The 61936-nt window shown below is 36.8% G+C and overlaps 1 long non-coding RNA gene across 2 annotated transcripts; it reads right to left on the bottom strand.

Moving 5' to 3' along the window:
• Positions 1-1512: 1512 nt before the first annotated feature.
• On the bottom strand, positions 1513-32865 carry Gm39388. Of its 2 annotated transcripts, none has more exons than XR_870968.1 (5): positions 32692-32865; positions 19280-19372; positions 3930-4045; positions 3550-3679; positions 1513-1729 (listed from the first exon to the last, which is right to left on the bottom strand). It is a non-coding gene; the product is annotated as a predicted gene, 39388 (long non-coding RNA). The 2 variants fall into 2 exon arrangements; XR_870970.1 differs by lacking the exon at positions 32692-32865 and adding an exon at positions 32195-32260.
• Between the last annotated feature and the right edge of the window lie 29071 nt (positions 32866-61936).

The following is a 61936-nucleotide window of genomic DNA, read 5'->3' as shown; positions in this document are numbered from 1 at the left end:
TATGAAAAGTCATATGGAAATATATTATCATATAACCAAGTTTAAAAATATATAATTTACTTTACAATGGAGTTTGAAAGGAAATACCCTGTGATTATAAAATAGATACTCCTAGAAGCTATAGGTCATTAAACACAACCTTACAATCAAGGGTGGTATGGATCTTAAGGAGTCATTTATTATTCAAGGAGACACTAGAAGGCTCTAAACCAGTAGAGATCCCTGCCATTCCTCTTTGTTGACAACCAAAACTAGATACTAGGACTTAATCCCTGAAGCTATGAACCCTACAACTCTGTGATCAACATTCCAGATAAGATGCTTACTTGTACCCACTTGTTCAGTAGTAGCACTAGTGCTATATGGGAGCAACAAATTGCTCTCTAATTGGATATGAAACTAGCTCCACCATAAAGAATCATCACCTGGTACTGTGCCTTGGATATAACTCAAGCTAAGCATCCCTCTTCAAAAATCTTTGTAATAATAAAAAAGATCATGTGTCTTTTTTTTTCTTTTTTTATTGGGTATTTATTTCATTTACATTTCCAATGCTATCCCAAAAGTCCCCCACACACTCCCCCACCCACCCATTCCCACTTCTTGGTCCTGGCATTCCCCTGTATTGAGACATATAAAGTTTGCCCGACCAATGGGCCTCTCTTTCCACTGATGGTCAACTAGTCCATCTTCTGATTCATATGCAGCTAGAGAAACGAGCTCTTGGGGGGTGGGGGGACGGGTAATTGGTTAGTTCATATTGTTGTTCTACCTATAGGATTGCAGATCCCTTCAGTTCCTTGGGTACTTTCTCTAGCTCCTCCATTGGGGGCCCTGTGATCCATCCAATAGCTGACTGTGAGCATCCACTTCTGTGTTTGCCAGGCCCCGGCATAGTGTCCCAAGAGACAGCCATATCTGGGTCCTTTCAGCAAAATCTTGCTAGTGTGTGCAATGGTGTCAGCATTTGGAAACTGATTATGGGATGGATCCCTGGATATGGCAGTCTCTAGATGGTCCATCCTTTTGTCTCAGCTCCAAACTGTGTCTCTGTAACTCCTTCCATGGGTGTTTTGTTCCCAATTCTAAGAAGATCATATATCTTAGTTGAGATGATTTTTCCCTTTGGCTAACTTTTGTAGTACTTGAGGTGCTACACCAGCATCTGATAGAGAAGACATGAATTGTTTTACCGAATGCTAGACACTGCTTGCTATATTATCACTCTGCCAGATAAGATAAGCCCATTGGTGCAAATAGTCTTAGAGATTATTATTGTGGCAACCAATTGCTTTCTATTGGATGTAAGGCTTGCTCAATAGGAAGGAATTCATGGCTGTTAGACTAAATTGGCCAAAAAAATATTGATAGAAAGTACATTGGCCCTATGGGGGAACCTCTCTTAAAGAGTTAGGTCAAATTGCCTTCTAAATATTTATGTTTATATACATAGATTTGCTCTGCTCTCAACATGTCCAATAACCTTATCACAGTGAATAGGAGTGGTTAGTGAAGAAACTATCTATTTAAATGGCTGAAAATAAGTGACTGAGGGAGATCAGGCAATGATGAGGCATGTATATCAAACAGCTCCTTTCCCCAAGTCTCAAGGAATACTACCAAAGAGGGGCCTAATATAAAAGCCAGAAAATTGGAAGAAAGCTCTGAAATGCTCTCTTCTAGACATAGCATGGCTGTTGTATACAGGAACTCATTCCAACGTGGTTACCTGCAGGAGACCCACAAAACATCAAGTCAATTAAAACTTCAACCATTAATAGAGTAGGCGCTACCTATGTCTTCTCCTAGGGGAAGCATATGGCATTTGGAGAAGGGGCAGTCACTTTCCTTTGGTGGGTGGTGGATGCTGTTAGGTTGTCCATGTTCTAAATGATGATCCTACACCTATTTGGACTGAGTGGGTTACAATAATAAATCCAAAAACAAAGAATGCGTATGTTGAGAATTTCCAAGAGGGGAGTTTGAGAGGAAGAGTCAGGAATGTATATGACCAAGATACATTAAATACATGTATGAAATCTTCAAAGAATAACTAAAAAGTAGTTTTTAAAAATAGAGCATAATATTAGAAAGTGTAGGTTAGTAAACATTCAGTAACAAAGGCAAATTGGCCATGTCTTAGATGTGCATTTTAATTTCATTGTGATGTGGTTGTGTTAACTTTTAAATGTGGATAATAATATTACCCATGCCACAGAGCCATTGAAAGAAGTAAACCAAATCACTACATGTTGAAACATTTGCTGACCCATAGTGGATGCTATGTGTTGTATATTATTACTGACATTTTACCTCTTCATTAACTTATCTAAAGATAAGAAAATGGTGTCTTAGAGTCAGCATGGATTTATAAGTCACAACCTTTCTGCTCTGTGAGCTTCGCCTCAGCACACTATAATTTAGTAATAGTGCAATTCAGATTAATATTGCCTTTATCATTTTAAATATTAACTCAGCTCATTCTGATGAAAGGGGAGTGCTTTTCCAGGACCAGAAGAAAATAATCTTCCTACCTTCCAGCAAGAAAATATTAGACAATTAAGATAGTCTACAATGAAATAAAGTAATTTTCTTTAAACAATAATGTGGTGTCCAGTTGTAATGGATCACTGACAGACCATGAAATACTGCTGTGTGAGCCAAGAAGGGAAAAGAGTGTCTATGTGCACAGGAAAATTGGTATGGACTGAAAAGCTAGAGACTTAAAGGGAAAAAATAAACAGGGACAAGGGAAAATCTAAGAAAACAATCTTGACATTCTTTCTTCAGTGCAATAAGAATATAAAAAATAGGAGAATTAAAAGAATGATATTGTCAGAAAAGATTATTCCATGTCTTATTCTTTCCTTGAATTGTAAGGGACTTTTGGTAGAGTCCTACAGAGTTTAGGGTGTGATGTTAGGGACAGAATACAAGTGAAGTGCATAAGATGCATGTGTGAAAATGTCACAGTGAAACTCATCATGTCATACACTAACCAGAATAAGGGAGGTGCTAATTAGGAGGAAAATATGACAATGAAAAACAGCTAGACTTTTTTTTTTTGAAGAGAGAGGATGTTGCTCTACATAACTGTGCTGTGTGGGTGGGCTGCAAACACTTTACTGTATCATCATTGCATTGTTAGGTAAGGCTGACTCCTACTGTAATTCAGTTTATGACCCACTGAGAAGAAGGTGTTTTATTTTTTTTAACTCTGGATGAATTAATAAAGTTAAATCATGTATGGATTATAGTAATCATGAAAGAATTCAGGGCTGGCGATAAAGCTTAGCAGCTAACTTTACTTGCTGCCAAGACCGAAGACTGGAGTCTGATCACCAGGTCCCACATAGTAGAACAGAAGTGATTCATTCTCTGAGCGGTTTTTAGATCCCTAGATGTACTATGTGATATGTGTGAGTATATTGTGCATCTATGCATATGTGCACAAATACACACACACACACACACACACACACACACACCACAAACACACTAATGTATCCCATTGCATACAGAAGATGATTTTATGATGTCAATACTTACTTTTCAATTGTTGAGTTGTTTGAAGCAGGGTCGTGCAATGTTTCTACTATAGTGTTTACTCCAGGCAAGGTTTATTGAAAGCCTCAAGAAAAGTCTCCTTTCTCTATCTACCACTTTCCTTGGAGGAATACTGGAATTACAGAAACCATGCATGCAGTAGTTCTGAAATTTATTCATTGAGTTTTTTATGAAATGTATACTGATGTTTACCACTACCCTCCAAAGTATTGCAACCAATTCCATAACTAACATCATCTCATATTTTTATTTTAAATACATAACTTAATTTAATCATTAATTAATTATTAATTAATATGGGGTCATTCAGTGAAGTATGATCAACTTATGAGGGATCACACTCCTAATGAAGACTAACTCACCTTTCTCTAACAGCCATCAACTGTCTAAGGCGGGTTATGTGTCACTCTTAAGCAATGCACAGATCTTGTACAGCCAGTCACAGCTACTGTGAGTTCACAAGTGCAAAGGTCTTTTTCTGTGCAGAAAATAGAGAAAACATAGGTCACAGGTCACAAATAATGTAAGCGCTACAGGTTGGTTTGCCTTGTTTTAATTAATTTTTAATATTTTAATACAATATATTTTGATCATATTTTTACTCACTTAATTTCTCTTAGATATTCTATCCACATCCTTGCACACCCAATTTCAAATTCACTCATCTCTATATCTGTGTGTATGTATGTTTCTATGTGTGTATTTCTGTGTCTCTGACTTCTCATGTGCACAGAAAGCAATTAAATAAAAACCTTAAAACAAAAAAAGTCATATAACCCAAAAATTCAAAAAAGATAGGGGCTACAAAAACAATATTCAGTTCATTTTGTGTTGCCCAATGACTCTTGGGTATGGCACATGACCTAGAGTGTGATTGATATGCCAATGACACCCAACTGAAGAAACTGATATTCACTCTTCTGGCAGGTATCAATTGCAAATAGCTTTTTGGTTAAGGGTAGGTTTTTGTGTTTACTTTCCTTTGTGTGCTAGCATTCTCTCTGGTCTGACTGTGTGCAAATCTTCCACATGCTATCACAGTCTCTGTGAGTTCATGTATGCATCAGTCCTGGTGTGTTTGAAAGATACTATTTTCTTTAGAATCATCTATTACCTTTGGCTCACATGATCTTTCTGACTCCTCGTCTTAAAATTTGTGTTATTGTTACATCAGTATATTTGGATGGCAGGATGCTGTTGCAGGTCATAGGCTTTCTAGCTGGGTGATATTAGTAATTAATTTTCTTCTTTGGTAGGGTACAGAGTACCTTCCAATAGCATGGAGAGTAAGGATGAAGCTTTAAGTTGGGCCCAAGTTCTGTCTTTTCATATTTGATGATCTATGTATGTAAGTTGTGTGTTTTCAGCATAGGTACATTATCACCTGGTTATGGAGAGTTGGAAATAAGCCTATGATATGTGGGGGTGAGAAAATTTATATGACCTATTTGAAGAAAGACTGAATAAGATATAATCTATTAATGGCACTAGAGATTATACTTGGTGGCAAATGATGTCTAGTAGTTTTATGGTCTCCCTAATATATGCTAAATTCTTTTAATTTTTTTCTTGAATATTTTATTTATTTACATTTCAAATTTTATCCCCATTCCTGGTTTCCCCTCCACAAATCCCCTATCCCACCCTCCTCCCCCTGGTTCTATGATGATGCTCTCCTACCCACCTACCCACTTCTGCCTCACCTCTCTAGCATTCCCCTATACTGGGGCATTGAGTCTCCACAGAACCAAGGCCCTCCCATCCAATTAATGCCATATAAGGCCATCTTCTGCTACATATACAGCTGGAGCCATCAGTCCCTTGATGTGGACCCTTCACAAAGTCACAAGCCTCAACAGTCACACGAAGATTAAAATAATCCATGCACCCTATCAGATCACCACAGACTTAGGCTGATCTTCAATAACAACAAAGACAACAGAAAGCCCACATATACATGTGGAATCTAAAAACTCTCTACTCAATGATAACTTGGTCTGGAAAGAAATAAAGAAAGAAATTAAAGATTTTTTTAAGAATTTAATGAAAATGAAAGCACAACATACAAAAACTTATGGACACAATGAAAGCAGTGGTAAGAGGAAAACTCATAGCTCTGAATGTCTCCAAAAAGAAAAAGGAGAGAGCATACACTAGCAGCTTAACAGCACATTTGAAACTCTAGAACTAAAAGAAGCAAATAAACCCAAGAAAAGTAGACAGCAGGAAATAATCAAACTCCGGGCTGAAGTCAACCAAGTAGAAACAAAGAGAACTATACAAAGACTCAACAAAACTAAAAGCTGGTTCCTTGAGAAAATCAACAAGATAGAAAAACCCTTATCCAGACTAACCAAAGGGCACAGAGACAGTATCCAAATTGACAATATTGGAAATGAAAAGGGAAACATAACAACAGAAACGGAGGAAATTCAAAATATCATCAGATCCTACTACAAAAAACCTATACTCAACAAAACTGGAAAATCTGGATGAAATGGATAATTTTCTAGACAGATATCAGGTACCAAAGTTAAATCAGGATCAGATAAACCATCTAAACAGTCCCATAACCCCTAAAGAAATAGAAGCAGATTATATGACCCAGTACAGGGGAATGCCAGGGCCAGAAAGCAGGAGTGGGTGGGTTGGGGAGCAGGGCAGGGGTAGGGTATAGGAGACGTTTGGAGAGGAAACTAGGAAAGGGGATAATATTTGAAATGTAAATGAAGAAAACATCGAATAAAAATTTTTGAAAAAGAAAAAGAAAAGTAAGAAAGAAAGAAAGAAAGAAAGAAAGAAAGAAAGAAAGAAAGAAAGAAAGAAAGAGAGGGAGGGGGAGGGAGGGAGGAAGGAAGGAAGGAAGGAAGGAAGGAAGGAAGGAAGGAAGGAAGGAAGGAAGGAAGGAAGGAAGGAAAGAGAAGCAGTCATTAAAAAACAAAAAAAAAAACAAAAAAAAAAACAAAAAAAAAACACCCAGGACCAGATGGTTTTAATGCAGAATTCTATCAGACCTTCAAAGAAGACCTACTATTCCACAAACTAGAAACTAGAAGGAACACTACTTAATTTGTTCTATGAAGCCACAGTTACTCTGAGTATTCTCCCTTGGAGATGGTACATTTTCTGTCTAATCAGGAATGTGTCACAATACCCTTTCATAGAGGACTTCATAAAAGATTTTTTTTTCTGCTTCTATCATGTTTAATATTCCAAATAGATTTTTAAAACTGAAAAAATAGCTAGTTAAATTCTTTGGGTATTCATATTAAAAAACACACATATCTAAAACTTAGAAGCTTACATTCATACATGATAGAAAACATGAAATTTTGTTATTTTATGGTTTTTTTCTCACTTGGGATGATTTTTTTGTTCTATCCTTTATCTGCAAATTTATAATTTCATTTCTCTTAACAGCTAAATAATATTTCATGTCTAAAATTGCATAGATATTCATCAGTTAATTCACATTTAGGCTGATTACAATTCCTGACTACCATTAATGTACAAGCAATAAAAACAGAAGAGCCGGCATCTCTTTAGTAAGATGCCGACTATTTCAGGTTTATGTCCAATAATTTTTTGCAGCTGGATCTTTCACTAGGTTGATTCTCGGATTCTTGTGTAGCCTCTACACAAACTTCTAGAGTAGTGGTATCAGGTTGCAATCCCAATATCAATGAATAAATGATTCCCTTTGAGTTCATCTTTTCTAGTGTATATTTGCAATACTGATCTTGGTCATTCTAACTGGGGTAGGATAAAGTCTCAATGTAGTTTTGATTTGCATTTCCCTGATGGCTAAGGATGATGAAGATTTGTTCAAGTGTCTCTCGGTCATCTCTGTTGTATCTTCTCAGAATTGTCTGTTTAGCTCTCTACCCTATTTTTAAAATTATTTGTTTTCATCATGTTCAGGGGTATTATTATTATACTCTAGATATTAACCCTCTATCAGATGCATAACTGGTAGGTTTTTCTCTTTCCTTAATCTGTAGGCTGCCAGTTTGCTGGCATGGTGTATTTTGCTGTACAGAAGCTTTTAACATAGTGGTTCTCAACCTGTTGGCCATGATTCCTGTTAGGGTCTTGAATGACGTTTTCATAGGGGTCACCTAACACCACCATAAATACAGATATTTACATTACAAATTCATAAAGTAGCAAATTTCTAATTTTGAAATAGAAATGAAAATAATTTTATAGTTGTGGGTCACTACAATAGAAGGAATGGTATTAAAGGGTCGCAACATTATGAATGTTGAAAACCACCCCTTTGAGATTATTAATTATTATCAATTACTGAATTCTGGTTTTGAGGCCTATGTTACTAGAGTCCTGTCTAGAAAGTTCATTCCTGGGTCAGTGAGTTCAAGATTATTGTCTACCTTCTCTTTGTAAAATTCAGACTACTTGTTCTTACATTGAAGTTTAGATTCAGATGAAATTATTTTGTGCAGAGTGAATGGATATAAATCTATTTTCATTCTTTTACATATACGTATCCAGTTTGACCATGACCTTTGGTTGAAGATGCTATCTTTTCTCACATGTGCATTTTTTGCCTTCCTTGTCAAAATTCAAGTACCTATAAGAATATGGAATTATGGGAAAAAAAGAATATGGAATTATGCCTGGGTCTTCAATTCTGATTGATCAATGTCTATGTTTCCATACTAATACCATGCTTTTTATTATTATATTTCTGTAATAGAATTTAAAATTTGTGAATATAGTCTATCCAACATAATCCTTTATTATTTGGGTTGCTTCTCTATCCTGGGATTTGCTGTTTGTTTCTACACGAAGTGGAATTTTCCCATTACTGTGAAGATCTACATTAAAATTTTAATGGGGGAATGTATTAAATCAGTAAGTAGTTTTTGACAAGACAAGATTTTGCTGAAAGGACCCTGATATAGCTGTCTCGTGTGAGGCTATGCCAGTGCCTGGCAAATACAGAAGTGGATGCTCACAGTCATCTATAGGATCAAACAGAGGGCCCCCAATGGAGGAGCTAGAGAAAGTACCCAAGGAGCTAAAGGGGTCTGTAACCCTATAGGAGGAACAATATGAACTAACCAGTACCCCACCCCCACCCCGAGCTCATATCTCTAGCTGCATATGTAGCAGAAGATGGCCTAGTTGGCTATCATTGGGAAGAGAGGCCCCTTGGTCTTACAAACGTTATATGCCCCAGTACAGGGGAATGCCAGGGCCAAGAAGTAGGAGTGGGTAGGTAGGGGAGTGGGGCAGGGGTAGGGTATAGGGAACTTTCGGGATAGCATTTAAAATGTTAATAAAGAAAATATCTAATAAAGTTAATTTTTTTCACAATATTAATTCTATGTATCAAGGAGCATGGGATAGCATTCCCTCTCTAATGTCTTCCTCATTTACTTTCTTCAACATCTTAATGTTTATTTCATAAAAGTATTTTACTTGCTCAGTTAGAGTTATCCATTGTCCCCAAAAAGGTTTGAAGCTATTATAAATGGTGTTGATTCTCTGATTTTTCTCAGGATGTCTATTGTTTTTATAAAGAAAGGTTTCTGCTGCTAAATTAGTATTCTGTTACTTTGCTGAAGATTTTTGTCAGCTGTAGAAATTTCCTGGAGTCTTTAGGATATTTTATATATAAAATCACATCCTCTATGAATAAAAATGAATGGTTTCTCTTTTTTTATGATTGTATGCCCTTGATCTTCAGTTGTGTTATTACTCTAGATAAGACTTTAAGTAGTATATTGAATAGACATGGAGAGATTGAAGATCTTTGTCTTGTTTTTGGTTTTAGTGGAAATGCATTGTGTTTCTCTCTATTTGGGATAATATTGACTATGAGTTTGCTGTATATTTTCTTTATACTATTGAGTCAAATTCTGGTATGCATAGTGTCTACAGAGACTTCTATCGTGAAGGAGTATTGGAGTTGATCTAAGGCTATTATACCTAGTGAGTGATCATGAAGTTTTTATCTTTTGGTTGGTTTATGTAGTGGATTGTATTTATTGCTGATGTTTATTGAAGTATTTATCTCTGAGATGAAACTTGATCATTATTTATAATCTTTTTTATGTGTTCTAGAAGGCAGGTTTTAAGTATTTTATTGAGAATATTTTTATTAGTGTTCATGAAGGATATTGGTTCTCTATGTTTGTTTGATCTCTGTTTGGTTTTGGTATTAGGATAATAATGTTTTTTATTGGTTATTTTATTGATTTACATTTAAAATGTTGTCCTCCTTCCTAGTCTCCTCTTTGCAAACACCTCATCCACACCCCCTTTTCTTTGGCTTTAAGAGGATACTCCTCCACACCCCCCCCCCAAAAAAATTAGGAAATGTTTTTTTTTTAAGGAGTTCTGGTGATAGTTATTCATTGAAGATTTCGTAGAATTCTATGCTGATTTCATCAGGCTTAGGTTTTTTTGTTGGTGGGGAATAAGACATTTTCAATTAATGTTTCTATTTTACTAAGAGTTGTGGATCTGTTTCAGTGATTTATTTCATCTTGATTTAACTTTGATTATATATATATATATATATATATATACATATATATATATATTATACATATATATATACATATATATATATATATATTATACATATATATGAATTTCTGTACTTAAAAATTGTAACTAGTCTCATCAGATTGCCTAGACCCCCTCCAGTAGATAGACAGGGCCCCAAGTGGAGGGACAGGGTTACCAACACACCTTCAAATTTTCTGACCCAGAATTGTTCCTGTCTAAAAGAACTGCAGAGACATAAATGGAGCAGAGACTGAAAGAAAGGCTATCCAGTGACAGACTCAACTTGGGATCCATCTCATGAGTGGGTACTAAACCCTGACACAATTATTGATATCATGTTGTCCTTATAGACAAGAGCTTATCAAGGCTGTCCTCTTAGAGGCTCTATTAGCAGTGGACTGAGACTCTCATGGGTAGGTACCAAACCCTGACATTATTACTGATATCATGTGCTTGCAGTCAGGAGCCTAGCATGGCTATCCTCTGACAGGCTTGACCAGCAGTGGACTGAGGCAGATATAGATAATTACAGCCAACTATTAGACTGAGGTTGCAGACCCCTGTGGAAGAGTTAGAGGAAGAATTGAAAGAGCTGAAGAGGATGGCAACCCTATAGGGTGACCAAAGGTCTCAACTAACCTGATCCCTGGGAGCTCCCAGAGACTAAGCCACCAACCAAAGAACATATATAGGCTGGTTCGTGGCTCTGGGCATATTTATAGCCTTGTCTCACCTCAGTTGGAGAGGATGCCCCTAATCCTCTAGTTACTTGATGCCCCAGGGAATGAGAATGGGAATGCTTAAGGGTGGGCAGCATCCTCTCAGAGGTGAAGGGGGGGGGAATGGAATGAACAACTGTGTGGGGGGTGAGGACTGGGAGAGGGACAACATCTGGAATATAAATAAAATAATTAACTTTTTAAAATCTTACCTAGTAAAGCTTCATACATGAGATTTTTAAATTGGAAAGAAACATTTCTGATGAGTCATGTCACAAACTCTAAATCTAATGTAATCTGGCAAACCCATAAAGTCTTCAGTTAGGCTGACAACTAAAGGAATTGACAGTGGTATATGAGAACCCACACGTGAGTCAAATCAGTCCTTTGTCACCAACTTCAATTCGAAATTGACAGTCACATCAAGCATATATAGGCTCTGATTCTGAACCCAATGTCACAAGTGCATGTTTGTGTGTGCATATGTGGTACTATTCTGCCAATGAAGGACATATAACTGACTATTTTACTCAATCTCCATGCATAAATCTCAAACACTCATAGTCAAATTATACTTCCTTCAATGTTATTTGGAAGAAAAATCACATTTCTCTCCCAGGACGTTAGGAAAAGATGATCTCAGTAGTTAAATTTATATCTGTTTGGCTATGTGAGGTCCATTAGCTCACGAGATAAGCTCTCTCAAAGGACTTATATTCATATTTTAAAACATAAATTAGAAATTTACTATTGAAAGTTCTAAATTTATTTCTTTAAGATTTGGAGAATCAAGTATGGTTTTCTTTCTTTTCAAGTGTTTTTGTAAACATATGCCACAATGTCTCTTAAGTAGGCAGAGTCAAGATCTCATAAACTCTCATGTTCTTTCCTCTCAACAGTTTGATATTGACAAAAATACACTGAATCACCTGATGTTCATAACATTTTACAAATCATAATAGAAGACTAATATTTAGTCTTTGAAAATGTTTTGGGATACCTACCTTCGAAATTTTTGACCCAGAATTGTTCCTTTCTAAGAAATGCAGGTACAAAAATGGAGCATAGACTGAAGGAAAGGTCATCTAGTGACCCCCAACTTGGGATCCATCCCACAGACATGTACCAAATCCTTTCCCTATTACTGATGCCATGTTCAGTACTTGTAGACAGGAGCCTAGCATGGCTTTCCTCTGAGACGCTCTACCAGCAGGTAACTGAAACAGACGGAGATGCTCACAGCCAACCACTGGACTGAAGTCAAGGATGCCTATGGGAGACTTAGGGGAAGGATTGGGGGTGCTGAATGGGATGGCAACCCCATAGGAAGAACAACAGTATAAACTAACCTGGACCCTTGAGATCTCCCAGAGACTAAGCCACCAACCAAAGAGCATACATGGGATGGTCTGTGGCTCTATGAACATATGTAGTAGAGGACTGCCTTTTCTGGCCTCAGTGAGAGAGGATACACTCATCCTGTAGAGACTTGATGCCCCAAGGAGGGAGTATGCTAGGAAGGGTAAGGTAGGGTGTGTAGGAAGCAACCTCTCAGAAGCAAAGGGGAGGAGGGATGTGGGGAAGAACTCTGGGAGGGGGAGCCTGGGAAGGAGGGCAACATTTAGAAAATAAACAAATAATCTAATAATAAAAATGTTTTAGTACATGTTCAATATTATAAAGAGTAAAATGTAAAATTATAATAAGGATCAATCTTGAATACTCTAATACACCTTAACATTTATCCACAAGAATTCCCAGTTTAAAATTGTTTATTTGGTCATGTGTAATAGTGTTGTAGTTTCTTATGATTCACAATATGGATGCCATTAAAAAGCAGAAATCCTTACTTGTTGAATGTGTAAATTAATGAATAAAAATAAACAACCAAATAATAAGTAAACAAGTATATTGATCCCAAAGAATAGCAAATTCTGATTGAGAATCAGTATTCAATCATATCCCTATGTAATATTGTGTTCTATTTATATAACAAGTATTTGGAAACTGTCCTCATCTAAGAGAAAGAATAAATAATGTACAAACCATCATATGTACTTAAATATGTTCTCTGCCAATGACTGGTCCTCTAAAAGATAATTAGCCTGAAGAGGAATCATTTTAATAGGAAGGCAGCTATCTATATACAAACAAACATATATAACAGTTATTATATAATATGTATTATTGTATAACTTTCGTTTAGCTTTGTTTACTTGTTTGTGTGCAATTGTCTACAATTGTGCTATACATATATATTCAAATACACACATAAACACATATGTACTCATATTTCTGCATGTTTGTGATTGAGGGGGCCTCTCAGAACTTAAAGCCCAAGTAGAGACTTTAAATCCCCAGTGGAGGAGTCCTATAAAAATACCAAGCAGACAACCATAACATATTTGTAGAGGACCTAGCTCAGACCCACCTAGGCTCCATTATTGCTGCCCTAGCATTTGTGAGCCCCTCTGAGCCCTGCTTAGTTGATTCTGTGGACTATGTTCTCCTGGTGTCCTTGACTCCGTTGGCTTCTACAGTTCTTCCTCCCCTTTTCCATGGGGTTCTCTTCTTTTAAATCTACTAATAGTGAAATCTTCTGGGATTTTAAGTTATAGATAAAGTAGTAAAAATAAAGTCCTACCAGATGTTAGGAAATAGCCAACAGGATGTTTCAGTCATCTATTAACTTTTATTTTTAAAATGTCCACAGAACTGATATAAAGGTATTTTCTTTCTAGAATACACAGGAAATGGAAAAGGTACAGATTCTTTACAATGGTATTCTTGGTTAATGAAACTGTAAGGATGTTAAAAATAAAATGTATAGTATTTTTTAAATTACAGAGGAAAAAAAAACTATAATGGGAAAAAAAATCCAAAGAAATTTACCTAAAAGGAAGGTCAGGAGTGCTATATAATATAAGATCCTACTTAAATAAGGCACACGGAGGAAGATTCTCAGGCTATCAAGCTGAGTGTCAAGCAATCTGTGATGAGTTAGGCCACTACTAGATATTAGAGGATTCCAGAAATATTCATAAAAATATGTAACTGATATTTGGGACACTCATAAGCAATTATATTGACTATATTCATTTATATTACGTTTCAATTAAATATATCCTCTATTTCTTCCCTTTCTTTTCCATACTATGCCCATCACCACTGTTCTATTCCAACTTCATATGATATTTTATTTTCCAAAATATTATCAATTTTATTATATAATCAATAGTACCTAATAGTATGAAAGCATTTTTGCTTATTTTAAGGTTATTGTTTAATTAAAATACCTCAACCTTCTCTTACCTCCCTCCTGGTCCCCCATTTTCCCCTCCTTGTTCTTCAAATCCATTTAACCCATTGGGTCTTTTTAGTTCTATTCGTATGGGCCTGTGCCCCTGGCTGTCTACTGGAGCTGGAGTAGTCATTCAGTAAAGAAAACTGACTGAAAGTCATCAACTACCTGCAGCTACTCTGCAGGAGTTGGGAGCAGGCTGGTGGTGACAGATTTCATAAGTATTATTTCTGTTCTTGTAAAACAGTTTTGGAGAAGCAAATTTTTGAGGATCTTTTCATCTGTTTTTCTAAAATGAATGTCTCTCATTTGGTGGCTGTTTTTAACATTACCACAGGACTTGTTCAAAGATTGAGTGTTAGTTCCATGAATTGTCTGCCGTGTTGTGAACATATCTGTTATCCCACAGAGGCCTTTCATTTACAGCCACACATTCCATTTCCTCAACATAAATATCTTCAACACCAAGTGAAATCACAACTCAGAAATTAACTTCTGAAAATCTGAATTACAAGAATATTACATATGAACTTGGACAGTGTCAGCTCTTATGATCAGAATATAATCATCTGAATACTGCTATTAGTATCTGTTGAGAGGAAAACTTCTGTTGTAATAAAAAAAATGAAGTGCCTAAAATTGGCAAGCTGAAATTGGTCATTACTTTATGTCTCACTGTGTGTGTGTGTGTATATATATATATATATTCCCTTGGCAAGCTCTAGATTCATATGGTTAAGAAGTTAAATTCTAGAAATTCATTTAAGTAAACTCAGTGTGAGAGACTAAAAAGAAAGGTTTCCCTTTCCATTTGCGGTGGCCAATTCATTGTCAGCTTGAGCCAAGCAAAGTGAATATGAAAAAATTCAAGATTTTTGTGAAGAAATAAATTCTTACAGTCATCATGAGGTCAACGATCCTCAATGGTTGCCACATCCAGAGACAGAATGTCATAGCAGCAGCAGCAGATTATGTTAGTTGTCGATACTGAGTAAAATAATGAGTTGACAATTCTAAGAGGATATTTTTTACTGATAATTCCAGGAATTCTGAGTCCTGTGTATATGAGTTCATGACAGCAAAAGTATTGAAAAGAATTGAGAATAAGGAAAGGGGAATTTAAAAATTGAAAGTGAGATTCATAGTGTAGGAACTGAGAGAAAATAATAAATGACAGCATACAGAGAAGATTTAGTGGGTGTACATGGTCATTCTACTTTAACGAATAAATATTGAAAAATAAAATGTTACTTTGAAAGTCATAATTCTAACAGAATTTCTTAAAGTTATGTCCTAGGTCAAAGATTATAGTAGGTCCAGATTATGTACAGCGGTGGTGTTTTGCTTAGTATGCAAAAGATTCTAAGTTCACAGCTCAGTACCCAACAAGTAAAACTTACTTTCAATGTCTCATGTTGAAATCAATTTTAAAGCATATTTGATAGCTGTTTATTAATTTTGGGGGGTTAGCAGATGCCACATTATGTGTGGAGAAATGAGTGGAAACTTCTGAGAGTCGATGTTTTATTTATTTCCTGTAGGTCTCAGAGATTGAATTGATCATCAAGCCTGATGGCAAACCAAGGCATCCTCCATGCCACATTTTATATTTAAATGCAAAGAGGCTATCTTATTTTAGCATGTGGTTTGTAAAAGCGCACTAGGCATTGTCTCCATTCAAGCTGACCATTAAGGGGAAAAATGGGGGAGTGGAGGATACAAGGGACATTTGTTGTGTGAGTTCAGGAAGTAGCCCAAGTCATTTCTACACATATCCCATTAGGTAGTATAGGTTGTAGAATCCTAATCCATGATGATATGAAAAATTATGGTTCTCATTAATTACTCTACGTCACATGGAAAAGCATGTATGTTTGGGTGACAGTTACCCATGTCTTCTGTACTCTACCTGCTTCAATATCAACTATGTCTTATTCAAGCCCTAGGGGGACCATTCAAAGTCTAATCCAATCATCATATTTAACAGGAACTCCAACAGATATAGGCAATATGAAGTTTTTTTTTGTCAAGACAAAAAATTGATTTTTTCAATGTGATATCTTATAAAATAAGGATTCAGCCCTCAGAACACATTTACAAAAATAACAAGAAAAGCAATGTAACAAATATGAATGGCACAGCAATTGTAGTAATTTTATGGACCATCCTTATGGGGGAAACTTTCCTGTAGCTTTCTTGACTTTTAATCTGAATTTTTGATATATTAACTATATGGTGTGTCATAGAGAGTTCATATTCTGATCGTATATGTTTGGTATTCTATGGGTTTATTAAGCCAGGGATTCCAGAAAAGGGAAACTGACATGACAAACATTGAAGGGGAAGAGTGCACCTTGGTACTGTGCTTTAAGTGGTTTAGAGAGGGCCACTCTATCTGGCTAAATAGTGAGGTCACCTAGATGGAAGTGAGCATCTTAAAACCCAAGATCTTAAAATTTACCTTATTGAAAAGTTACAAATCAAGGGTAGATTTGTGCCACCAATAGAATCATTTATATATATATTTAATTCTTTCCACACATAAACAATGTACTTCTTCCTTTTTATTACTCTTTATTTCTTCTTAAGGGATAGGGATGTTTTTCCTTAATTGGAACTTTTGTATATAAGGATTAGATTCTTTATAGTTAGTGAGAGGGAGTGGATGCTTGCATGTTTCTGTAAGGCTAGGAATTTCATTGGAAAGAACTAGAGCTTAAATTCAAAGATGCATGACTGAATAGTGAGGGATATTTGATCATTTTTAAAATGTCTTCGGTATTTATTTAGATGTTTCCATTTAAAAGAATATAGCTCAGAGCTATTTCTTTTCTTTAGGAAAAGGTTTAAAATATTAAGAAGTAAAGGAATCGCTTTCAGACTCAGGAGTTAGGGCATCTATTAAGTAAATTATGTGAAGTTCCTCATTCCTAGTTTGGTGTTTCCTTTCCTGAAGCAACGAAATAATATAAATATAGATTGGTTCATCCTTGCCTAAAACAAAGAAATAAATAGAGAGAAGTATTTTTACATATTTGGCCAATCTCTATGAGGATAAATGAGATATTAAAAATGAACACAGAGATCGTTTGAAATGATAATGATATATCCTGAGGATGTGTCCACTTTCTAGATGACTAATGTTGCTTTCTACCTAATATATATTAGTACTGGTATTTAAAGGATGTCAAGTTAACCAAAATGAATCTTTCAAACAATATGAACCATAGATGGATGAAGAAAAGTTCCAGAGGTGAATGAAAAATTAAGAATGTCATACAGCAGTAAGAACAGAGCCCACAAAAGCGACTCAGAATAATTCAAGATATATAAATAAAAGAAAAATAATATAGTGGAATGTGTAAGAAGTAACAAATTGGTAGGCAATAAAGGTAAAGAAAGGACAATATGAAGAAATTACAGAATGTGGTATATTTAGAAGGAAAATTAGTGATAGTTCATAATTTATTTGGATTATAGTAGTGCACATTAGTGCCTCATTAAGGTAATAAATGTTATATTTGTCCAGTTAGTTGCAAATTTTAAAAAGGAATTTGTTTAATATGGTAAAATTATGAAATAATTGTTAGATTTGTTTAGCTTCTAAAACTTTATATTACACTGAGATTGATTATAAGTAATTTACCTGGCTATGGCGGCTTTTTCTTGTTATCTTCACACATAGAAAGCTGTGGTAGGAGGATTCTCTCAATTTCTAGGCCAGCGGGGATGACAAAATGAGATCTTGTCTCTAAATAAGACCTCCTATAAAGAGTATCTTGTAGATCAAGAGAAAACCCTAGTCTCTCCTGTTCTATGTTTTATTTGGGTTGGTACTATAAGCCAGAACCATGCCAGCTAGTTTTATTTTAAAAGATTAGATGATTGAACATAATTGGTACTTGTCCCTCGGACTCAGAAAACTAGTTACAGAATAAGGGAACATATGTCATCTCTATGACAAATAGGTGACAGAAACAACATAAATCTGGGGAAGTTTATCTTAGCTCACACCTTCAAAGGTTTCACTCAGTGTTTTGTTGGTCGACTGAACTACATTTAGGCCCGTGAAGAGCACAAACAGAAGTTTCAAAAAAGAAAGAGAAGGCAAAAAAATAAAATAAAAAAAGGAGAAAACATGGAGGTAGACAGCAAAGAGGTGATAGACTTGAAAGGGCCAGAGCAAGATAAAGATAAATCTTGCTTTTGCTGATCTCTAGCTAAGCCCCACCTCTTAAAGTTTCTAGCACTTTCTGATGAGACCCTAAATATGGGATCAAGATTTTAACCCATGAATCTGATAATGTGTCAAATCTAGACAACAACAGGGAACCAGTTGGGTTTTTTGTTTGTTTGTTTGTTTGTTTGTTTGTTTTTACTGTCATTTACCAGTAGTTTATTTGAACCTACATTTAAAATTGGAGGCCATCTTCATCAAGAAAGTTAAACTCAGCAATGGACCAGGAGTAGGATTCAGTAGTTTGAAGGTAGAGAGGTGTCAAATAAGGAGAATTTCAAAACTGAATTTTGCTATTACCATTTTATCTTTAGCACAATTGGTTTAGTTCAATGTTCAAAAATCTCTTTGGAATAGATACTGGGGAATAAGAGGAGATTTTGAGAGCAATATAGAGGGCATAGCAGAATATCAAAATGAATTCAATGAGCTCTGTTGAGAGCTAAGAACAGCTAACCTAAAATAACTCAGCAGGCAACAACATCTATAGACAGTACTATTTTGCTGTTGCTAGAAAGGAAACCTTCCAACCCTTGTCTTTCATTTTTCCTCCAGCCCCATGCCCTACACTTCTCCGAGATGGGCAAGGGTGGTGATGCTTCACAGAAGTCTAGCCTATAATTGTGTAAGGAGTATCCTATCACTTTCATGATGAAGTCTTCCCATAGTTCCCAACTAAAATCAACCTCTGGTCCCTCTCTTTATCATTTCTCACTATACCCAACACTGTTTGAATTTTTTTTCTTTTATCATTTCCCTCAAAGATTTATTTCAGAGACATTTTCTCGAACTGGTTGAGTAGGTCAATAGCAAAGCACTTGCCTACTGTCTTAGTTAGAGTTTCCATTGCTGTGACGAGACACCATGACCAAGGCAACTCTTATAAAGGATAACATTTAATCAGGGGTGGCTTACCAGTTCAGAGGTCCAGTCCATTATCATCAAGGCAAGAATATGGCACAGCCAAACATATGTGGTGAAGGAGGAGCCAAGAGTTCTATATCTTCACTGAAAGGAAGTCAGAAGCACACTGTTTCAGGCAGCTAGGAGGAGGGTCTCAAAGCCAACCCCCACAGTGACACACTTCCTCCAACAAGGCCACACCTCCTAATAGTGCTACTCCCTGTGACAAGCATATTCAAACCACCACACCTAATAAGTGAAAGGGCCTGGATTGAGTCTGATAAAACAAAAAATGAAGTAGAGGGTATTAATGTAAACAATAAAACAAAATTAAAATAGTACATAATACTTAATTGTGTTATCTTGCAGGAAAATAGTTATTCTGAGTAATTAACAGTTATAGCAACAAGTATTCAAATAACTTGATTTAATTGCAAAATTATTTAAGTCAAGAAAATTGTAAAAAATGCCAAAGATATTTAAATTTAATTTATTAAAAGTAAATTTTAATTTAAATAAAACTTAATGTGGAAATGTAAAAGTTTGTCTTATGATCAATCAGTTTTTGTAAGACCAGCAGGTCAATGTTGTTAGCAGAGGGGCATGATTTAGACTAATACAAGGAAAGTATCGTCAACTTGCAAAGAATTCCCTGAGAAAATAGAGAAAGCCAAGTCCCTGGAAGTGCTCAGGCTAAGGCTGGAAAAATATCTCACTGGAGGAGGGATTCCCGTAAGATAACCTCCCAGACCTTTTCCAGATGCACTCCATTAATTTACTAGGGATGCATGCCCATGTGAACTAAAGGTCAGAAACACAAAAATAGCCAAACACTATTTCATGAACTCTTGTAAATTTTGCAAAGGCTAGTGTTAGAGTGGGATCTGGAATCATGTCTCTGGGAACATTTTCAGGAATGCAAGATTCAATGGAAGCTTAATGAATTCTGTAACTAAGTCACTGGAGCTGAAAAATAAAACTATCTGAAAAGTTAAATTCCAACTTTAGTTCTTCCCCAGCCTGACTGCATTTATACTTCAAATTTTTCAAATTGCAAATAAGTCTAGATTTTTCACATCTTCTCATACAAACCAGAGGAAATATAATTGCCATATATGAACGCCATATTTGTTTGGTACTATCCTATATTGTAGAATAGTCATTCCTTAGTTCCTTTGTACATATCAGGACTTTTATCTTCATAAAAGATTTATACAGGCCTGCAGTGTATCATCGTGTTTGTTTTAGTGAGTTTTATTTATTAATTCAAACAATACTTTTTTCTCCTTTTTAAGAGTTTTTTTTTCTAAATAATCCAATTAAAAATGGGATACAGAGCTAAAATTCTCAACAGAGGAATCTCTAATGGCTGAGAAACACTTAAGTAAATGTTCAACGTCCCTAGTTATTAGGGAAATGCAAATCAAACAACTCTGAGGTTCCATCTTATACCCATCAGAATAGCTAAGATCAAAATACTCAAGTGACAGCACATGCTGGTGGAACAAAGGGAACGCTCCTCCATTGCTGGTAGGAATGTAAACTTGTACTACAGCTTTGGAAAGTGGTTTGGCAGTTTCTCAGAAAAGTTTAGAATAGTTCTACCCCAAGATACAGCTATATACCCCTGAGCATACACCCAAAAGATGCCCCACTATACCACAGGGACATTTGCTCTACTTTTTCATGGCAGTTTTGTTCATAATAGACAAAAACTGGAAAAAAAACCTACATGTCCCTTAACTGAAGAAAGGATCAAGAAAATGTGGTACATTTAAACAATTGAACACTATTCAGCTATTAAAAAACAAAGACATTATGAAATTTTCAGGCAAATGGATGTAACTTGAGAGTATGGTCCTGAGTAAGGTAAGCCAGATCCAAAAAGACATACATGGCATATACTAACCTATAAGTGACCATTAGCCATAAGTACAGAATAACCATGCTACAAATCCATAGACACAAAGTAGCTTGGTAATAAGGAGGGCCAAAGGGAGGATGTATTAATCTCCCACAGAAAGGGAAATAAAATAGACATTGGAGGTGGAGGAAGGAGGGAACTGAATGGAAGAGGGGGTGAAGAGGGTAACAGGATGGTGGTGATCAAGTATGGAGTGGTAGGGCAGGAAAGGGCTGTGAGAAAGAACAGAAATTGGTGAAGTACATCTCTTGGACTAGCCAGAGACATGAGACAAGGAAAGCTTCAGGGATTTTATGAAGGTAACACTAGCTAACACACCTAGCAGATAAGGATATAGAGACTGAAGCAGCTACCATTTGTAACCAGGAAGGACTTCCAGCAGAAAGAAGGACACATCAACACACCCACACCTTTCACCCCAAATTTGTCCTACATAAGATGAACAGGGATAAAGATAGAGCAAAGATTGAGGGAACGGCCAAGCAATGACTGGCCTAACTTGAGACTCATCACATGGGAGATAATGAACCCCTCATACAAACAATGACACTCTGTTATACTTGGAGACAGGAACCTAGCACAACTGTCTCCTGAGAGACTTCATCCACTAGCTGATAGAAACAGATGCAGAGATGTATAGCTAAATATCAGTTATGGTTTGGGGAGTCTTGTGGAAGAATATGGAATAGAATAGAACAAGCTGGAGAGATCAAGGACACCATGAGAAGACATATGGAGTCAAATTAACTTGGCCCATCAGGCCTCAGAGAGACTGTACCACCAACCAAAGAGCATTCGGGGGCTAGAGCTAGACCTCCTACACATTTGTAGCAGATATGCATCTTGGTCTTCATGTGGGTCTCCTAGCAACTCACACAGGGGCTTCCTTTGACTCTGTTGCCTACCATTGGATCTGTTTCACCCTAGCTGGACTGCTTTGTCAAGCCTCAGTGGGAGAGGATGTGACTAATCCTGCAGTGACTTAATGTATCAAGGTGACATGGTACTCAATTGGAGGGGGTGACTTTCCCTTCTCTGAGGACAAGGGGAGGGATAGTAGGGGGAGACTTTTAAGAGTGCAGAACTGTTCATTGAGGGACATCAAATTTGTTTCCAATTTCTGGCTATTGTGAATACAGAAGTAATGAACATGGTTGAGCAAGTGTCCTTGTGGAATGATGAAGCATCCTTTGGGGATATACCCAAGAGTGGCATAGCTGGATCTTGAAGTAAATCAATGTCAATCTTCCTGAGAAACCAGCATACTGATTTCCATAGTGGCTGAACAAGTCCTACCAGCAATGGATGAGTGTTGTCCTTTCCTGTGTCCTTGCCAGCATGAGCTGTCATTTGTTTTGTTGATATTGGTCATTCTGACTGATATAGATGAAATTTCAAAGTCATTTTGATTTGCACTTTTCTGATAGCGAAGGATATTGAATATTTCTTTAAGTGCCTCTCAGCCACTTGAGTTTCCTCTTTTGGGAATTCTTTCTTTAGAATTCTACCAAATTTTTAATTCGGCTATTTATTTTCTTTATGTCCAAGTTTTTGAGTTCTTTTTATATTTTAAATATTATCCCTCTACCACTCATGTATTTAGTAAGAAAACGTATTCCCATTCTTTAGGCTCTTACTTTGTCTGAATGATGGTGTCCTTTGTGTGTTCAGTTTCATGAGGTCTCTTTCATTAACTGTTATTGTTTGCTCCTTAGCTTTGTCTGTTCAGAATGACTTTTCCAGCACCAATGAGTGCAAGCCTACTTCCCATTTTCAATTCTATCAGCTTCAGCCTTGTGTTGAGGTCTTTTATATATTTGGAACTGGGCTCTGTACAGGGTGACAAGATTGCATCTATTTGAATCCTTTACAGGCAATATGACCAGCAACGTTTGTTGAAGATGCAGTCTTTGTACAGTATGTATGACTGGTGGTTTCTCAAAAATCAGGTGTTCATAAGTATGCAGAATTATGTCTTAGTTTTCAATTCTGTTATGTTGGTCAATGTAATTTTTTATGCTAATATTATGCTGTGCTTTCTTACTATAACTGTAACACAATATAAAATCAGAAATGGTATACCTCCAGATTTTTCTGTTATCATTCAGGAGTGCTTTAGACATCAAGGGTGTGTGTGTGTGTGTGTGTGTGTGTGTGTGTGTGTGTGTGTGTGTGTGTGTCTGTTTCTATATGAAGTAGAAAATTTTCCTTCTAAGATCTTTGAAGAATATTATTGGAATTTTGGTGGTGACTGAACTGAATCTATAGAGAGATTTTGGTAGTATAGCAATTTTTACTATGTTAATCCTACCTATCCATGAGCATGGGAGATGTTTCTATCTTCTGATACCTTGTTTAGTTTTTTCCTTCAAGGTCTAATTTTTTCATTAAAGTCTTTCACTTGCTTGGTTAGAGCTACTCCAAGATTATATATAGATATAATATGATAATATATATATATATATATATATATATATATATATATATATATATATATATATGATGCTGTTGTGAAAGTGTTGTTCCATTATTTCTTTCTTATTACACCTGTCATTTTTATATAAGAAGGCTACTGATTTTGTATGTTAATTATGTGTCCTGATACTTTGCTGAAAGTATTTCTCAGAATTCCCTGGTGGATTCCTGCAAACTACCCTTATTGTGTTGAGATATGTCCCAAGTATCTCTACTTTCTCGAGAACTTTTGTCATGAAGGGATGTTAGATTTTTATCAAAAGCCTTTTCTGCATCTAATGAGATGAACATTTTGTGGGGGGTTGTTTTTTGTTTTGGGTTTCTTTCTTTCTTTTTTTTTTTTTGTCTTTCTGTTGGGTTACTATGATGGATCCTACTTGATTATGGTGGATGATCTTTTTCATGTGTTCTTGGAGTCAGTTTGCAGGTATGTAACTAAGAATTTTGGACTCTATGGTCATAGGGAAATTAATCCTGTTTCTTCATTGAGTCTTTATGTAGTTTAGGTGTCAGTGTAACTGTCACTAGGAGGCATGTTATTTAGAGTAGTAATATTTGGTTTTACATTTCTCCTTTGTTAGCATAATTACATAGGGGTGAAGGCTCTATTTGGTACCAATTCAAACTCTCCACGTTCAATGAGTTCTGGATGTGTTGTTTTCAGCAAAGTTATAAGGCTCTGGACATTCTTTGATGAAAAACTTTCAGTTACTGATCATTCTTACACTTGCTTTCAATCTGTTTAGACTCTCAGATCATGATTCATCCTTAATTGTTATCTGTGACTGGAAATTTCTTTGTTTCTTCTAGGTTATCCAATTTGGGTACATAATTATTCATAGTAGTCTCTTACAACCTTGTTACTGTCTTATAATCTATAAGAAACTGAACTTTACTGCTGAAGTTCCACCCTTTTCTCACTCGTTTCCAATGGTCATTTTGCTTAGAAATGGAGAGCAGGCAGCTCAACTTGTTGAAAGAATTAAGAGGGTAGGTAAAGATCTCTGACAAAATTTAGAGGCATGAAAAGTGTAAACTCCGTGTTTCTTTTTTTTTAAATGTAGCATATGCTTATAATTATCATTTTTAATTTTAATTATTTGAAAAAACAAACTGTTATCATTTTCTTAATGTGCTTTGAATAAACTTTCACAATTATATACTTAATTACATGTAAATGTATACATTTAAATGCATGCCATATTATATTTGAGCTTTTACAGGAACTCAGTGTTTCAAATAATAGAAAGCCAGTCGTATACACAATGTAGGTCAGGAAATAACTCTGTCAATGTGCTCAAGTGGTCATTTTCTAATTAGCAAACCTGTTCTTTACCAGCCACAAGAAAAGATCCATGATACTTTTGCCTGCTGGAATGTAGGATGCACTTTTCATTGGTCTCTGTTTATGACATTTGTGGTATGAAACTTAGAGAGCAGAGAAGGCATCAGATTTAGCTGGTCAAAAATACTTCATGAACCAATTTCAATTGTTAAGGAAAAACATTGGTGAGGGATGCAAAATCCTTGAATTCACTAGAATAAATTAATTGACATCTTTTAAAAGGTTATATTTACTTTTAGCAAGGAAAATGCGTAGTTCAATGAAATAAATCTATGTTTGAAGAGAAAAGTATATTTTATCCTGTCAATGAATTTGACAAATATTTCATGTTGTATGTAATTTAATGAGCATGAAATATTTCTCAGTAATTATTCCTCATTTCTCATCTCTAAGAAAAATGAAACCTGAATCTCCAAGAAAAGTTGCCAGGAAAAAAAGTTTACATTTGCAGATTTAAATGCGGAAGTGTTGTATACACTTCCATATTTCCTGGAGAGGTTGAAACTTTATTGTCTTCCTCCCAGCAACTTAGTTCCTTAAATAATGACTCTGAACTTAAACATTTACTAATAAATGCTTAGACCATGAGCTTCAGCTCATTCTATGACTTGTTCTTAATGTATTGTCCCTTTTACTCTAATTTGAGTTCAATCCTGTCCTTGTCTCTTTATGTCCATCTCAACATCCCAGGGCAAATCTCCTGCATCTTTGACTCTTTGCCAGAATTCTCTCTATTCCTGCTGGATGTCCCACCTCCTATTTCCTGCCTCAGCTCTTTGGCCACAAGTGTTTTATTGACAGAGATGCTTATAAGAGATTCTTCAAGAGGTAGCCCTGGATGTGCATAACTGGAACTCTGCACTACCTGCCCAGCAACACTGAGATCAGAATTTTGTTTAAGCTCTTTCACTAAATGACCTTTAGTTTACTAATGTGTCAGTAATGGAATGCAAGGTAGATATTTTTTCTCTTATATAACCTTCTGTACTTTATCTTGAATTTTTAAAAATGTGTGTGTCTGTGTGCATCTGTGTGTGTGTGTGTGTGTGTGTTTGTATACTGCAAGGTAGATAGTTTCTCTTATGTGATCTCATATACATTTATCATGAGTTTATAAAAAATTGTGTGTTTATGAGCATGTGTGTGTAAAGTCATTGGAAAAGCACAGATTTGCTGTGTTAACGACCTCAGAATTCGCTTAAGCTGGTTTGCTAACACATAAATGCCCTCAGCTACACACAGAGCAACAGCTGATTGTATATCCTCCTGGATTTTCATGTTTACACACACACACACACACACACACACACACACACACACACATATACACATAATATTATATGGTATACATATTTAGATAGATAGAAAGAAAAAATAGAGAATATGAACACCATTCTTACTTAAATTGTAAATTACTCAAGAGAAGTCGTCAAAGATTTCTTTCTATTTTATCCTGCATTCTGCTTAGCCTGGTCTGAACATGCACTGAGGGATAATTAATAAATATTTTAGATAACTTTAGTCCAAATTTAAAAGGAGGAATTTATTACTACTATCTTATTTTCCCATTCTGTTATGGGTTATGAATATAGTTTAAAAAAAAACTCTCTTATCCATAGAAATCCTGGGTAGTAGGCTGAGCACTGCTTTATACAAGCCAGTGCAGTAAACGGTGCAAGAGAGAAAAGCAAATGCATATACTGACCCCACGTCTATGAGCCTCTGTGTCTCAGAGACCTCAGCAAAGAAGTAAACAGGGTCTTAATGCATTTTGCAGATGATACTAAACTGGGAAATGCTGGAATAATAAAATGGGCCCTAGCAAGGAAAATAAAGTAAGACTCAAGCTGGAAAAAAGAACTAACACATCGAAGGGAAAAATAATTCAAAACACAGATTCATGAGGAGGGATAAATCTGGATTGCAACACTCATAGCAGGCTGCCCTGTGTTGTCCAGCATCAGAGGTGACATGTCATAGTGTTCCTTACTAAAAGTCTCGAAGGTTAGGTTCAAGGATTAAAGGTCCATTTTGAACTAGGCATGCGAATATAACTAAGTTATGTGACTAAAAAGTGAACAATTAAACTAACAACGGGAATTCTAAGTATTCATAAATCTACTTACACAGAACTCAGACAAATAGAACAAAAATCAGGTGGCAAAACACATTCTGTAGGGTAAAAACATGAATGTTAGCACTGTCCTATAAAACCAAGCCTGATTATTTTGGTCAATGGGGTTCTGTTAAAAAAAAAAAAAAAGGCAAATTTGAAATGTTCTTCAATGGATCCAGTATGGTGATTAATTTATTTTCCCACCTTATTTATTGTATCATCACAGGACCATTCATGGCAATCTTCTTCCAATGTCAAATCATCAGCCAACTACTTCTGATTCCACAAAGGTAGATTAAATGGATCCATTCTATCTACCTTTCTGTTTAATGCATACTGGTTTTATAATAACTAGTGCACTCTGCAATGTAAAATGTTTTAATCTAAAGCCATAAATCACCTTTGAAAAAATTGATTACAGCTTTAAATGCCTCTTTCCCACCTATCAGCTGGTATTTTGTACATTCACATACCTTCACTGGATATCATTCACATCGAGAATTTGAAAAGGGCATAAGTGCCTCTGCACCAAGTAGATTAGCATGAAAACCAGACAAAGGAGAAAAACAGACTAAATATATTATGATTTTCATCATTAGACTGTTGCTCAACTCCCATTTGCTCCACCCTGATTTCTTTTATGCCAAGAATATGAAACTACAATTATATTCAAGGTTTCTAAGAGAAATACATTTTTCTCTTTTCCTCAATAAATAAAAATGCCTATACTTTTTCTGTGTTGTTTAATATATGTTTTCATTCTGTTCAGGAATATTTAGACTGCAACTGATTTGTCAAGTGAGATGGCTTGAACTTCCTATTTTGTCTTTTTGAGAAACAAGTTTGTCTAAAATACATTGAACTGGATAAATATATGAGATGTGGTATATATGATAACATATATCAGGCAGCAAATAATGCTCAAGTCCATTCATAGCAATACAGAAATATTTAATACCCAAGCCAAATTCAGAATTCACATCTAATAAACAGTTACCATGATTTAAAAAGTAGGAAAATGTATAAATCCGCAATACTGTATAAACAAAGTCAGTCCCAATAGATAAGGATATTGAAGCATCTATTAAACATATAATGCACAGGATTTTAAATTTAAAGAAATTTGGAAATATAGTTTCAAATTAACCTTCTAGAGCTAAAAACATAACATATGAAATGAAAAATACACAGGATACATCAGTGGTTGAAGAAAGATTAGAAAACTGAGAGGTAGAACTGTAGAAAGTATCTGTAATGAAATCTAGAGACATTAAGTCTAGGAACCCATGAGACATGAAAAAAAAAATAGAAATTTCATGTACCTGTAATTTAGGCCATAGAGAATTTAAGGTTGAAGAGGGATAAAAGCTGAAAAGCAACTAAAAATCTTCAAATCTAAAACATAACTAAATCTACATATTTGTCATTACTGAACTCTAGACATAACTAGTCACAAAAAGGATCAAAGATGACACATAACACACATTGGCACAAATCTATTCTTCAAAACAAAGGAGTTTAAGAACAAGGGTAACTCAAAGTGGCTTAGAAAGAGTTAAAAACATTCAAATGTCTTAATCTAGCCTCCAGTTTGATTGTATTATTCTGAGTTCAAGCTGGGGTGCATAGACTATTAAGGTCCTCAAAAGTTTACCTGTGCAGAGAATATAGAATATCTCTTTAAGGTTCCATTTCAAATGGTCAGTGTTTCTAGAAATTTGATGCTCAATATCCACTGTTGTGATGTTAATGAAAGCAGAAATGACTCCCTATTAAATAGCAAGTTAAGCTCATACACAATAGTAAATACAAAATAAAAGGGGAGGATGAGAAAGGAGGAAAAGAAAATGAAGAAGTGGAAGAGGAAAGTCAAGCCATTAAAAAGAATGGGGCTATCCTAAGCTATATCGTTCAAATCTTCTTTGAATTTTTTCATAAAAAGGCTATACTTTAAATCAACACAGGGAGGGACCTTAGATGAAATGCCATACAGTAGGGAGAGGGAACTTATAGAGCCTACCTCCTACAGGAAGACAGGGCATCAAGTGTGGGAGGGGGGCTGCCATTCCACAGTCAAAACTCTCACCAATAATTGTTCCTGTCTGAAAGAACTGCAGGGAAAGAAATGGAGAGGAGCCTGAGGAAAAGAAGATCCAGAGACAGGCCCAAAGTGGGATCCAGCTCAAGGGGAGGTACCAAGGCCTGACACTATTACTGAGGCTATGGAGTGCTCACAAAAAGGGACCTATCATGACTACCCTCTAGAAAACCCAACAAGCAGCTGAAAGAGTCAGATGAAGATATTTGCACCCAACCAATGGACAGAAGATGCTGACCCCTGTGGTTGAATTAGGGAAAGCCTAGAAGAACCTGAGGACAAGGGCAGCCCTGTAGGAGGACCAGTAGTCTCAAACTCTGGTTCACCAACCAGGCAGCATACACAAGCTCATAAGAGGCCCCCCAACATATATACAGCAGAGGACTTCCAGGTCTGGGTTCAGTCAGAGATGATGCACCTAACCCTCAAGAGACTGTGGTCCCCAGGGAGTTTAGAGGTCAGGTGGGGTGGGGGTGTGTGGTGGGGGCATGCTTGTGGAGACAGGGGAATGGGGAGGAGGTATGGGATGTGGAACAGAGAATGGACTGGGAGAGGAATAAAATTTGAAGTGTAAATAAATAAATAAATAAATAAAGATAAAAAACAAAACAGATCTAAATGAGCACATATGAATATTTACAACAGTTTAAAGAAAGTTGATAAATTTGGATGTTTATTAATAATCTGGCCAAATATCAATAAGATATTCTGCATACTTAAAGATAGATTTCTTAGGATATAATATAATTAGACTTATCATTTTTCTCTTTTGCACTTTAGATATCTAAAGCATTACAGCATACAAAGAAATGAAATTTGTACTTAACAATCAAGCATACATTATTCTCCTTAATTTCATAACTGAGTTTTTCTTTCATCCAACTAATAAAATAAGGCTAACACATTTTAAACATCCAGTCTGCTATCTCTACCATTCTTTCTATTATAGGTTATTGGTGGAGAATCTGCATTGGGTGACATCATCATCTATGAAATACCTAAGCTTTGTCTTGCCATTCACTTTGTTTTAGTTAATTAATTGATTTACATCTCAATCAGAGCTTCTTCTCCCTCCTCTCTTCCCAGTCCCTTCCTCTCATCTCACTTCTTCCTTTACCCCTTCCCTTTCTCCTCAGAGAACAGGAGACCTTCCATGGATATCAACCTACCTTGGCATATCAAGTTTTAGGACTGAGTGCACCTTCTTCTACTGAAGCTAGACAAGGCAGTCCAGTTAGGGGAAAGGAATCCAAAGACAGGCAACAGTGAGACAGCCCCTACTCCTGCTGTTAGAGATCCAACCTGAGGACCAAGCTGCATATCTGTTATGCAGAGGTTCACAGAGACTGAAACACCACCCAGAGAGCATCTGGGAACTCTGGGAGGGACCATGCCACTCATTTTTTAAAAAATAATCCCATAAACTTGAATGAGGACATACAGAGTCTTTTCTTTTCTCTTCTCTTCTTTTCTTTTATTATTATTATTTTTTTTACATTCCAGATTTTATTCTCTCCCCCTTCTCCTCTGTCCAGCTTCTGGCTTGTCCACATCCCATACCTACTCCCTACCCTGTCTCCACAATCATGTCTGTATCACGCACCACCCATCCAATCAGACCTCTAAACTCCCTGGGGCCTCCAATCTCTTAAGGGTTGGGTGCATCTTCTCGGATTGAACCCAGATCCGGCAGTCCTCTGCTGTATATGTGTTGGGGGCCTCATATTTGCTGATTTATGCTCCCTGAGTCCAGTGTTTGAAAAATCTCGAGGGTCTGAGTTAATTGGGACGCTGGTCCTCCTACAGGGTTGCTCCCCTCCTCAGGTTCTTCCAGTCTTTCCATAATTCAACTACAGGGGTCAGCAGCTTCTGTCCATTAGTTGGGTGCAAATATCTGCATCTGTTTCTTTCAGCTGCTTGTTGGGTTTTTTAGAGGGTAGTCATGACAGGTCCCTTTTTGTGAGCACTTCATAGCCTCAGTACTAGGGACCTCCCTCCCCTTGAGCTGGACGACACGTTGGGCCTGTCACTGGACCTTCTTTTCCTCAGGCTCCTCTCCATTTCTATCCCTGCATTTCTTTCAGACAGAAACAATTATGGGTGAGAGGTTTGACTGTGGTATGGTAACCCCCTTCCGCACTTGATGCCCTGTCTTCCCATTGGATGTGGGCTCTATAAGTTCCCTCTCCCTACTATCAAGCATTTCATCCCTTTGAGTCCTGAGAGTCTCTCACCTCCCAGGTCTCTGTTGTATTCTGGGCCAACCTGCTACCTCCTGAGGTTGCCTATTTCCATTCTTTCTATTGGCCCTCAGCACTTCAGTCCTTTTCCCTTGCCCAATACCAGATACAGAGTTTTAATGCAAAGTCCAGGTTCCCACTGGTCTACAGTTCTACTGCCTCATTCTCTCAAAGTCTATGATTGCTATGTGTATAACTATACCTTATTTATATGTATAAATTTTGATTTATAAGTTATAACGTTATCTGAGAAAGTTAAGCAAGTTTTTCAAAGATACACTGCTGGTTAAGTATATGTTTGAGCTTTGAACTCAACCACCTAATGCTATAATCTCTGTATTCTTGTGTAATGCATTTCAATGCTGTAATCTTAGGATTAATGTTGCTTATCCACTTTGTCCTGAGGTGCAGAAAAATGTTCAAATTTTCATCAAAATAAAAGGTACATCCATGGTCTATTCCTTTCTCAATACCAAAGGAAAAACTTCCATTATTTTTATTAATATTAAGAACAAAACCTACATTTAGAGTCATATATTGGCTTTTATTATTAATTGCAAACAAATTATGGAAACCAAGTTTCTTGAATTTCTTAATGAGCCTTGTTTTTTTTCTCAAAAGCAAAGTGAATATGCACTCTGACAATTACACTCAGATTTTACAAGTTCTATATAAAGCTATGTTCTTATCATCATGATTGGAGAACATTTAGCCCAATAATATTCCTACCTGATATGCTACTCAGAAGTGGATTGAAGGAGAAATTGCCAGAGGTGATACAGAAGCAGGTTTCTCTCCACATTGTCTATGCTGAAATATTATCAAGACCTAATTACTACATCCAGTAGCCAAATCCTCAGAGTTGTTACATATTTATCTACTTTATAGTCTCAATCAGTATATATTAATATTAAACAGCAGGGGGATTTGCTATGGAATTTTCTGTGCCATTCACTACAGCATAGAGAGCACTTAGATTGTGCTCACTCCCTTTCTTACTCATCTTCCTTTCCCCTTTGATTGTCTATAGCAACTTTCTCATCTGATTTCACATAAAAGAAAACAGATTATACTTAAATTTGTGTCTAATTTCATTTAACATTGGTGAGGATGTTAAGTATGCAGCCAGTGTGGACATTTAAAAAAAGCTTAAAATATCAAGTCATTATAATCTAAGTCCGCCACTCGTAGGCATGCACCCCAAAGAGTGTAAATCAGATAATTACCTCCATGCTCATGCTTCTCATCATATTCTTCTCAGTGATTAGATGGCAAGATCAATGTAGGTGAACATCACTGCATGGATGGAGTCAGAAAGCATAGTCTGTATACACAGATTATACTTAAATTTGAGTTGTGGTGAGTAGTCCACGAAACAGATTTAACAGCAGAGCAACCACACCTCTGGGAAGCATGAGGAACAAAATGAGATCACAGTTAGTTATGCTGTGGCTAGGAGACTATACCAGAGTTCGAAGCCAGGCTCCCCTTCCTAAAACTCTGACATGGTTCTCCAGGTTTAATTTTTTTTAATAAATAAATAAAATAATTTTGATTGAAAGTAGCCATCATGGCAATGATTTCTCTGATCATGAACTAGAATGGGCTTATAAAATAAACATAAAAATCAATCTTCTCTTAAAGTTTAATAGTCACGAATGAAGGTAGAATTGTGATTGTATAAATTGAATGGGCACCTGGCCAATCTCAATACATACACAACCTTCATGCAGAAGTCTCTCCCATCTTGGGCAGCAAAGAAGAGCTATTAATTTAAAACATTACTAGTTCACTCATCAAAGCTCCACAACATTAAAGAAACATGATAGAATCAATTCTGTTCTTGATGTTAAAAGTCAACTAAGATATCATAAATTAAATAAGATGTGACTTTTAATTAATGACTAGACTGCATAGGTAACAGTTTTTAGGACATAACACCGAAGACATTAACTGACTGGCAAGAAATGGCAAAGGTTACTGGTCTGGCTGTCAGGCATAATAGTATCATGCAGCTTTTGTTTTATAGCTGTGTGCTGTATAAATAGAAGAAGTATTCTATTCATACGATTCCATCTAAGGTTACAAAACTGGAAGAATTAATGTCCTGCCTCAAAGAGAAACCAAGAGATACAAACTGGCAACTGCAAAGCTAACACTTCAAGGTCTGCTCTCATACTTGGTCCCTGCTTTGTGTACTCTGGCCTTGCAGACATTTCAGTAGCATCTCTTGGGTACAATAACAGACCTTGATTTAGCGTCCACACATTATCCTTCCCATTAGATGCTTATGCAATTGTTCCTGTGAGGATATTATATGACATCAAGAATGTACTACAGCAATGTAAGTGGGAGAAAAGGGAAGTGTGAAGGAAGGAGCAAACTAAAAGGAGAATTTTGTTTATGCTTAAAGTTCAGGTGTGGAGACAACATCTAATTTTTAAAAAACCACACAATTTGATGCCTTTGTTAGAAGAATAACTAGTGGACTTGATTTGGAAATCTCACAATTTGCACAAATTGAGTCATTTCTAGTTAACATAAGTAACTACTCTTAAAATGAAAAGAAAAATCTTCTATACCATGGTTGTGGACATTGAAATTCAAGGGTCTCAATTATTATTATATACCAAAGAAAATAAGTTGGCAATTGCAGTGTCTTTTCCCCTTATATTAATCCTGATTTGCTTCACAGATTTACCAAATACAATCCTGTGAATCTCTATTCACTTTACAAAACTCATCTTAACAATGTTTCCAACTGTTTTGTGGGTGAGCAATTAACATGTACTCCAGGAGCACAAAGATATGCAGATCTCCACATGAATACATTAACAACAGAATTACATAGACTGGTTTGCAAAACATGTCTTAAGCAGCTAGAGACAAGAAACTCTTCTAGTAAATACTATACTTTTACTATACAAGTCACTTAAATGTTTAATATTCTCTATTTAAATTACCTATTATCTTCTTATATGGTCAAGATATAATACTATGCATTCAACCTAATGCTGCACAATTTCTCCTAGACTACTTAGAAAGGTAAGTAAATACTAATTTAATGAGGCTTAATATGCATGTGACATCATCCTCCCTGCCTACACATTCCTGTGCTTAAGTTTCCTTTTCTTATGAGAACTCCACTTACATTTGAGTAGGATTCCACATTATTCCAGTCTGGACTACTTAACCAGCTACAATAATGAGATGAGCCTTCCAGATTGTAGTCTGACATACTAAAGGTTAGGACTTTAATGTATTGATTTGAGGTATGGCTATGGGAGACATACTTCATGTGCTTAAAAAGCAGATAAGTGCTTTAAAACATTGCAACATGAGGCTGGAGAAACTGATGATGACTAAAAACACTTGTTTTTGCAGAAGACCCATATTTGAATCCAAGCCCCCATATGCCAGTTTACAATCATCAATAATCCAGTTCTATAGGTCCAATGCCTTCTTCTGACCTCTGAATGCATCACATTTGCACACTGTACATATACACACATTCAAGAAAAATACAACCATAAAATAAAATAAATTAATCTTAAAATGTTGTAACCACTATTACTACCCAGTTCATGGGCATACATAAACTGTATTTAATTGAAATGCTTAATAATTTATAATGAAGTATCCAGACATTCCTCCTTAGAATAGGGAACAAAATACCCAATGGAAGTCGTTACAGAGACAAAGATTGGAGCTAAGAAGAAAGGATGGACCATCCAGAGACTATCCCACCCGGGGATCCATCCCATAATCAGCCACCAAACCCAGACACTATTGCACATGCTAGCAAGATTTTGCTGAAAGGACCCTGATATAGCTGTCTCTTGTGAGGCTATGCCAGTGCCTGGCAAATACAGAAGTGGATGCTCACAGACATCTATTGGTTGGAACACAGGGACCCTAATGGAGGAGCTAGAGAAAGTATCCAAGGAGCTGAAGGGGTCTGCAACCCTATAGGTGCAACAACAATATGAACTAACCAGTACCCCCAGAGCTTGTGTCTCTAGCTGCATATGTAGCAGAAGATGGCTTAGTCAGCCATCATTGGGAAGAGAGGCCCCTTGGTCTTGCAAACTTTATATGCCCCAGTACAGGGGAACGCCAAGACCAAGAAGTGGGAGTGGGTGGGTAGGGGAGCAGGGCAGGGGTGTAAAGTAATAGGGGACTTTCAGGATAGCATTTGAAATGAAAATGAAGGAAATATCTAATAAAAAATTGAAAAAAACAAAAAAAGAAATAAAATAAATAATTTATAATGAGCATAGACTTTAATTTGCTAACAATATATCACAATTTAGAGCTTTCTTTTTTCTGTGTATAAAAATGTAAAATGCACAGAAAGAGCTTTAAATACTAGCACTATAGAAAAGGAACACAAACCTCGAAAGCAAGCTCCCCAGATAAAGTATCTTAATCTTAGTTTGTATTTAATGGTTTCCAGTGGCTTATTAAAATTAGTTTATAGAAAACCTTTAATGACATTCCAGACTGTAAGAAATGGCATGCAATAATAACGAAAGCTTTGTATGTGGCTTAAATAGGATATACATGTGACCACTACTTTTTCATTGGTCATCATAACACTTTTCTCCATCTTTGAGTAGATTTTCTCTCTTAACACCATTCTTCAAACAATGACACTGAAGCAATGGGGACTGATGTCTTTTAATGACTTACCCAAGGTCTCACAGCTTAGTCAGTAGCCCATAAAATCAAAATATTACCAAACGATACAGTTCAAAATGCTTTAGGCTCTGTCAGAACCTGACCAATGCAGATGAGGATGCTCGCAGCCAACCATTGAACTGAGCAGGGGAACCCCAATGGAGGAGTTAGAGGAAGGACTGAAGGAGCTGAAAAGGTTTGCAACCCCATAGGAAGAACAACAACATCAACCAACCAGACCCCCCAGGTCTCCCAGGGACTAAAACACCAGCCAAAGAGTATACATGGAGGGACCCATAGCTCCAGCTGCATATGTAGCAGAGGATTGCCTTATCTGGCATCAATGCGAGAGGTGGCCCTTGGTCCTGTTGAGTCTCAATGCCCCAGTGTAGGGGAATGCTAGGGCAGAGAGGTGGGAGTAGGTGTGTAGGTTAGGGAGCACCCTCATAGAAGAAGGGGGAAGGAGGATGGGATAGGGGTTTGGGGAAGGGGAAAACAGGGAGACAGTATTTGAAATGTAAATAATTAAAATAACCAATAAAAAAGAATAATTTAGCAATAATTTTCTACTTTTGTCTCAAATCTCCTAATTTTCTCTAAAATTCCCTTCTAACTATATCTTGATTGAGAAAATGATGCAACATCAATTCTTCAGATTACAATATTACATTAATAAATTTTCTGAACACAACAGGCAAAGACTTGGACAAATGAATTCCCCCAAAAGCTGCAAATCTTGTTCCTATTTCAAAGTTAAGTTACGAAACAACCCAAATCTACATTACTCATCTGAGTGATAAATCAGATTATGCAATGCAATTTCAACAAGCATCAGATACTGAAAGAACAAGATTTTAAACACAGACGAGTTGGCAGCTATAGCGGAGATCTCCCGTGCTCATCCATATTTGGTTGTCCTAACCACTCTTGCTTTCCTGCTTTTTGAATGCTCGGTGGAGCTTTGTGACATCACTGTATGTGAGAGGTGCTTGTTACCAAAGAGCTGTGTAATCTACCCTAACACAGCCTTCAGGCTTCAGCTAATATTTGTTCTTGTCACTTTTGAACTTCTTTCTGACTTCTCAAAGTATTTAATCATTCCATGTGGGCAGTCACAGAAGTCCAACATACAGGTGAATTCTCCTTGGAAAAAAATCACATTGGCAACACATATTATATTGTGTCTGCATGCACAGTATAATCTCTTTTCTTTACAACAGTCTAAATGTATGGGACAGATGGAAAAACAAATTGCCATCACAAAATTGCCAGCGTTGACATTCCTCAGACAAAATAACCAAGTGCTTCCAAACGGGCATAACTCCACAAGCCTTCAAAGTCTGGAGGACTAATTCACTCCATCGCCCTCATCAAATTGTTAGCAATACTACAATGTCCAGTGGCATAAAACTAATGGGGAAAACAGGAAATTTCCTGGGGCCTTTGTGCAAATTAGGCATTTTATTTTAACATTAGAATTTTGCACACACCGCCCCAAATATTTTGAGTTTAGGAAACTGTGAACCAACCCAGTAGCTCAGAAGGTATGTGTTTAGTTATATAACCGTCTACAGCAACTATAAAGGTTCAGACAGTGTCCTTGGAAAGAATATACTGGTTTTATTTGCTGAAACATTTTAAGTGAGCCATCAACTGTCCTTTCAGGATCTGTCTTGCATTCGACTCTGAGCTCTGCTTAGCAGAAGCAACTTTGGACAAATACATTGCTTCTGCTTCTTTTAGAACAGAGGTTATTTTCATAGAAAAGGGGATTTACCATTGCTCTTTGATGCAAAAATGAATGCAATACCTGATAGTTGCTAATACTATTAAAGTAAATATACACAATTACAGAACAAAGGAGCTAAGAATTGTGAACAACTTGCAATCTTTAGTTGGGGTGATTATTTGATATCCCTGCTGTAGTCCTTTTTTGCACTGAAGTAAATCACACAATCCAACTTAGAAAAATGTGAGAACTATATGTGAAAAAATATGAACACATTCACAAATTTGTTTTGGTCCTACAAATCTGATGGCAGTTATATCTACTTAATTTCTATTTAGAAAAACCATTAAATGCAAATACAGAAATACTCACTGATTTTTGTGTTGTAGCTACACCAAAAGGTATTGCATCAGAAAGCTTATTAGTTATAAGAATCCAGTTCTGAAACTGTGAGTTTGGAGGAAAAAGGGTGGGTCAATGGTTAAGAGTATTTCTGCTCTTCCAGAAGACTGGTGATTAGCTCTTAGGACCCATGTTGTACTAATCACAATTACTTGTAACTCTATCTCCAGGGGCTCAAGTGTCCTCTTTTGGCCCACTGGAGTATCAGCATACATGTGGCATAGAGATATGTTTATAAATAAAAGTAAAAATAAAATTTAAAGGGATTAAAACAAATTCAGAGTTTTAGAAATTTTTATGGAAAAATCACTATATAGAAACCCTAAAAGATAATACGTGGAAAAAAGTATTTTATTAAAAATATACATATAATACAAATAAATGATAAATATAGTGTTTGTAAATAAATATAAAGACTACAATTTTTGCATGCAAATGGCAAATAGGATGCATTAGAGACTGTCCACAATAAAACTATTGAATATATATATATATATATATATATATATATATATATATATATATATATTTATATAATAAAATTATTGAATACATTGTTGAACCTTGGATGATTGTAACAAACATTAAATTACAATTTTAAGTGACTTTAGGACAATATCTAGATAATACATATAGCATAATAAACTATTTTATTTGTGGAATAAATACATTTTAGCTTTTAAAAAGTGGGATTTTTCCTCTTTTAAGAATTGAGTTAACCTGTTTGAGTTCTGTGGACTGTATCTTGGGTATTCTGTACTGTTTGATTGCTTGTTTGTTTGTTTGGCTAATAAGTAAGTATGTACTTATTTGTGAGTACATACCATGCAGGTCCTTTTGGGTCTGAGTTACCTCACTCAGGATGATATTTTCTACTTCCATCCATTTGCCTGCAAAACTCAGGATGTCCTCGTTCTTAATGGCTGAATAGTATTCCATTGTGTAAATGAACCACATTTTCTGTATCCAATCTTCTGTTGTGGGACATCTAGTTTGTTTCCAGCTTCTGGCTATCACAAACAAGGATGTTATGAACATAGTGGAACATGTGCCCCTGTGACATGGTTGGGCATCTTTTAGGCATATGCCTAAGAATGGTATTGCTGGATCTTCAGGTAGATCTATTTCCAATTTTCTGAGGAACTTCCAGATTGATTTCCAGAGTGGTTGTACCAGTTTACAATCCCACCAGCAAAGGAGGAGTGTTCCTCTTTCTCCACATCCTCTCCAACATGTGCTATCACCTGAGGTTTTGATCTTATCCATTCTGATTGATATAAGGTGGAACCTCAGGGTCATTTTGATTTGCATTTCTCTGATCACTAAGGACTTTGAACATTTCTTTAGGTATTTCTCAGTCATTCGAGATTCCTCTGTTGTGAATTCTCAATTTAGTTCTATAACTCATTTTTTGATTAGGTTTGGATTTTTGATGGTTAGCTTCTTGAGTTCTTTATACACTTTGGATATTACCCCTTTATCAGATGTAGGGTTAGTGAAGAATTTTTTCCCAATCTGTAGGTTGCTAATTTGTCTTAGTGCCTAGGTCTTTTTCCGTACAGAAGCTTACAACGCTTTTTGGATTTTATCTGATTTACTATGTACATGGGTGCTTTAGGTGTCTTCTAAATAAAAATCCCATTCTGATGATGCTGAAAGTCCACTTATGCTTTTGCAGGAGGTATTTTTAATTTTAGATCTTATATTTAAGATTTTAATCAATTTTGGATTGATTTTTACAACTGGTAAGATATAGGTTATCTGATTCCACTTTTGTTCATGGGTGTTCACTCTTCTTAACATTTTGGAAAAGACTGCAACTCTTCTTTGTCTGCATTTATATGAAAACCACTCTGCATTGCCGCAACCTTGCAGGATGTTTTGAAATCAGCTATCATATGCTAATCAGCTTATTATTTTAGTAAGTTATCCTTGTGATGTAGGTTACATACTAATTTTAGTAGTCTATTCTACTTATTACAAGAATTCCATTTCTACTCTTACAGAGATTTTAATAAATATACAGTTTAACTTGAATATTGTGAATATTTTATGAAAATGAGTTATCTTTCCATTTATCTAGTTTTCTTTTATTCTTGTGTATGTCTCTTCTAAAATTACCCTCATCATTGTTTCATAGTTTAATCAATGAAATTTCTTCTTTGATCTTCATTTACTACATTCCACTCCTGGAATACATCAATGCCACTGATATTTTTGATTGACTATGAATCCTGAAACTTAAGCCGGGCATGGTGGTGCACACCTTTAATCCCAGCACTCGGGAGGCAGAGGCAGGCAGATTTCTGAGTTTGAGGCCAGCCTGCTCTACAAAGTGAGTTCCAGGACAGCCAGGGCTACACAGAGAAACCCTGTCTGGAAAAAACAAAACAAACAAACAAACAAACAAAAAAGTGGTGAATCCTGAAACCTCCTTGAGCACATTGCTGGGTTCCATGTTATTTTTGTGGAGTTTTAGCATTTTCTGTCTATAAACTCATTGACATGAATGAAAAAGTTAACTTCAAAACAACAAGAAATGAAATTAGTTGCCCATGATCTGGTGAATACTCCCTTCTGCAATTCCCAGCTCCCCTAGTCAACCTAATAAGCCACAGAAAGAGAAAGCAAGCATGAAAGAAGTGCCACTTGCCTGGAAGACAGCATGGAGCAGGAGTTGGAGTGGATAAAAAAGGCAGTGAATAATATGGACAAAATACATTGAACATTTGTGAGAAATTGTAAAACAAAAACTAAAAGTGTTGAAATGAAATAAAATAATTGTCAAAGAAAAGGCAAGGAACAGCTGGTGTCTTCTGCTGAATTCCAAGTCCTTCCAGGAAAATAAATAAATGAATCAATAAAGAAGTCCATTTGGTAGGTTTAAAAGGAATGTGCTTCAGGGTAATGATTTTTTTATATATAATAAATCAGGAGCTAATAAGAAAAAACTTAAAGACTCCTATATTTGATCTGAAGGAAAGCAAGGACTCTCACCTCCATTGCTTCCTTTAACATAGACCTATCAGGCTGTAGGAGAATTGAATAGGCATTTAAAAGTGTTGGCCACTGAAAGATTTGGTTTTGGATGATATGAAGCAGGAAAAAAAATGTCTAGGTTTTGTCGATAAGATGTAAACAATGAGTGTATGAAATTTTTAGACAAATGAATGGATCTGGAGTATATCATCTTGAGTGAGGTAACCCAATCACAAAAGAACACACAAGTTATGCACTCACTGATAAAGTGGATACTAGCCCAGAAGCTCAGAATCCTTCTTAGAAGGGAGAACAAAATTCCCATGGAAGGAGTTACAGAGACAAAGTTCGGAGCAGAGACTGAAGGAATGACCATCCAGAGACTGCCCCACTTGGTCATCCATCCCATAAACAACCACCAAACTCAGACACTATGGCAGATGCCAACAAAAGTCTGCTAATGAAAGACTTCAAGAGGAGCCCCTCACTCAGGCCTCAGGACAATAGCAGACACCCAAGAACTCATGACAGACCGAGCTTGTTGCAAACCACATGAGGCTTTATTCGGGAAAAGCCAGAGCTCTGGGGATGACTCATATCCCACTCAGGGGTAGAGGAGTCGACCTCGAGGGGAAAGAGTTCCCAGTTTTTATAGTCCCTCAGGGGGAAAGGAGAAGGGGGAGGTTAGGGGATTTCCAGATCTAAACAATGTCTATTCTCAAGAAATGGGTATGGGAGGGGTACAAGGAAAGAGTCTAATGAAGGTGCAGCAATGGGCACACACCTGGTCAGAACATTGGCAGACACACAGGTTCAAGGAGTGGCCAGAGCATTGTGCATCTCTATTTTTCTAAATCAGTGAAGCTAGTTCTGCTAACACTGATATCTGTCTTGCCAATTTCAGGGCTTCTGTGTCCTTTTACATTCTGTCAGGATCTTTCACTAACAGGAGCCTGATATAGCTATCTCCTGAGGAAATTTGTCAGTGCCTGGCAAACACAGAAGTAGATGCTCACAATCATCCATAGGTCCCCAATGAAGGAGCTAGAGAAAGTACCTAAGGAGCTGAAGGAGTCTGAAGCCCCATAGGAGGAACATCAATATGGACTAACCAGTACGCCCCCCCCCCACCACCACCACCAGAGCTACTTTGAACTAAATCACCAATCAAAGAAAACACACGGTGGGACATGTGGCTCTAGCTGTATAGGTAGCTGAGAATGGCCTAGTCGGTCATCAATGGGAGGAGAGGCCCTAGCTCCTGGAAAGGTTTTATGCCCCAGTATAGGGAAATGCCAGGACTGGGAATGGGAGTGGGTGGGTTGGGGAGCAGGGGGAAGGGGAGGGTATAGAGGATTTTCAGAGGGGAAACTAGGAAAGGGGGTAACATTTGAAATGTAAATAGAGAAAATATCTAATAAAAAAAGATGTAACAAAGATGAAGAAAAGATGGAAGAAAAGCATCAGCAAATGTGACAGAAGGAAGATGAAATCTGATATCTAGATTTGGAAAGGTCAGTAAGACGCCAATGACTTAAATTTCCACCTAAATCATCTCATTTAAGAACAGACAGGACACATTCATTATAAAAATAAATTATGTTTGTACTTAAATAATTAGATATCTAAGCATTTAAATTTGTTTATATTTAAAACACAATGTCACTTTTTTTTATTATTTGAGACTTTAATACATACATAATACATTTGAATCAAGTGTACCACTGTGTCTTGCCTTCCAAGTCTGTCCCTAGTTCCCTCTCCAATTCCTGTATTCTTTGTTGTTTTTAAGACCTCTGAGTTCACTTGGTACTGTCCATATGAAAATGGTCTGTAACCGTATACTTAGCATAGGGAATATTTCAGGGGCCCCATTCCTTAAGCAATCTTGCTCTCATTCCTAGAGCAGTTATCAATTGCCAGTAGCTCCTCAGCTAGGGGAGGAACTTTGTGAGGCCCTTACCTATCAATGCTGGGGTTCTGGAAGGTTTGATCTTGTTCAGGTCTTCGAAGTGAAAGATTCTAATGTTGTTTTGGTAGTTCCAGTATCTTCATTTCCTACAACTTGTTCCTTAGTCTGGGGATTTCATGTCTCTTGTCTCGTGATTGGATGGCATCAATGTATTCAATGATTCTCTCATAGTAAAGCAAACAGAAAAATGGAGAAATTACTAGGCTTATACTTAGGAACCTCTACCCCTCCTCATGTAGCAAAATCATTTTTAAATTAAAGCATAATTTCTTTATTTTCTGATTGACCCTAGTAAGGTCACATAAATGACCCCAAGCTAGATTTTTGCAAGAAGAAAATGAATGTGTCATGATTCATACTCCAGGAACAAGAAAAGATGAATCTTGGAGAAAAGAAAGGAAAGTTCTTTAGTAGGTAACCCGAGAGCCCTGCCATTGTGATTAAACCTAAAAAGGAGCACACATATAGTTCAGTCATCTGATATAAAGCCAGATTTACTGGATCCAAATTATGTGGAATACAGAACATCAGTATAAATAGTTGTCTGCTTGAAGTGGAAATTTGTATTTTGGAGACTCAGTTGTGCCATGTAATGTTTTTCTGGAAGCTGTTTTTTTTTTTTTTTGGAGGGGGGATATTTTATTCATTTACTTTTCAAATGTTATCAGCTTTCCAGATCCTCCCACCACCACCACCACCACCAAAAAAACCTATTCCATCTCCTCTCCTCCTGCTTCTATGAGGGTGTGCCCCCAACCACCAACCCACTCCCACCTCCTTGCCTTTGCATTTCCCTACACCGCAGCATCAAGCTTTCATGGGACCAAAGGCCTCTTCTCCCATTGATGTCTGACAAGACCATCCTCTGCTACATATACGGCTGGTGCCATGAGTCACTCCATGTGTACTCTTTGGTTTAGACCCTGGGAGCTCTGGTTGGTTGATATTGTTCTTTCTATGGGGTTGCAAACCCCTTCAGCTCCTTCAGTCCTTTCTCTAACTCCTTATAAAGCTCAGAAAGAAGAAAGACCAAAGTGTGGGTCCTTCAGTCCGTTTTAGAAGGGGTAACAAAATTCTCATGGGAGCAAATATGTAAACAAAGTGTGGAGCAGAGACTGAAGGAAAGGCCATCCAGAGACAGCCCCACCTGGGAATCCTTTCCATATACAGTCACCAAACCCAGACACTATTGTGTATGACAAGAAGTACATGCTCCAGGAGCCTGATATAGCTGTTGCCTGATAGGCTCTACCAGATCCTGACATACACAGAGGCAGATGCTCATAGGTAACCATTGAACTGACACGGGGAAGCTGTCTTCTTACAGGATGCTTTGCTGAAGCAGACATGTGAGATGAGAGGATGTTCAGCTGAGGCAGAGTTGAGAGGATGGGTGATCTTTGGAAAGAGTATAAATATAGCCCAACAGACAATGTACAGTGCTCTTGCATTGGTATGCCTTGCAATGCTTTGCTGGTCTTCACTGATCTTCATGTGTCATGACTTCATAGAGAGAAAAGTGACAAAGAAATTCCTATGGTATTCTGGCTGCTTTTTGCTGCCTTTTTGGACTCCTGTCAATTTGGTGGAGCCTGCAGATTTGGTGGAGCCTTCTGCCCACTTAGCCAAGCCTTGCTTTGTCTTCCTGATCGTGTTTGGTGTTTGCTTATTATACTGGACTGGATCTACTGACTCATGTTTGAAATCACTCCCAAGAGCCACTTCTAAACAGAGTCACAGCCCGAATTTCCTATTATCTTTCTTCTCCTCTACCTTTGATGGGTGGGCTAAAAGAGAGCTTGAAACCTTTAAGTACTTTTTAGAGTAGGTTTTGAAAAATCTAAGCATACAGTTGTTTGTTTTTAATTGTCAGTATGAAGAAATCTTATATTGAAAATCTTTTTGTTTTGTTTGCTCTTTAGTTTACATTTGCCTTGTTCTCTTTCCACAAGAAGAGAAATTGCAGTAGCTGAAGTGTGTAAACCGGATAAGAGACTGATTGCTGAACAAACATAGCAGGTTCCCTAAGTAGACGTAATGGTGGCTTAATTTAGAATATGACTAACAGAGTAGAAAATTGACTCAATCTGCAATCCTGAAGAGCTCTTCCGGTGAAGAGAGTGGAAATTTGTTAATGGGAGAGAAAGGAGGAGACTCCAACAGTTACTGTGAAGTTTCTGGCTCAACTCACTGGGAAAATATCACTTCCCCAGAGGGTAGAATTAGAGGCAAGAGGTGAGTCTGAGGAAAATGATGAGCACAATTTCACCAGACTTAAAACAGCAAAGGCACCCTTTGGCCAGTTGTTTAACCAAAATTATGACTATAAGAGTCGAGCTAGCTGGGTAGACTGATCAAACTAGCCAAATCAGTGAGCTCTGCATTGAGAGTGAAGCCCTTACTGAATGAAGTTGAAAGATCAAGGATGACACATGATTTCAAATTCTGGTCTACTACACACGCACACACACACGCACACACACACACACACACACACACACACATGCACGCACGAAACAAGAACGATAAGAACTGACCATATACTAGTACACAGTGATAAGGTATTATGTGACTCAATTATTAATTCAGATCATCTAATCTAGTAACCAAGGCAACAAATACAAGGGCAAGGTAAAAGGCATTTAAGCCTGACACTGCTTATTATAATGCATATTTTAAAATATGTATTAGAATGAAAGAATTAAAGAATGTTGTACATAAAGGAACTCCTGAGACAGCTTAATCCCCCCCCCCCCCCAAGCTGACAAGTTGATCTTAATCCCTGGGACCCACATACAGAAAGAAGAGAATCAACCCTCACAAGTTGTCTCTGGATGTCCACACACACTCCATGGTACATGGAAACCCAAAACAATACAGACACACACACATTAATTAACTAATTAATTAATAAATGTAGTAAAATCATTGTATATCAAACAGATCTGGTTTGATGTTTTATATTCTGCTCATAAGGGTAGAATATAAATGGTGTATTTCCTTAATCGAGAAAATATAGAAGACCGGATAATTTTAGCAGATGTACTCTGGTAAGGATTCTTTTATTTTCATACTATCTAACTCTGTTTAAATAAGAAATGAGTATCAATCAGATATTTTAAGTGCCCTTTGGTAACACCATTCTGATTCATTTAGTAACTTGCCAAAGGGAAAGCATTTAATTCATTTCAAATGAATATTTATTTTCAAATTGTGAAAGATCTGACATTTTGTTAATGAAGTTTAAAGGAAGGACTTTATAGTTTTATTCTCGAAGAAAGATGTCAATTACTAATGAGTAAACGATATTCAAAGCTTTGGAACATTCATCCACATTGACATAGACAAATGTAATAATAATTATGGGTGAAATGAAAGAGTTGCTTCATGTTTTAAATATTTTCTTAGCTGAAAATTTTAAAAAATGTGTTTAAAAATCATACAAAATTAGAGGAAGACAGATCTAAAATACATTACGATTGACAATTTTTCTAACCAAAGACTACCTGTATAATAAGCTCCATTTAAGGGATGGCAAATATTGCAACCTACAGCCAATTCTCTCTCTGAGTATTTGACATTGTGTATGTGTGCAGTATGTGAGGTTGTACATACTATTAGAATGTGTCCTTTTACATTATCAATATAAAGGCCGAGACATATGACAGACACCTAGCCTGTCGGTCTCTAGATATTTCCAAAGTAGGAGATTCATGGTAGAGTAGCAGAGGCAGCTGAGGAGAAACTGTCATACAAGAAATATTTGCCAACAAAATTCACACTAGGGTTGGGTTTTCTGACAGTTTTGGTCATGCGAATGCAAAAGCCACCCCAAGAAATTTTTTCTTTCTTTGATTGGTTTGTTTTTTTTGTAGAAGTGTAAGCTGCTGTGAAGACTTCAGGGCAATTACTCTTTTTGTGTTGGGTTTTTATATATTATGGATTTGTAGAGTTAAATAATAAGACTCTTATTTCAACCCACCTGTTCATATAATTTAACATTCTTCTGATCACTTGCAGTTGAAACTAATCAATAAATATTTGATAATTTGCAGTTTGTCAACAATATAAAAATTCTGTCATTATTCCAAATTATTTCTGCCGCTAGATTTTATTGGGCATTACACTCGATTAATCAGTTCCTACTATGAAAACACAATGCATTCCCAGCTCAGAGAAAGATTTCAGCATTTGTTAAATTGAGCAGAATTACTCCCATGAATAATGCATTAGAAACAGCACACTGATGGTGAACTTCTAAGTTAGTCTCAACTTGCACTTGAAGAACTTCACCATCAGCTTACTCTTATATCTCAGATATGTATAAACCTTGTATTAGACCCAATTAGCACACGAGGAACAATGGCTCCGCGGTTTATCTTCCGAAATGAAGTTCTCAAGTTTCCAGTGGAAATGTTTCCCACAACGCTTCAATCTGCAGTGATATAAGAACCACCTGGGGGATTGTTATCATATGAATAACCGTGTCTAAAAAGGCAGGGAAAGAGAAAGACTTCTTTGAGAGTTGATTGCTTTTCTGCAATTATGATAGGTTTTGCTACAGATACCATGCACCTTCACTACACCCACTGAAAATTGAAGTCACTCTCACTATCGTAAAACTGGCTCATTTGTTCACACTGCTGACTTGATTATAAAATTTCTTCTCTCCTAATTGTTCATCCTTGAAAGTCAAAGTAATGAAAGAGATTTTTCAAATTTTTATCTACATGTTACATCAACCCGCCCTCAAAAAATTACCTTTAACGAAGGTGATTGATCCCTCATGAGTAACAGAATTGTCTTTTTTTTTTTTTTCCAAACAGATGTGGTTGATTTTTGAGCAGATTGTCAAATATCCTTGGTCACTGTTTAAACTTAGCTCCCGCAGCACCTGCAGACCTGCTGATTTAGCATTTTGGTTCTGCTGTATGCTGTAACTGGGACACTTGAGTGCCTTGATAAAATGGATGTTTTCTTTCTGCAGAGGAGTGATTGGTGATTATCATGCCAATGCGTAAGACCAGGAATTCCGCCTGGTAGTAACCACAGAGAGCAGGCTCAATGACCCTTAAGGTACCCCAGAAAAAGTTTTTTTAAAGTTTGATTAATGTCAAGGGCAATATGGTTTGTATTGGAAATTGGAAAATAAAGCAAGAGTTAAGTAAATGTAATATTTGGCACTATTAGTCAGAATTTCACATGAGTTTTTAGCACTAACACAGGCCATTCTCTTTCCACAGGGTATGTTACCAGCCTAGTGTGCAGCATTCCATTAATCAAGAAAGTAATATCTGGAAGCAATAAATGTTCTTGACCTGTATTAATGAAGACTCTTAGAGATAAATTTAGAGAAATGAGCACTTGATCCTTAGTAATAGTAGTCTTCATAAATAATGAAGTGAAATAGTATTTTAGGAAAGCCTTGATGTATCAAAGAATGGGTGTCTCCCAAGTGGAGCCAAGGTAGGCAACAACTACGGCAAGCTTAAGTTCTTCTATTACCCAGACTCTTCCCCTATGGAGAACATTCTCCTTTTTAGCGTACCCAAGGAGGAGGAAACTATGAAAGCAATTTGACAAGGAGAGCACGCATATCATAAATTCCCCTGAATTGGAAGTTTCTAGATACATAAGATGATGCAGACTCACATGGCATTTTGCTAATACACAGATAATATTTTGCTAAGGCAAGACCCATGAGAGGACACACACACACTATTCAGAAATTTTAAAGAAGAAAATGTGTTATTTGCTATAAGATAAGAACCAAAGGGTTAGAGGACATTATGGTAAATGACAGGAGCCAGGTAGAGAAAGAAAAATCTTACATGATTTGATGTTAGCTTTTAGTTACCCTGACAAATTACCCTACCTGTGCAAATCAACCTAGCAGTGGGAAATTATTAAGACTCATGGTTTTGAATATAGTGGAGCATGTGTCCTTATCACAAGTTGGAACATCTTCTGGGTATATGCCCAGGCATGGTATTGCTGGATCTTCCAGTAGTACTATGTCCAATTTTCTGAGGAACCACCAAACTGATTTCTATGCCAGTGCCTGGCAAATACAGAAGTGGATGCTCACAGTCATCTATTGGATGGAACACAGGGTCCCCAATGAAAGAGCTAGAGAAAGTACCCAAGGAGCTGAAGGGGTCTGTATCCCTATAGGAGAAACAACAATATAAACTACCCAGTACTCCCAGAGCTAGTGTCTCTAACTGCCTATGGAGCAGAGGATGGCCTAGTTGGCCATCAGTGGGAGGAGAAGCCCTTGGTCTTTCGAAGATTCTAGGCCCCAGTATAGGGGAATGCTAGGGCCAGGAAGTGGGAGTGGGGTGGATTGGGGAATAGGGAGATGGACGAGGGAAGGTATAGGAGATTTTCGGAGAGGAAACTAGGAAAGGGGATAACATTTGAAATGTAAATGAAGAAAACATCTAATTTTTTTTTAAAAAGACTCATGGTTTTAAAGGTTTCAATCTGGGTATAACTTAGCTCAGTGATCCTAGGTCATTTTGAAGCAAGGTATCAAGAAAGGGTACATATGAAAAAGCAAAACCATTCACCCTATGGCAGAAAACAAACAAACAAAAATCAACAGTTCGAGGGACCAACCAAGTTTAATCAGAACACTTCAAGGCACACTCAGGTCTTCCAACCAGTCATCAGCTCTAATTGACTATCATTTATTTAATACTTAATATCCTCTTATAAGGGAGCACATACCATATTTGCCCTTCTGGGCCTGAGTTATTGTCACTCAGGATGATTTTCCTGATTGCAGCCATTTACCTGCAAATTTCATAATGTCACTTTTTATTATTATTTCATTAATAATATTCAACACATGCCTACCATTCTCTATCGTTATTTCTACATAAAATATCTATAGAGAAAAGAAAGAATGAAGTTATTGTTCTCATAATAAGTTAATGTGTTATCTATTTGGGACATTACTGAATGTGACTGAGGATAGTTGATGTAATACTAGATGGGGTGAAAGTCAGGCCAAGAATATGTAGTTTGGATTTGGCAGAATTGTGTTGCCTTTTGCCACCTTTCACCACTGGAGATGCTGCCAGGGAGAACACATAAAACAAATTAACTTATCTATGCTCCAGTGAGCCTCTCTCAGGACCATATATGCTCCATGTGTTTGTAGGCCACGTTTTGAATAAAGTTTGAAAATCATATATTAGCCAAGAAATGTTCATACTTAAGGAACAGCTTTAATTTATAGGTTTGTTTGTTTGTTTGTTTGTTTTATTTCATGGGTCTGAGAAATATCCTTTAACTTAAAATCAACAAAGTTATTAATGTTCTAAGATCACCTCCCCCTTTCAGCCAGTCTAAAGAGTCAGATAAATTTTTTTAAATGCTTTAGTCTAGTGCTTTTCATAACTTACATTGTAAGACCTGTTTGTGAGAGGCATGCCAACAGGCAGGGTGGCCTTCGTTGGATCTCATGATTTAGTGACCCCTAAATAACCTTAGAATAATTAAACTATGTGTACAACCCTTGCAATCTACCATCACCCCATCAGCAGGGAGATGCCTGCCTATGTTCCAATGGCATGGTAAGAACAAGGGGTGGAAAGAAAGCCTGACTGGCTTGTACTCATTTCTTCTCATTAAAGTTTCCTGGGCTGGTGATCAGAGCTGAAGCCACGATGACAAGGTGGCTTAGAGAGTTGGCAGCTATCATTTTTTAAATGTTTGAATATTGTTTAATCTTTCAAAGTACTGATAAACCATTCCTTAACAAGGGGAGTGTGTGTTAAACTAAGTCTTCTTCTGTGCATGTCTTCACCCACCTTGAAATCCAAGCTCTGGTGAAAACACATCACGTTAAATCAAGCAAGATGGAATCAGAAGAAAAGCAAATTAACTGCTGAAAATTAAGACGACTTTCAACACATACTACTCTACTTATTTATTTTTCCTCTTTGAACTCAGCACTGGATTTCTTTTTACCTCAAACTAGAGAATATAGCTTATAAAGCAAAACTATGTGGGCTCTGTTGAAGATAATAGAACATGCTGTTCTCCAGAACCTTCAATATGCCTCAGAATAATATAAACAACTATGGGGGCATGTACGCGATTTGATAGCCTAAACGATCTCTAAAATTTGCTATAAAATATCTCAGAATGAAGCAAAATGCAAGAGATTCTGTTTTTTCCTTCTTCCTTTACCCTGGTCCCTTAAGAAACTATTTTGGATTTCTTCAATATGAATGTATACATACTTATTTAATATAAAATGTAACATTTGTATAATAATGATATTTTGTAAAATAAAATAGCAATATACGTGGGTCAAAATGAAACACCTCTCAATGGACATTATAAAGGTCTCAAGTGAAACTCAAATATTTCAATTGAGCTCTGATTTTAGAATTGTAATGTCTTGAGGTTCTCGGTCCACTCAATGAATGTGACACATAGCATTGAGTCTGACAGCCTTCATTCCTCTGTACTAGAGTCTTCCTCAACAAAACTAGTCTACAAAATTGAAACCAACTGTCATTCAAAGAAAACTGTCACTAGTTGACAGCTGTCACTAGTGCAAAGGAGTCTCATCATAATCACTGAATTTTAATTTAATTTAATGAAATATTAGAAAATAAAATTTATGCCAAAAGAAAAATTTCATTTTGTTTATTTATTATTTTCTTTATTTACATCTCAAATGTTGCCCTCCTCCCAGTGTCCCCTTGCACACACACACACACACACACACACACACACACACCACTAAGTTGTATTAGTTTCAAAACCATTTAGCTAGCTATATGTTATTTCCCACTGCCTCATTTTCAGTGGGTAAGAGATGTCCATTATTTTGCTTGACATTTTCTGACCATTATTTTTTTTTCTATGGCACTATTCTTGGGTCTGAGTAGTCTATGAAGAAATCTAAACATTGCTTTATGAAATAAATTCTAGACCTAATTTCTGTCTTATTCTCCAGAGACAAGTTTAAATACAAATGTAAGAGTGAGTTAGGAGATCATTAGGAGAACGATTTCCCCCCCCCCTTTTTGGTTGTGGAGTCTGAGACACTGGAGAATCAGAAAATCTTTTAAAATTTTCTATTTCTCTTTCTTCTTAGTAGTTTCCTGTTTGCTTATTTATTTACTTGTATTACATCATTCTAGTCCTCCTCTTTCCACTTCACCCACTATTGCTTTAAAATGCATTGCCTCTTTTTATTCATAATTATTATTACATATTCTTAAATTAATATAAAACTACTACCTAACTACTACCTATGGGTCCAAGTAGTGTTTCTAATATGTATACTTCTATTAAATTTCTATACATTACATTGTAATCATGTTTAACTGTCCCCCAACTTATCCCCGATCCTCCCCACCTCCCTCCTTCCTTCCCACACAACTCAGTTCCTCTGTCTGTCTGTCTGTCTGTCTGTCTGTCTGTCTCTCTCTCTCTCTCTCTCTCTCTCTCAAAACTCTTAAAACAAACAAAAACCCAATAAGACAAGAAAATGTAAGAGAAAAAAAAGTCCAAATACTAAAAGAACAAAAAGTCAAAAGAAAAAAAAAAACATGTAATTTGTTTTGTGTTTGTCAACTACTTGTGGGCATTGGGCCACCCTTTCTCAGTTGCAAATGTTTTCTTGGTTAGGAGTGGAACCCCTTGTCCATTTCCTTTTCTCAGAGCTAGGATCCCCTGTCTGATTTGACCTTCTGGAGGTCTTGTGGACACTGCCACAGTCTCTGTGAACTCATATGTGCATAAGTCCTGCTGTATCTGGAAGACACCGTTTCCTTAGAAATATCCATCTCATTTCAGAGATGACCATTTGGTATTGGACAACCAATTAAGGGGCCTATCCCTGGGGAAGACTGATTCCTCCTTACAGCAGGCATGAATTGCCTGTAGCTCTTCATCTAGGAATGGGGCCTTGGGAATGTTGCCCCAACCATACTGGCATGACAATTGGTGTTACTATTATTCAGTTCTTTTGGAAACTATACTTCTGAGAGCTCATGAACATGGCTTTCCTGTCTATTTGACAGACACAGACTCTCAACAGACATCTGGTCCTCTCAGCTCTCATACTTTTCCCATGGCCTATTTTGCAGTGTTTCCTGGGCTCTTCATACAGGCCTTGTGCTTATCATTTAGGACTTAACACTTCAAGGCCCACTGTTCTCTGCCTTTTGATTAGTTGTAATTTTTTGTAATGGCCTCTATTGCAAAAAGAAGCTTCTTTGATGGATCTAAGATACATTTGTCTGTGAGAATGTGGGTAAATATTTAAAATTGCAGTTAGGAATTAAAATTAAGGGCTGGGGAGACAGCTCAGCGGTTAAGAGCATTGACTGCTCTTCTTGAGGTCCTGAGTTCAATTCCCAGCAACCACATAGGGGCTCACAACCATCTGTAGTGGGATCTGATGTTCTCTGCCGGGGAGGGGTGGCGCACGCCTTTAATCTCAGCACTTGAGAGGCAGAGGCAGGTGGATTTCTGAGTTGGATGCCAGCCTGACCTACAGAATGAGTTCCAGGGCAGCCAGGGCTACATAGAGAAAACCTGTCTCTAAAAAAACAAACAAACAAACAAAAATGAAATTAAACTGACTTAGGAAAGTAGCCACATTTAGGCTACATGGCTTTACCAGCTATACCTGATCTTACCTTGTGACATTTATATATGGCCAGATATCATTTTATAATCTCAGTTTTCAGAAAATTTAGATAACAGTAAGATAATGTTGACTCCTTCAAGAGAACATTGCTGTAAAAGGAGGAGCCTCAGAGAGCAGGAATCAGGACCAAAGACACTTTGCATCTGTGTTTGCATGCTTGGTCACTTCCACAATTGTCAGGGGAAAGACACAGCCTCAAAAAACATGGCACCACTCTTGTTTATGTGTGTAACCATGTTTTCTAATGAGGCTGTCACAATTCCTTTCATAAAAGTCAGGTACTAAATATTAAAGAATGTAGTGAACAATATCAAATTTGAAATCAGATAGAGCTGGGTTTTGGTTCAGCCAATGCCCTATGATGTTGGTGTCCTAAGCAAATTATCTCCATGTCTCCACTAGTTTCTTTCTCTGTAGGTTTAGTACCAGATCTGCTGTGAGGATCAAGTTAGAAGACAAATGCCCATTTCTAGCTTAATGCATAAATAACTAGTGAAATTGTATTTCCTTTGCTTTACAAGCAGAAACACCAAGCAAAATGTTTGTTGGTACAAGTTTTAACAAAGGAAATACGGGAAATTTTTATGGACAGCAAGGATGTTTCTCATATAATAGTTATTTAATTCTTTCAGAATTTTATACATTTATATGATGTTCTCTGATCATTCTTATTCCTCCCTCCAAGATCTATCTATCCCCCATGTTCCCCTCTCTTAAGTTTATATCTTCCATTTATTTATTTATTTATTTATTTATTCATTCATTCATTCATTTATTCATTTAATAGACTCTACCCAGTCCAACTTGAACTGCCCATTTACTCATAAGAGTGGGAACACACACAAGGAGCTTGGTTTATATAACAAGAGGCAGTTCTTTAAAGGAAGCTGACTCTCCAAAAAGCCATCAACCATCAATAGCTCCCAAGCTAGAGACAAAAAAAAAATCCTGAGATTCTACCCATCCACATTGCAACACTGCCTGGATTGATCATGTTCAATAAACCACAATTTTTGTCAATTAATAGAGCATAGCAGTCCATTAAGTCCAGAGGATACTCGATTGTCTTTTTTCTCCCCAATCTCTGGCTCTTCTGATCTTTACAAGCTTTTGCTCCCCTCTCTCTTGATAATCCCCAAGTGTCAGGGGGAGGTAGTGTGATAGATATGTCTCGTTTGTAACTGAGCAGCCTACAGATGCTTATTCTCTGCAGTTAAAGCAGTTGTGAGTCTTTATTTTAACAACCATTCATTGGTTAGAGGAACTTTGCTGGTGAAATCCTAGAGCTGCACTAATCTTTTAATATAGAGATACAAGTTTGGAGGGCATTTTGATAATATATCCATTTAGCAAAATAATAGTAAGTAGATTAATTGCCAAGATCTATGTGCTCCTCGAGCATGACAACCCTCATTTATAGTACTAGACATGCATTTCCTCTTGTGGGGTGGTTAATCCCGTAACATTGATGACATTATTGCGCTCATAGGCATATCTTGCCACACCTGTCATTATTGCTGTACAAAGTGTTCACAGCTGGGTGAAAGAGTCTGTGACATTTTTCCCCATCAGCCTGTCATCTCTTCAATAGACTATGAAAATTTCTCAGGAGGCAGGAAAGTTCTTGGTTGTTAATCGCTTGCTTTTTTCATGTGTGGGGACCAAAGTGTGACTTCCCATACACTTCTGCTGGTTGCCTGAGAGAAATGACAATAGTCATTATTTGGAGAATATCAAGTGTGAGGTATTCAATGATGGCCATTAGGCTTTTCATTTTCAACTTATGTCTTCTGCATTCCCCCTGTTTAGGATAGCTCCAGTGTGTGTGTGTGTGTGTGTGTGTGTGTGTGTGTGTGTGTGTGTGTATAATTTAGTAGTTCTTTTCAAATATCCTTAGTGGTAGTTATCCTCACTATCCTCACTATCCCATCTGTCTTACTGTCCCATCCTTATCCCTTGTTAAAACCTCTTCTCCAGTATTCATCATTCCTTTTCATATCAACTGCATTTTTCTATCTCCCTTTCTGTAAGGTCTTTCTGCCCCCTCTCCACCACAGAAGCATCCTATCCATTTTCATGGCTTCCCTATTCACAATATCTATGACATGTCATAGCCTACATGTCCATCAACTGATGAATAAAAAATGGATATTAGCTACATGTACACAACAGAATTTGACTCAGTTGTAGGGAAAAATAGAATTATGACACTCGTTAATATAGACTAAACTGGAAAATATATCGGGTGAGTTAGTCCAGACCCAGAACGATTAAATTTTTCACATGTTCTTACTCATATGTGTATTACAGCATCAATCCAGTTGTGTTTTTAACTTGAAGTACCTGTGGAATCTAGGAATTAGATAGGCAAGATTAAGACCTTGACCTTGAGAGCCAGAGGTTCACAACTGAGAATTAGGTAGAGAGTAGAGAAGAAAACCTCAAAAGAAGGTCTAGTATGTTTCAAAACTTAACTTTAGAGGGAATAATATCACTAAAACCTCAGGCAGGTTTCCACAGGTCACTGTTACCTAACATCTGGCATCAAACTGAATCACATGTCTGGCAAGTAAGTCATAAATTGAGCGTCTCAGTTGATGTGACTCTTGGAATGCTGGGTGTTTCTCCTTCAGAGGGGAGCTTAGGTCATTTGCTGATGAGTTTTATGGCATTGATGCTGCTTAATTTAAATGACATGATTTATATCAGCAAGAGTAGAATAATTCTGTGGATGCTTTCAGGATGTGTACATGCATAAGCAAATATTCCATTGACATTTTCGGTGACCTCAGCTAGAAAGGCACTGATGCCTTAGGATATTCTGGAACCTCAGATTTCTCTGCAGTTATTTGTATATCCTTGCAGGATGCTCAGGTCTTAGACTTCCTGAAACATAATTCAGATCTTTTTCTCATGAGACCTCTGTCCAGACACCTTCTCTCTTGCCAATTGTCTTGATAAAGCTTTTCCTCGTGGTAAGAATTCTGAATCTTTGAGTTCCTTAAAGAAACCGAGAAATTTTATAGGGATATGTTTTTGTTTTAATCCCAGGTGTAGGGACATGGGACTGCTTCACAGAAGCTGACTATGATTTGCCTCATGCTCTAGCAGAAGCACAGTTTTCCAAGCTTCAGATGGTTTCTGTGATGGGTATATTTGGAATTCTGTGAATTTTTCAAAGGGTATATGAATGCTAGAGCCCCTATAGTGGGTGGTTGTTGGTCCTTCAGAAGGATTGGTTATAGTTTTATAATAGTCATGCTCAAAGAAGAAAAATGAACAAAGAACTTAGATTTAGCAATCTAGAGATCTCTCCCTATTCCTTCCTTCCCTCTATCCTTAATTCTCCCTTATCTAGTGATAGGTAGTGAAACTGGGGAGGCAGTGGATAATGGGGGGGTCACAAAGTAGCAAAGGCCAACTACATTTTTTATCCCTGAATGTAATTAGGCAGCCTATCTCAGGCACAGGCAGATATAAACACCTCATTCATATTCTCTTTCCCTTTTTTCTCTCCCTTAAAAAATGTTTTGAAAAGAGCATCTGTGAGAATTAGATTTTGTTTAAAAGATACAAAATATCCATAAGTCATGAGAAATAAGATCAAAGAATCTAATTTACACATTTATATAAAAAAAATCAAATGGGGAGATATAAATTTTTACCTGTTTTGACATTAAGTATTTTTAACAGAAAGGTGGACATGTCACATTTATTTCCTGTTTGTAGAGAATTGTAGGAACAATCAAGTAACTACTCAGAGGGAATGTTCAGAGAAACGATGAGTCTCCTTGCTAGTCATTTCACAAAATAAGCTCTGTCTGCTCAGAAAGACAAAGTGTCACTTTCTGATTTGCTCATAGGAAGAGCTACAAGGTCAACAGGAAAGTAAAATTGCTGTACTCATCTGAGATGTAGACAAATCAGATCACTTTTCCTGCAAGGTTAGAAAGCAGCACAGGCCGGACCTTTGTCCATCTTCTCTTAAGACTAAAGCAGCATGAACAAAATGGAAGGCGACATTTCCAGTGCACTAATGCCTGCTAGATGGCTCTGATAGTTAGCGAGACTGATTACTCAGTGCCTGCTTTAATGCCACACAAAACTCCAGTTGCCATAATAACTAAAGGTGTCAGGTATAAATGGCCCATTAAATTATTGGATATCATTATTCCTATTTTGTTATGAGAAACCTGTGTCACACAGGGAAACAAAATTACCCTCATAAGCCCACAATTAGTGGCAGTTGTTAACCTAAAAAAAAAAAAAGAAAAAAAGAAAAAAAATCTCTATATTTTTTACCTGCAGACTGTCTCATGTTGCATCTCTTTTCCCTTCCGTTTGTGTGAAATTAAAACCAAGAAAACTCAGGACACAGTTCTGTCCTGATGTGCTCAGCAGGTAGCAGCAGCCATGAGATTTCCTAAATCCTTCTCCGAAGTGAACAGGATATAAATAAAACCTAAATGAACAGACATCGTTTCACCCACGTGGACGTTTTAAGAATGATTTCACACGAATGCAAAGGCCTGGGGGATCTGTAATTGAGTGAGAGAATGAGAAAGTTGCAGCTGGCTTTTACGAATGGTTCAACAGGGAGTCCGAGAAATTAAAGGAACTGTGCTGTTACAAGAGATGCTGAAATGGATTCTACAAGTCCCCAGAGGGTATACTGAGAGTGGAATGGAAATGAAGCAGTAGTACGTGGAGGCTATATGGATAGGGACTTTATTCGTGCATCTCAGAAAGCAAGCACGGATTCTAAGGTTATTATCTTTCATTCTAAAACATAGATGAGTCTTTTGGAAAAATGCAGAAATGAAGAGTATATGAGAAGGTCAGGAAAGGGGAACCAAACTGAGATCATGAATTATGTCAGGACTACTATAACCCATCTTAAAGGTGCTTGCAGATTAACGTGTCACAATGGAAATGAAAATTCGGGACAAACTTTGGGTTGGACAGTCAAACCATAACCTAAGTCAAATGCAAAGCAAAATGAGACAGGGGAAAAAAAATGTCTGCATAGCTGGAGAGGCATACATTTAAGGAGCATACCAGTACCTAGAAAAAGCTGAAGTTGAGTCAGCTCAGAAAGGTAAATTACTGTTGCTGAGCAAACAGGGTATTACTTTTGCTTTGTAATTATTTTCTACTTGCTTTGAATTTAGGGGATAATTTGACATGTGAGGTTTTATAACAGCTACTGAGAAGGAAGTAAGAAAAAAAGAGTGTGGAAGGAGAGGCAGGCAACCCAAACAAACAAGCTTGTAGCATAGAGGCCACATTGTTTCCATGTTCTTGCCTCCAGCTTATAAGTTTTAAGACTAAGGTTTCTGGCAGAAAACTTCACAAAAATTATGTTTTATAAAAACGTGCTAGGGAGATGATGCTTGAACAATTATTTTTCACGCCAGCCTGTGTTTCTTATTAGGGTCCAAAACGGTCCGATTAGGAATTATTTCCCACCCTCTGTCCTTTGCCCCAGAAGCCTGTTCTTACACTTCTGTGATGTTTTCATGTCTTTATAAACATGTTTCATCTGGGAGGACCCAGCACAGACAAGCCAAGCAAGAATCTTCTTATAGAAGAAGTGGGTGAGCATGGATGACCTCATTGCCCCAGCCCTCAGAATCGCTGGAAGGATTATGCAGTGTAGGAATTGGAGAATTTAGAGGAGGCAGGGGAGGGATGGACACGAGTGATTGAGTCCATCTGGTGAAGATGAAATGCAAACCATAAAATGCTCTGCTTGTTTTAGCCTATCATTGGACCTACCCCAGAGTTACCTCAGACTAAAACATCTTCCTTCCTATTCTTTTGTGGCTTATAAATGAGTGTTTCTGTTTCAAAGAAATGTTTGATTACATGTCTAATTAAATTTACTGCAAAAGAGACTTTTAATTTTCTTTTCTAACCAATATCTTCTTAAGTTACCATCTCACTTCAGGTAACATGAGAATTGTACTCTAACTTAGCTTCAACCCATTCTGATTTTATTTATCACAGACTATAATGTTTTCTGTTTGTGGTGGATAAATGCACAGAGATACATTAGATAGTGAAATTTTAAGATCCTATGTGAAGCTTCGCAGCTTCCATTACAAATGTCTATTGTAGGTGTACTCATTCAGTGTTCATTGAAGCATATAGACTTTGATCTGGTTAATCTAAGTGTGTGAGGGTTTTTATTTAAAAGTTTTCAATAATAATGTTTATAAATAAAGAATATGAATTTCTTGGGTTTGAGAGCAAGAAGCAAAAATATTTTTTTAACTTGAAAGCAAATTGTTAAAGAGGAAAATTGCCTGAGCTTTGCTCTAACTAATCTAAAGCATACAAAAATCAAGCTGAAAGTACCCTGTGAAACATGTCTGTATACAAATGATAAACAAGGTTAGCAATAATAAATGATAGCGTTATTAGAAATCAGAAAAACCAAAAAGGAGTAAAGCTAACTAATAGAAAATGATAAAGATATAGGCTGATAGTGTTATAAAATTCAACCTCACTCTTGAAATGAAATAAACGTAAATATGGCAATAAAACATTCTTTTTCATCTACGAGGAAGTCAAATATTAAATATTCAATGCTTAACATGTCTAAATGTCAGATAAATTGACATCTTATATGCACTTAGTCACACTTAGTAATACTATAATTCTTTCTAGGAAACTCTCCTATACTATAGATTAAACTTATTAATGGAGTTTGCCCTTAAGAGGTAAGGCAGATGCAGAGAGCCAACCAAAGCAGCAATGCATTCATTTTGTTATTGATATTATTTACTTTATTCAATTTGAAAAGGATATGATATATATGCATATATATTATACATAGCTGACAATTTACTAATATAATGGATGTATGTCATTGGGCATCATAACTGAGAAGAAGGTATGGGTCAAAAGCAGGAAAATTTGACAATCCTATAGGAGCCAATAGGGAGTCTAGATGCATAGTATCCAGGGACACATCTTTCGGCTTTGTCCTACTTGCCACTAGAGTGAGATAACTCAGTTGGACAAGCACAGCAGTGAGACCTCCAAATGCCTGTCTAAATTTAGTAATCACCAGGATCATCCTTCCTGAACCTCTGCACAACCAGATATACATTCATAGCTAATGTTTGAGAGCAGGACCTCAAGTCAGGTGAGGAGGAGAAGACAAATATCATAGGATTGGGAAGATCCTGCAAATCATTTAGAGATGCAGGTATATTAGAAATTAGCAGACAAAACTGGGGAAGAAAGCTCAGCACAGTACTATATACAAGGGTCCTGCCTCAGCATTTCAAAGATAGAAATATGATATGCAGCTATTTGTACTGTCAATCCTTCTTGGTCACTTGAATATAGATATCATCAGAGCAAGGGAGTCAAAGAATAGTTCAAAGGTTTGTCTTTGGAACTTGGAAATTACACAAAATTTAATGTGTGGGTTCTTATATGATTTCTGTTACATAGTAAGACAGTAAATGGCAACTGAATATACAGGAGGAGAGCCTCACAGTCAAGTCCAAGGCGGGCACAGAAGGGGTGGACACTGGAAAAATATCACTTTGTGTCTCTGTTGTTACTTATAGAAGAAACACATATGCAGTAGTTCACAAAGCATGGTTGTAGCTTTTCATTCCATTCAGAATTGATAATTAAATTCCTTCCATTCCTTATGAGTTTGAATTTTTGCAATAAGTGCTGTATCTATAATGAAGTCATTCTTGATTTGTTGATTTGCAAACTCTGGGGCAAGTACCTTTTTGTATAAAATATAAAGATAAGACGGTTGGTAGAGTATTTGCCTAGTATGTATCTCATGTTCAAAGTTGCATAAATTAGGCAGAGTTACAAACTCCAACAATCCTAGCACTTAGGAAGTGGAGGCAGGAAAGTTAGAAGTTCATGATGATCCTCAACGATACAGGAAGTTAAAGGCTATTCTGGAATACATGTGCTTTAAAACATATGTAGTATGAGAGCAACATAGGAAGGCAGCATAGAACTCAATTTATGATATCCCTACCT

This window comes from Mus musculus, chromosome 9, assembly GCF_000001635.26.
Source record: "Mus musculus strain C57BL/6J chromosome 9, GRCm38.p6 C57BL/6J".
NCBI classification, from domain to species: Eukaryota; Metazoa; Chordata; class Mammalia; order Rodentia; family Muridae; genus Mus; species Mus musculus.
The sequence above is the reverse complement of the archived record's forward strand: the minus strand, read 5'-3'. Positions and strand labels throughout refer to the sequence as shown.